The sequence below is a fragment of the Schistocerca gregaria genome, unplaced genomic scaffold (genome assembly GCF_023897955.1).
Source record: "Schistocerca gregaria isolate iqSchGreg1 unplaced genomic scaffold, iqSchGreg1.2 ptg000066l, whole genome shotgun sequence".
Lineage (NCBI taxonomy): Eukaryota > Metazoa > Arthropoda > Insecta > Orthoptera > Acrididae > Schistocerca > Schistocerca gregaria.
Window position 1 is genome coordinate 17,145,417 of NW_026061707.1, and position 72,089 is coordinate 17,217,505.

The following is a 72,089-nucleotide window of genomic DNA, read 5'->3' on the forward strand; positions in this document are numbered from 1 at the left end:
CTCTGATAGTCCACAGATTACAGAATGCCTCCCGATGTGCATCGGAAACTACCACTGGTCTTCCAGGGAACGATCAAAGCGTAGACTGTTTGGGACATTACTCCCATGGAGGAAAGTGCGCATTGTAACTGTTGTATTCAATCCCGATGCAATTTCTGTGTTTCATCAACACTCTGATAGTCCACAGAATACATAATGCCACGAGATGTGCATCGGAAACTACTACTGGTCTTCCAGTAAACGATCAAAGCGTAGACTGTTTAGGACATTACTCCCGTGGAGGAAAGTGCGGATGGTGATTGTTGTATTCAATCCCGATGCTATTTCTGTGTTTCATCAACACTCTGATAGTCCACAGATTACAGAATGCCACCAGATGTGCATCGGAAACTACTACTCGTCTTCCAGGGAACGATCAAAGCGTAGACTGTTTGAGACATTACTTTTATGCTTGAATGTGCTCATGGTGACGTTGTATTCAATCCCGATGCAATTTCTATGTTTCATCAACAATCTGATAGTCTACAGATTACAGAATGCCTCCAGATGTGCATCGGAAACTGCTACTGGCCTTCCAGGGAACGATCAAAGCTTAAACTCTATGAAACATTACTCCCATGGAGGAAAGTGAGCATGGTGACTGTTGTATTCAATCCGATGCAATTTCTGTGTTTCATCAACACTCTGATAGTCCACAGATTATAGAATGCCTCCCGATGTGCATCGGAAAATACTACTGGTCTTCCAGGGAACGATCAAAGCGTAGACTGTTTGGGACATTACTCCCATGGAGGAAAGTGCGGATGGTGACTGTTGTATTCAATCCCGATGCAATTTCTATGTTTCATCAACACTCTGATAGTCCACAGGTTACAGAATGCCTCCAGATGTTCATCGGAAACAACTACTGGTCTTCCAGGGGACGATAAAAGCGCAGACTGTTTGGGACATTACTAGCGTGGAGGAAAGTGCGCATGGTGACTGTTGTATTCAATCCCGATGCAATTTCTGTGTTTCATCAACACTCTGATAGTCCACAGATTACAGAATGCCACCAGATGTTCATCGGAAACTACTACTGGTCTTCCAGGGAACGATCAAAGCGTAGACTGTTTGGGACATTACTCCCATGGAGGAAAGTGCGCATGGTGACTGTTGTATTCAATCCCGATGCAATTTCTGTGTCTCATCAACACTCTGATACTCCACAGATTACAGAATGCCTACAGATGTGCATCGGAAACTATTTCTGGTCTTCCAGGGAACGATCAAAGCGTAGACTGTTTGAGACATTACTCCCATGGAGGAAAGTGCGCATGGTGACTGTTGTATTCAATCCCGATGCAATTTCTGTGTCTTATCAACACTATGATACTCCACAGATTACAGAATGCCTCCAGATGAGCATCGGTAACTACTACTGGTCTTCCAGGGAACGATCAAAGTGTAGACTGTTTGAGACATTGCTTTTATGGAGGAATGTGCTCATGGTGACTATTGTATTCAATCCTGATGCAATTTCTGTGTTTCATCAACACTCTGATAGTACACAGATTACAGAATGCCTCCAGATGTGCATCGAAAACTGCTACTGGTCTTCCAGGGAACGATGAAAGCGTGAACTCTTTAAAACATTGCTCCCATGGAGGAAAGTGCGCATGGTGACTGTTGTATTCAATCCCGATGCAATTTCTGTGTTTCATCAACACTCTGATAGTCCACAGATTACAGAATGCCTCCAGATGTTAATCGGAAACTACTACTGGTCTTCCAGGGAACGATCAAAGCGTAGACTGTTTGGGACATTACTCCCATGGAGGAAAGTGCGCATGGTGACTGTTGTATTCAATCCCGATGCAATTTCTGTGTTTCATCAACACTCTGATAGTCCACAGATTACGGAAAGCCTCCAGATGTGCATCGGAAACTACTACTGGTCTTCCAGGGAACGATCAAAGCGTAGACTGTTAGAGACATTACTCCCATGGAGTAAAGTGCGCATGGTGACTGTTGTATTCAATCCCGATGCAATTTCTGTGTTTCATCAACACTCTGATAGTCCACAGATTACAGAATGCCTTCAGATGTGCAATTGAAACTACTTCTGGTCTTCCAGGGAACGATCAAAGCGTAGACTGTTTAAGACATTACTCCCATGAAGGAAACTGCGCATGGAGACTGTTGTAATCAATCCCGATGCAATTTCTGTGTTTCATCAACACTCTGATAGTCCACAGATTAGAGAATGCCTCCAGATGTGCATCGGAAACTACTACTGGTCTTTCAGGGAACGATCAAAGCGTAAACTCTTTGAGACATTACTCCCATGGAGGAAAGTACGCATGGTAACTGTCGTAATCAATCCCGATACATTTTCTGTGTTTCATCAACACTCTGATAGTCCAGAGACTACAGAATGCCACGATATGTGCATCGGAAACGACTACTGGTCTTCCCGGGAACGATCAAAGCGTAGACTGTTTCAGACATTACTCCCATGGAAGAAAGTGCGCATGGTAACTGTTGTATTCAATCCTGATTCAATTTCTGTGTTTCATCAACACTCTGATAGTCCACAGATTACAGAAAGCCTCCAGATGTGCATCGGAAACTACTACTGGTCTTCCAGGGAACGATCAAAGCGTAGACTGTTAGAGACATTACTCCCATGGAGGAAAGTGCGCATGGTAAGTGTTGTATTCAATCCCGATGCAATATCTGTGTTTCATCAACACTCTGATACACCAGAGATTACAGAATGCCTCCAGATGTGCATCGGAAACTACTACTGGTCTTCCAGGGAACGATCAAAGCGTAGACTGTTTGGGACATTACTCCCATGGAGGAAAGTGCGCATGGTGACTGTTGTATTCAATCCCGATGCAATTTCTGTGTTTCATCAACACTCTGATAGTCAACAGATTACAGAATGCCACGAGATGTGCATCGGAAACTACTACTTTTCTTCCAGCAAAGGATCAAAGCGTAGACTGTTTCAGACATTTCTCCCATGGAGGAAAGTGCGGATGGTGACTGCTGTATTCAATCCCGATGCTATTTCTGTGTTTCATCAACACTCTGATAGTCCACAGATTACAGAATGCCATCAGATGTGCATCGGAAACTACTACTGGTCTTCCAGGGAACGACCAACCGTAGACTGTTTGAGACCTCCTTCCCGTGGAGGAAAGTGTTCATGGTGACTGTTGTATTCATTCCCGTTGCAATTTCTGTGTTTCATAAACATTCTGATAGTCCACAGATTACAGAATGGCACCAGATATGCATCGGAAACTACTACTGGTCTGTCAGGGAACGATCAAAGCGTAAACTCTTTGAGACATTAATCCCATGGAGGAAAGTGCGCATGGTAACTGTTGTAATCAATCCCGATACATTTTCTGTGTTTCATCAACACTCTGATAGTCCACAGATTACAGAATGCCACGAGATGTGCATCGGAAACTACTACTGGTCTTCCCGGGAACGATCAAAGCGTAGACTGTTTCAGACATTACTCCCATGGAGGAAAGTGCTCATGGTAACTGTTATATTCAATCCCGATGCAATTTCTGTGTTTCATCAACACTCTGAAAGTCCACAGATTACAGAAAGCCTCCAGATTTGCATCGGAAACTACTACTGGTCTTCCAGGGAACGATCAAAGCGTAGACTGTTTGAGACATTACTCCCATGGAGGAAAGTGCGCATGGTGACTGTTGTATTCAATCCCGATGCAATTTCTGTGTTTCATCAACACTCTGATAGTCCACAGATAACAGAATGCCTCCAGATGTGCAATTGAAACTACTTCTGGTCTTCCAGGGAACGATCAAAGCGTAGACTGTTTAAGACATTACTCCCATGAAGGAAACTGCGCATGGAGACTGTTGTAATCAATCCCGATGCAATTTCTGTGTTTCATCAACACTCTGATAGTCCACAGATTAGAGAATGCCTCCAGATGTGCATCGGAAACTGCTACTGGCCTTCCAGGGAACGATCAAAGCGTAAACTCTATGAAACATTACTCCCATGGAGGAAAGTGCGCATGGTGAGTGTCGTATTCAATCCCGATGCAATTTCTGTGTTTCATCAACACTCTGATAGTCCACGGATTATAGAAAGCCTCCAGATTTGCATCGGAAACTACTATTGGTCTTCCAGGGAACGATCAAAGTATAGACTGTTAGAGACATTACTCCCATGGAGGAAAGTGCGCATGGTAAGTGTTGTATATAATCCCGATGCAATATCTGTGTTTCATCAACTCTCAGATACTCCAGAGATTACAGAATGCCTCCAGATGTGCATCGGAAACTACTACTGGTCTTCCAGGGAACGATCGAAGCGTAGACTGTTTGAGACATTACTCCCATGGAGGAAAGTGCGCATGGTGACTGTTGTATTCAATCCCGATGCAATTTCTGTGTTTCATCAACACTCTGATAGTCCACAGATTACAGAATGCCTCCAGATGTGCATCGGAAACTGCTACTGGCCTTCCAGGGAACGATCAAAGCGTAAACTCTATGAAACATTACTCCCATGGAGGAAAGTGCGCATGGTGAGTGTTGTATTCAATCCCGATGCAATTTCTGTGTATCATCAACACTCTGATAGTCCACAGATTACAGAATGCCTCCCGATGTGCATCGGAAACTACCACTGGTCTTCCAGGGAACGATCAAAGCGTAGACTGTTTGGGACATTACTCCCATGGAGGAAAGTGCGCATTGTAACTGTTGTATTCAATCCCGATGCAATTTCTGTGTTTCATCAACACTCTGATAGTCCACAGAATACATAATGCCACGAGATGTGCATCGGAAACTACTACTGGTCTTCCAGTAAACGATCAAAGCGTAGACTGTTTAGGACATTACTCCCGTGGAGGAAAGTGCGGATGGTGATTGTTGTATTCAATCCCGATGCTATTTCTGTGTTTCATCAACACTCTGATAGTCCACAGATTACAGAATGCCACCAGATGTGCATCGGAAACTACTACTCGTCTTCCAGGGAACGATCAAAGCGTAGACTGTTTGAGACATTACTTTTATGCTTGAATGTGCTCATGGTGACGTTGTATTCAATCCCGATGCAATTTCTATGTTTCATCAACAATCTGATAGTCTACAGATTACAGAATGCCTCCAGATGTGCATCGGAAACTGCTACTGGCCTTCCAGGGAACGATCAAAGCTTAAACTCTATGAAACATTACTCCCATGGAGGAAAGTGAGCATGGTGACTGTTGTATTCAATCCGATGCAATTTCTGTGTTTCATCAACACTCTGATAGTCCACAGATTATAGAATGCCTCCCGATGTGCATCGGAAAATACTACTGGTCTTCCAGGGAACGATCAAAGCGTAGACTGTTTGGGACATTACTCCCATGGAGGAAAGTGCGGATGGTGACTGTTGTATTCAATCCCGATGCAATTTCTATGTTTCATCAACACTCTGATAGTCCACAGGTTACAGAATGCCTCCAGATGTTCATCGGAAACAACTACTGGTCTTCCAGGGGACGATAAAAGCGCAGACTGTTTGGGACATTACTAGCGTGGAGGAAAGTGCGCATGGTGACTGTTGTATTCAATCCCGATGCAATTTCTGTGTTTCATCAACACTCTGATAGTCCACAGATTACAGAATGCCACCAGATGTTCATCGGAAACTACTACTGGTCTTCCAGGGAACGATCAAAGCGTAGACTGTTTGGGACATTACTCCCATGGAGGAAAGTGCGCATGGTGACTGTTGTATTCAATCCCGATGCAATTTCTGTGTCTCATCAACACTCTGATACTCCACAGATTACAGAATGCCTACAGATGTGCATCGGAAACTATTTCTGGTCTTCCAGGGAACGATCAAAGCGTAGACTGTTTGAGACATTACTCCCATGGAGGAAAGTGCGCATGGTGACTGTTGTATTCAATCCCGATGCAATTTCTGTGTCTTATCAACACTATGATACTCCACAGATTACAGAATGCCTCCAGATGAGCATCGGTAACTACTACTGGTCTTCCAGGGAACGATCAAAGTGTAGACTGTTTGAGACATTGCTTTTATGGAGGAATGTGCTCATGGTGACTATTGTATTCAATCCTGATGCAATTTCTGTGTTTCATCAACACTCTGATAGTACACAGATTACAGAATGCCTCCAGATGTGCATCGAAAACTGCTACTGGTCTTCCAGGGAACGATGAAAGCGTGAACTCTTTAAAACATTGCTCCCATGGAGGAAAGTGCGCATGGTGACTGTTGTATTCAATCCCGATGCAATTTCTGTGTTTCATCAACACTCTGATAGTCCACAGATTACAGAATGCCTCCAGATGTTAATCGGAAACTACTACTGGTCTTCCAGGGAACGATCAAAGCGTAGACTGTTTGGGACATTACTCCCATGGAGGAAAGTGCGCATGGTGACTGTTGTATTCAATCCCGATGCAATTTCTGTGTTTCATCAACACTCTGATAGTCCACAGATTACGGAAAGCCTCCAGATGTGCATCGGAAACTACTACTGGTCTTCCAGGGAACGATCAAAGCGTAGACTGTTAGAGACATTACTCCCATGGAGTAAAGTGCGCATGGTGACTGTTGTATTCAATCCCGATGCAATTTCTGTGTTTCATCAACACTCTGATAGTCCACACATTACAGAATGCCTCCAGATGTGCAATTGAAACTACTTCTGGTCTTCCAGGGAACGATCAAAGCGTAGACTGTTTAAGACATTACTCCCAAGAAGGAAACTGCGCATGGAGACTGTTGTAATCAATCCCGATGCAATATCTGTGTTTCATCAACACTCTGTTAGTCCACAGATTACAGAATGCCTCCAGATGTGCATCGGAAACTACTACTGGTCTTTCAGGGAACGATCAAAGCGTAAACTCTTTGAGACATTACTCCCATGGAGGAAAGTACGCATGGTAACTGTCGTAATCTATTCCGATACATTTTCTGTGTTTCATCAACACTCTGATAGTCCACAGACTACAGAATGCCACGATATGTGCATCGGAAACGACTACTGGTCTTCCCGGGAACGATCAAATCGTAGACTGTTTCAGACATTACCCCCATGGAGGAAAGTGCGGATGGTGACTGCTGTATTCAATCCCGATGCTATTTCTGTGTTTCATCAACACTCTGATAGTCCACAGATTACAGAATGCCACCAGATGTGCATCGGAAACTACTACTGGTCTTCCAGGGAACGATCAAACCGTAGACTGTTTGAGACCTCCCTCCCGTGGAGCAAAGTGTTCATGGTGACTGTTTTATTCATTCCCGATGCAATTTCTGTGTTTCATAAACATTCTGATAGTCCACAGATTACAGAATGGCACCAGATATGCATCGGAAACTACTACTGGTCTGTCAGGGAACGATCAAAGGGTAAACTCTTTGAGACATTAATCCCATGGAGGAAAGTGCGCATGGTAACTGTTGTAATCAATCCCGATACATTTTCTGTGTTTCATCCACACTCTGATAGTCCACAGATTACAGAATGCCACGAGATGTGCATCGGAAACTACTACTGGTCTGCCAGGGAACGATCAAAGCGTAGACTGTTTCAGACATTACTCCCATGGAGGAAAGTGCGCATGGTGACTGTTGTATTCAATCCCGATGCAATTTCTGTGTTTCATCAACACTCTGATAGTCCACAGATTACAGAATGCCTCCAGATGTGCATCGGAAACTGCTACTGGCCTGCCAGGGAACGATCAAAGCGTAAACTCTATGAAACATTACTCCCATGGAGGAAAGTGCGCATGGTGACTGTTGTATTCAATCCCGATGCAATTTCTGTGTTTCATCAACACTCTGATAGTCCACAAATTACAGAATGCCTCCCGATGTGCATCGGAAGCTACTACTGGTCTTCCAGGGAACGATCAAAGCGTAGACTGTTTGGGACATTACTCCCATGGAGGAAAGTGCGCATTGTAACTGTTGTATTCAATCCCGATGCAATTTCTGTGTTTCATCAACACTCTGATAGTCCACAGAATACATAATGCCACGAGATGTGCATCGGAAACTACTACTGGTCTTCCAGTAAACGATCAAAGCGTAGACTGTTTAGGACATTACTCCCATGGAGGAAAGTGCGGATGGTGACTGTTGTATTCAATCCTAATGCTATTTCTGTGTTTCATCAACACTCTGATAGTCCACAGATTACAGAATGCCACCAGATGTGCATCGGAAACTACTACTGGTCTTATAGGGAACGATCAAACCGTAGACTGATTGAGACACACCTCCCGTGGAGGAAAGTGCGCATGGTGACTGTTGTATTCAATCCCGATGCAATTTCTGTGTCTCATCAACACTCTGATACTCCACAGATTACAGAATGCCTCCAGATATGCATCGGAAACTATTTCTGGTCTTCCAGGGAACGATCAAAGCGTAGACTGTTTGAGACATTACTCCCATGGAGGAAAGTGCGCATGGTGACTGTTGTATTCAATCCCGATGCAATTTCTGTGTCTTATCAACCCCATGATACTCCACAGATTACAGAATGCCTCCAGATGAGCATCGGAAACTACTACTGGTCTTCCAGGGAACGATCAAAGCGTAGACTGTTTCAGACATTACTCCCATGGAGGAAAGTGCGCATGGTGACTGTTGTATTCAATCCCGATGCAATTTCTGTGTCTTATCAACACTATGATACTCCACAGATTACAGAATGCCTCCAGATGAGCATCGGTAACTACTACTGGTCTTCCAGGGAACGATCAAAGTGTAGACTGTTTGAGACATTGCTTTTATGGAGGAATGTGCTCATGGTGACTATTGTATTCAATCCTGATGCAATTTCTGTGTTTCATCAACACTCTGATAGTACACAGATTACAGAATGCCTCCAGATGTGCATCGAAAACTGCTACTGGTCTTCCAGGGAACGATGAAAGCGTGAACTCTTTGAAACATTGCTCCCATGGAGGAAAGTGCGCATGGTGACTGTTGTATTCAATCCCGATGCAATTTCTGTGTTTCATCAACACTCTGATAGTCCACACATTACAGAATGCCTCCAGATGTGCAATTGAAACTACTTCTGGTCTTCCAGGGAACGATCAAAGCGTAGACTGTTTAAGACATTACTCCCAAGAAGGAAACAGCGCATGGAGACTGTTGTAATCAATCCCGATGCAATATCTGTGTTTCATCAACACTCTGTTAGTCCACAGATTACAGAATGCCTCCAGATGTGCATCGGAAACTACTACTGGTCTTTCAGGGAACGATCAAAGCGTAAACTCTTTGAGACATTACTCCCATGGAGGAAAGTACGCATGGTAACTGTCGTAATCAATTCCGATACATTTTCTGTGTTTCATCAACACTCTGATAGTCCACAGACTACAGAATGCCACGATATGTGCATCGGAATCGACTACTGGTCTTCCCGGGAACGATCAAATCGTAGACTGTTTCAGACATTACCCCCATGGAGGAAAGTGCGGATGGTGACTGCTGTATTCAATCCCGATGCTATTTCTGTGTTTCATCAACACTCTGATAGTCCACAGATTACAGAATGCCACCAGATGTGCATCGGAAACTACTACTGGTCTTCCAGGGAACGATCAAACCGTAGACTGTTTGAGACCTCCCTCCCGTGGAGCAAAGTGTTCATGGTGACTGATTTATTCATTCCCGATGCAATTTCTGTGTTTCATAAACATTCTGATAGTCCACAGATTACAGAATGGCACCAGATATGCATCGGAAACTACTACTGGTCTGTCAGGGAACGATCAAAGGGTAAACTCTTTGAGACATTAATCCCATGGAGGAAAGTGCGCATGGTAACTGTTGTAATCAATCCCGATACATTTTCTGTGTTTCATCCACACTCTGATAGTCCACAGATTACAGAATGCCACGAGATGTGCATCGGAAACTACTACTGGTCTGCCAGGGAACGATCAAAGCGTAGACTGTTTCAGACATTACTCCCATGGAGGAAAGTGCGCATGGTGACTGTTGTATTCAATCCCGATGCAATTTCTGTGTTTCATCAACACTCTGATAGTCCACAGATTACAGAAAGCCCCCAGATGTGCATCGGAAACTACTACTGGCCTGCCAGGGAACGATCAAAGCGTAAACTCTATGAAACATTACTCCCATGGAGGAAAGAGCGCATGGTGACTGTTGTATTCAATCCCGATGCAATTTCTGTGTTTCATCAACACTCTGATAGTCCACAAATTACAGAATGCCTCCCGATGTGCATCGGAAGCTACTACTGGTCTTCCAGGGAACGATCAAAGCGTAGACTGTTTGGGACATTACTCCCATGGAGGAAAGTGCGCATTGTAACTGTTGTATTCAATCTCGATGCAATTTCTGTGTTTCATCAACACTCTGATTGTCCACAGAATACATAATGCCACGAGATGTGCATCGGAAACTACTACTGGTCTTCCAGTAAACGATCAAAGCGTAGACTGTTTAGGACATTACTCCCATGGAGGAAAGTGCGGATGGTGAATGTTGTATTCAATCCTAATGCTATTTCTGTGTTTCATCAAGACTCTGATAGTCCACAGATTACAGAATGCCACCCGATGTGCATCGGAAACTACTACTGGTCTTATAGGGAACGATCAAACCGTAGACTGATTGAGACACACCTCCCGTGGAGGAAAGTGCGCATGGTGACTGTTGTATTCAATCCCGATGCAATTTCTGTGTCTCATCAACACTCTGATACTCCACAGATTACAGAATGCCTCCAGATATGCATCGGAAACTATTTCTGGTCTTCCAGGGAACGATCAAAGCGTAGACTGTTTGAGACATTACTCCCATGGAGGAAAGTGCGCATGGTGACTGTTGTATTCAATCCCGATGCAATTTCTGTGTCTTATCAACCCCATGATACTCCACAGATTACAGAATGCCTCCAGATGAGCATCGGAAACTACTACTGGTCTTCCAGGGAACGATCAAAGTGTAGACTGTTTGAGACATTGCTTTTATGGAGGAATGTGCTCATGGTGACTATTGTATTCAATCCTGATGCAATTTTTGTGTTTCATCAACACTCTGATAGTACACAGATTACAGAATGCCTCCAGATGTGCATCGAAAACTGCTACTGTTCTTCCAGGGAACGATGAAAGCGTGAACTCTTTGAAACATTGCTCCCATGGAAGAAAGTGCGCATGGTGACTGTTGTATTCAATCCCGATGCAATTTCTGTGTTTCATCAACACTCTGATAGTCCACAGATTACAGAATGCCTCCAGATGTTAATCGGAGACTACTACTGGTCTTCCAGGGAACGATCAAAGCGTAGACTGTTTGGGACATTACTCCCATGGAGGAAAGTGCGCATGGTGACTGTTGTATTCAATCCCGATGCAATTTCTGTGTCTTATCAACACTATGATACTCCACAGATTACAGAATGCCTCCAGATGAGCATCGGAAACTACTACTGGTCTTCCAGGGAACGATCAAAGTGTAGACTGTTTGAGACATTGCTTTTATGGAGGAATGTGCTCATGGTGACTATTGTATTCAATCCTGATGCAATTTCTGTGTTTCATAAACACTCTGATAGTACACAGATTACAGAATGCCTCCAAATGTGCATCGAAAACTGCTACTGGTCTTCCAGGGAACGATCAAAGCGTGAACTCTTTGAAACATTGCTCCCATGGAGGAAAGTGCGCATGGTGACTGTTGTATTCAATCCCGATGCAATTTCTATGTTTCATCAACACTCTGATAGTCCACAGATTACAGAATGCCTCCAGATGTTAATCGGAAACTACTACTGGTCTTCCAGGGAACGATCAAAGCGTAGACTGTTTGGGACATTACTCCCATGGAGGAAAGTGCGCATGGTGACTGTTGTATTCAATCCCGATGCAATTTCTGTGTTTCATCAACACTCTGATAGTCCACAGATTACGGAAAGCCTCCAGATGTGCATCGGAAACTACTACTGGTCTTCCAGGGAACGATCAAAGCGTAGACTGTTAGAGACATTACTCCCATGGAGTAAAGTGCGCATGGTGACTGTTGTATTCAATCCCGATGCAATTTCTGTGTTTCATCAACACTCTGATAGTCCACAGATTACAGAATGCCTCCAGATGTGCAATTGAAACTACTTCTGGTCTTCCTGGGAACGATCAAAGCGTAGACTGTTTAAGACATTACTCCCATGAAGGAAACTGCGCATGGAGACAGTTGTAATCAATCCCGATGCAATATCTGTGTTTCATCAACACTCTGATAGTCCACAGATTACAGAATGCCTCCAGATGTGCATCGGAAACTACTACTGGTCCTTCAGGGAACGATCAAAGCGTAAACTCTTTGAGACATTACTGCCATGGAGGAAAGTACGCATGGTAACTGTCGTAATCAATTCCGATACATTTTCTGTGTTTCATCAACACTCTGATAGTCCACAGTCTACAGAATGCCACGATATGTGCATCGGAAACGACTACTGGTCTTCCCGGGAACGATCAAATCGTAGACTGTTTCAGACATTACTCCCATGGAGGAAAGTGCGGATGGTGACTGCTGTATTCAATCCCGATGCTATTTCTGTGTTTCATCAACAATCTGATAGTCCACAGATTACAGAATGCCACCAGATGTGCATCGGAAACTACTACTGGTCTTCCAGGGAACGATCAAACCGTAGACTGTTTGAGACCTCCCTCCCGTGGAGCAAAGTGTTCATGGTGACTGTTGTATTCATTCCCGATGCAATTTCTGTGTTTCATAAACATTCTGATAGTCCACAGATTACAGAATGGCACCAGATATGCATCGGAAACTACTACTGGTCTGTCAGGGAACGATCAAAGCGTAAACTCTTTGAGACATTAATCCCATGGAGGAAAGTGCGCATGGTAACTGTTGTAATCAATCCCGATACATTTTCTGTGTTTCTTCCACACTCTGATAGTCTACAGATTACAGAATGCCACGAGATGTGCATCGGAAACTACTACTGGTCTTCCTGGGAACGATCAAAGCGTAGACTGTTTCAGACATTACTCCCATGGAGGAAAGTGCGCATGGTAACTGTTATAATCAATCCCGATGCAATTTCTGTGTTTCATCAACACTCTGATAGTCCACAGATTACGGAATGCCTCCCGATGTGCATCGGAAACTACTATTGGTCTTCCAGGGAACGATCAAAGCGTAGACTGTTTGGGACATTACTCCCATGGAGGAAAGTGCGCATTGTAACTGTTGTATTCAATCCCGATGCAATATCTGTGTTTCATCAACACTCTGATAGTCCACAGATTACAGAATGCCTCCAGATGTGCATCGGAAACTACTACTGGTCTGTCAGGGAACGATCAAAGCGTAGACTGTTTGAGACATTACTCCCATGGAGGAAAGTGCGCATGGTGACTGTTGTATTCAATCCCGATGCAATATCTGTGTTTCATCAACACTCTGATAGTCCACAGATTACAGAATGCCTCCAGATGTGCATCGGAAACTGCTACTGGCCTGCCAGGGAACGATCAAAGCGTAAACTCTATGAAACATTACTCCCATGGAGGAAAGTGCGCATGGTGACTGTTGTATTCAATCCCGATGCAATTTCTGTGTTTCATCAACACTCTGATAGTCCACAGATTGCAGAATGAATCCCGATGTGCATCGGAAACTACTACTGGTCTTCCAGGGAACGATCAAAGCGTAGACTGTTTGGGACATTACTCCCATGGAGGAAAGTGCGCATTGTAACTGTTGTATTCAATCCCGATGCAATTTCTGTGTTTCATCAACACTCTGATAGTCCACAGAATACATAATGCCACGAGATGTGCATCGGAAACTACTACTGGTCTTCCAGTAAACGATCAAAGCGTAGACTGTTTAGGACATTACTCCCATGGAGGAAAGTGCGGATGGTGACTGTTGTATTCAATCCCAATGCTATTTCTGTGTTTCATCAACACTCTGATAGTCCACAGATTACAGAATGCCACCAGATGTGCATCGGAAACTACTACTGGTCTTATAGGGAACGATCAAACCGTAGACAGATTGAGACACACCTCCCGTGGAGGAAAGTGCGCATGGTGACTGTTGTATTCAATCCCGATGCAATTTCTGTGTCTCATCAACACTCTGATACTCCACATATTACAGAATGCCTCCAGATGTGCATCGGAAACTATTTCTGGTCTTCCAGGGAACGATCAAAGCGTAGACTGTTTGAGACATTACCCCCATGGAGGAAAGTGCGCATGGTGACTGTTGTATTCAATCCCGATGCAATTTCTGTGTCTTATCAACCCTATGATACTCCACAAATTACAGAATGCCTCCCGATGTGCATCGGAAGCTACTACTGGTCTTCCAGGGAACGATCAAAGCGTAGACTGTTTGGGACATTACTCCCATGGAGGAAAGTGCGCATTGTAACTGTTGTATTCAATCCCGATGCAATTTCTGTGTTTCATCAACACTCTGATAGTCCACAGAATACATAATGCCACGAGATGTGCATCGAAAACTGCTACTGGTCTTCCAGGGAACGATGAAAGCGTGAACTCTTTGAAACATTGCTCCCATGGAGGAAAGTGCGCATGGTGACTGTTGTATTCAATCCCGATGAAATTTCTGTGTTTCATCAACACTCTGATAGTCCACAGATTACAGAATGCCTCCAGATGTTAATCGGAAACTACTACTGGTCTTCCAGGGAACGATCAAAGCGTAGACTGTTTGGGACATTACTCCCATGCAGGAAAGTGCGCATGGTGACTGTTGTATTCAATCCCAATGCAATTTCTGTGTTTCACCAACACTCTGATAGTACACAGATTACGGAAAGCCTCCAGATGTGCATCGGAAACTACTACTGGTCTTCCAGGGAACGATCAAAGCGTAGACTGTTAGAGACATTACTCCCATGGAATAAAGTGCGCATGGTGACTGTTGTATTCAATCCCGATGCAATTTCTGTGTTTCATCAACACACTGATAGTCCACAGATTACAGGATGCCTCCAGATGTGCAATTGAAACTACTTCTGGTCTTCCAGGGAACGATCAAAGCGTAGACTGTGTAAGACATTACTCCCATGGAGGAAAGTGCGGATGCTGACTGCTGTATTCAATCCCGATGCTATTTCTGTGTTTCATCAACACCCTGATAGTCTACAGACTACAGAATGTCACCAGATGTGCATCGGAAACTACTACTGGTCTTTTAGGGAACGATCAAACCGTAGACTGTTTGAGACCTCCCTCCCGTGGAGCAAAGTGTTCATGGTGACTGTTGTATTCATTCCCGGTGCAATTTCTGTGTTTCATAAACATTCTGATAGTCCACAGATTACAGAATGGCACCAGATATGCATCGGAAACTACTACTGGTCTGTCAGGGAACGATCAAAGCGTAAACTCTTTGAGACATTAATCCCATGGAGGAAAGTGCGCATGGTAACTGTTGTAATCAATCCCGATACATTTTCTGTGTTTCATCCACACTCTGATAGTCCACAGATTACAGAATGCCAAGAGATGTGCATCGGAAACTACTACTGGTCTTCCCGGGAACGATCAAAGCGTAGACTGTTTCAGACATTACTCCCATGGAGGAAAGTGCGCATGGTAACTGTTATATTCAATCCCGATGCAATTTCTGTGTTTCATCAACACTCTGATAGTCCACAGATTACAGAATGCCTCCCGATGTGCATCGGAAACTACTATTGGTCTTCCAGGGAACGATCAAAGTGTAGACTGTTTGAGACATTGCTTTTATGGAGGAATGTGCTCATGGTGACTATTGTATTCAATCCTGATGCAATTTCTGTGTTTCATCAACACTCTGATAGTACACAGATTACAGAATGCCTCCAGATGTGCATCGAAAACTGCTACTGGTCTTCCAGGGAACGATGAAAGCGTGAACTCTTTGAAACATTGCTCCCATGGAGGAAAGTGCGCATGGTGACTGTTGTATTCAATCCCGATGCAATTTCTGTGTTTCATCAACACTCTGAAAGTCCACAGATTACAGAATGCCTCCAGATGTTAATCGGAAACTACTACTGGTCTTCCAGGGAACGATCAAAGCGTAGACTGTTTGGGACATTACTCCCATGGAGGAAAGTGCGCATGGTGACTGTTGTATTCAATCCCGATGCAATTTCTGTGTTTCATCAACACTCTGATAGTCCACAGATTACGGAAAGCCTCCAGATGTGCATCGGAAACTACTACTGGTCTTCCAGGGAACGATCAAAGCGTAGACTGTTAGAGACATTACTCCCATGGAGTAAAGTGCGCATGGTGACTGTTGTATTCAATCCCGATGCAATTTCTGTGTTTCATCAACACTCTGATAGTCCACACATTACAGAATGCCTCCAGATGTGCAATTGAAACTACTTCTGGTCTTCCAGGGAACGATCAAAGCGTAGACTGTTTAAGACATTACTCCCAAGAAGGAAACAGCGCATGGAGACTGTTGAATCAATCCCGATGCAATATCTGTGTTTCATCAACACTCTGTTAGTCCACAGATTACAGAATGCCTCCAGATGTGCATCGGAAACTACTACTGGTCTTTCAGGGAACGATCAAAGCGTAAACTCTTTGAGACATTACTCCCATGGAGGAAAGTACGCATGGTAACTGTCGTAATCAATTCCGATACATTTTCTGTGTTTCATCAACACTCTGATAGTCCACAGACTACAGAATGCCACGATATGTGCATCGGAAACGACTACTGGTCTTCCCGGGAACGATCAAATCGTAGACTGTTTCAGACATTACCCCCATGGAGGAAAGTGCGGATGGTGACTGCTGTATTCAATCCCGATGCTATTTCTGTGTTTCATCAACACTCTGATAGTCCACAGATTACAGAATGCCACCAGATGTGCATCGGAAACTACTACTGGTCTTCCAGGGAACGATCAAACCGTAGACTGTTTGAGACCTCCCTCCCGTGGAGCAAAGTGTTTATGGTGACTGTTTTATTCATTCCCGATGCAATTTCTGTGTTTCATAAACATTCTGATAGTCCACAGATTACAGAATGGCACCAGATATGCATCGGAAACTACTACTGGTCTGTCAGGGAACGATCAAAGGGTAAACTCTTTGAGACATTAATCCCATGGAGGAAAGTGCGCATGGTAACTGTTGTAATCAATCCCGATACATTTTCTGTGTTTCATCCACACTCTGATAGTCCACAGATTACAGAATGCCACGAGATGTGCATCGGAAACTACTACTGGTCTGCCAGGGAACGATCAAAGCGTAGACTGTTTCAGACATTACTCCCATGGAGGAAAGTGCGCATGGTGACTGTTGTATTCAATCCCGATGCAATTTCTGTGTTTCATCAACACTCTGATAGTCCACAGATTACAGAATGCCTCCAGATGTGCATCGGAAACTGCTACTGGCCTGCCAGGGAACGATCAAAGCGTAAACTCTATGAAACATTACTCCCATGGAGGAAAGTGCGCATGGTGACTGTTGTATTCAATCCCGATGCAATTTCTGTGTTTCATCAACACTCTGATAGTCCACAAATTACAGAATGCCTCCCGATGTGCATCGGAAGCTACTACTGGTCTTCCAGGGAACGATCAAAGCGTAGACTGTTTGGGACATTACTCCCATGGAGGAAAGTGCGCATTGTAACTGTTGTATTCAATCCCGATGCAATTTCTGTGTTTCATCAACACTCTGATAGTCCACAGAATACATAATGCCACGAGATGTGCATCGGAAACTACTACTGGTCTTCCAGTAAACGATCAAAGCGTAGACTGTTTAGGACATTACTCCCATGGAGGAAAGTGCGGATGGTGACTGTTGTATTCAATCCTAATGCTATTTCTGTGTTTCATCAAGACTCTGATAGTCCACAGATTACAGAATGCCACCAGATGTGCATCGGAAACTACTACTGGTCTTATAGGGAACGATCAAACCGTAGACTGATTGAGACACACCTCCCGTGGAGGAAAGTGCGCATGGTGACTGTTGTATTCAATCCCGATGCAATTTCTGTGTCTCATCAACACTCTGATACTCCACAGATTACAGAATGCCTCCAGATATGCATCGGAAACTATTTCTGGTCTTCCAGGGAACGATCAAAGCGTAGACTGTTTGAGACATTACTCCCATGGAGGAAAGTGCGCATGGTGACTGTTGTATTCAATCCCGATGCAATTTCTGTGTCTTATCAACCCCATGATACTCCACAGATTACAGAATGCCTCCAGATGAGCATCGGAAACTACTACTGGTCTTCCAGGGAACGATCAAAGTGTAGACTGTTTGAGACATTGCTTTTATGGAGGAATGTGCTCATGGTGACTATTGTATTCAATCCTGATGCAATTTTTGTGTTTCATCAACACTCTGATAGTACACAGATTACAGAATGCCTCCAGATGTGCATCGAAAACTGATACTGTTCTTCCAGGGAACGATGAAAGCGTGAACTCTTTGAAACATTGCTCCCATGGAAGAAAGTGCGCATGGTGACTGTTGTATTCAATCCCGATGCAATTTCTGTGTTTCATCAACACTCTGATAGTCCACAGATTACAGAATGCCTCCAGATGTTAATCGGAGACTACTACTGGTCTTCCAGGGAACGATCAAAGCGTAGACTGTTTGGGACATTACTCCCATGGAGGAAAGTGCGCATGGTGACTGTTGTATTCAATCCCGATGCAATTTCTGTGTCTTATCAACACTATGATACTCCACAGATTACAGAATGCCTCCAGATGAGCATCGGAAACTACTACTGGTCTTCCAGGGAACGATCAAAGTGTAGACTGTTTGAGACATTGCTTTTATGGAGGAATGTGCTCATGGTGACTATTGTATTCAATCCTGATGCAATTTCTGTGTTTCATCAACACTCTGATAGTACACAGATTACAGAATGCCTCCAAATGTGCATCGAAAACTGCTACTGGTCTTCCAGGGAACGATCAAAGCGTGAACTCTTTGAAACATTGCTCCCATGGAGGAAAGTGCGCATGGTGACTGTTGTATTCAATCCCGATGCAATTTCTATGTTTCATCAACACTCTGATAGTCCACAGATTACAGAATGCCTCCAGATGTTAATCGGAAACTACTACTGGTCTTCCAGGGAACGATCAAAGCGTAGACTGTTTGGGACATTACTCCCATGGAGGAAAGTGCGCATGGTGACTGTTGTATTCAATCCCGATGCAATTTCTGTGTTTCATCAACACTCTGATAGTCCACAGATTACGGAAAGCCTCCAGATGTGCAATGGAAACTACTACTGGTCTTCCAGGGAACGATCAAAGCGTAGACTGTTAGAGACATTACTCCCATGGAGTAAAGTGCGCATGGTGACTGTTGTATTCAATCCCGATGCAATTTCTATGTTTCATCAACACTCTGATAGTCCACAGATTACAGAATGCCTCCAGATGTGCAATTGAAACTACTTCTGGTCTTCCTGGGAACGATCAAAGCGTAGACTGTTTAAGACATTACTCCCATGAAGGAAACTGCGCATGGAGACAGTTGTAATCAATCCCGATGCAATATCTGTGTTTCATCAACACTCTGATAGTCCACAGATTACAGAATGCCTCCAGATGTGCATCGGAAACTACTACTGGTCTTTCAGGGAACGATCAAAGCGTAAACTCTTTGAGACATTACTGCCATGGAGGAAAGTACGCATGGTAACTGTCGTAATCAATTCCGATACATTTTCTGTGTTTCATCAACACTCTGATAGTCCACAGTCTACAGAATGCCACGATATGTGCATCGGAAACGACTACTGGTCTTCCCGGGAACGATCAAATCGTAGACTGTTTCAGACATTACTCCCATGGAGGAAAGTGCGGATGGTGACTGCTGTATTCAATCCCGATGCTATTTCTGTGTTTCATCAACACTCTGATAGTCCACAGATTACAGAATGCCACCAGATGTGCATCGGAAACTACTACTGGTCTTCCAGGGAACGATCAAACCGTAGACTGTTTGAGACCTCCCTCCCGTGGAGCAAAGTGTTCATGGTGACTGTTGTATTCATTCCCGATGCAATTTCTGTGTTTCATAAACATTCTGATAGTCCACAGATTACAGAATGGCACCAGATATGCATCGGAAACTACTACTGGTCTGTCAGGGAACGATCAAAGCGTAGACTGTTTGAGACATTACTCCCATGGAGGAAAGTGCGCATGGTGACTGTTGTATTCAATCCCGATGCAATATCTGTGTTTCATCAACACTCTGATAGTCCACAGATTACAGAATGCCTCCAGATGTGCATCGGAAACTGCTACTGGCCTGCCAGGGAACGATCAAAGCGTAAACTCTATGAAACATTACTCCCATGGAGGAAAGTGCGCATGGTGACTGTTGTATTCAATCCCGATGCAATTTCTGTGTTTCATCAACACTCTGATAGTCCACAGATTGCAGAATGAATCCCGATGTGCATCGGAAACTACTACTGGTCTTCCAGGGAACGATCAAAGCGTAGACTGTTTGGGACATTACTCCCATGGAGGAAAGTGCGCATTGTAACTGTTGTATTCAATCCCGATGCAATTTCTGTGTTTCATCAACACTCTGATAGTCCACAGAATACATAATGCCACGAGATGTGCATCGGAAACTACTACTGGTCTTCCAGTAAACGATCAAAGCGTAGACTGTTTAGGACATTACTCCCATGGAGGAAAGTGCGGATGGTGACTGTTGTATTCAATCCCAATGCTATTTCTGTGTTTCATCAACACTCTGATAGTCCACAGATTACAGAATGCCACCAGATGTGCATCGGAAACTACTACTGGTCTTATAGGGAACGATCAAACCGTAGACAGATTGAGACACACCTCCCGTGGAGGAAAGTGCGCATGGTGACTGTTGTATTCAATCCCGATGCAATTTCTGTGTCTCATCAACACTCTGATACTCCACATATTACAGAATGCCTCCAGATGTGCATCGGAAACTATTTCTGGTCTTCCAGGGAACGATCAAAGCGTAGACTGTTTGAGGCATTACCCCCATGGAGGAAAGTGCGCATGGTGACTGTTGTATTCAATCCCGATGCAATTTCTGTGTCTTATCAACCCTATGATACTCCACAGATTACAGAATGCCTCCAGATGAGCATCGGAAACTACTACTGGTCATCCAGAGAACGATCAAAGTGTAGACTGTTTGAGACATTGCTTTTATGGAGGAATGTGCTCATGGTGACTATTGTATTCAATCCTGATGCAATTTCTGTGTTTCATCAACACTCTGATAGTACACAGATTACAGAATGCCTCCAGATGTGCATCGAAAACTGCTACTGGTCTTCCAGGGAACGATGAAAGCGTGAACTCTTTGAAACATTGCTCCCATGGAGGAAAGTGCGCATGGTGACTGTTGTATTCAATCCCGATGAAATTTCTGTGTTTCATCAACACTCTGATAGTCCACAGATTACAGAATGCCTCCAGATGTTAATCGGAAACTACTACTGGTCTTCCAGGGAACGATCAAAGCGTAGACTGTTTGGGACATTACTCCCATGCAGGAAAGTGCGCATGGTGACTGTTGTATTCAATCCCAATGCAATTTCTGTGTTTCACCAACACTCTGATAGTACACAGATTACGGAAAGCCTCCAGATGTGCATCGGAAACTACTACTGGTCTTCCAGGGAACGATCAAAGCGTAGACTGTTAGAGACATTACTCCCATGGAGTAAAGTGCGCATGGTGACGGTTGTATTCAATCCCGATGCAATTTCTGTGTTTCATCAACACTCTGATAGTCCACAGATTACACGATGCCTCCAGATGTGCAATTGAAACTACTTCTGGTCTTCCAGGGAACGATCAAAGCGTAGACTGTGTAAGACATTACTCCCATGAAGGAAACTGCGCATGGAGACTGTTGTAATCAATCCCGATGCAATATCTGTGTTTCATCAACACTCTGATAGTCCACAGATTACAGAATGCCTCCAGATGTGCATCGGAAACTACTACTGGTCTTTCAGGGAACGATCAAAGCGTAAACTCTTTGAGACATTACTCCCATGGAGGAAAGTACGCATGGTAACTGTCGTAATCAATTCCGATACATTTTCTGTGTTTCATCAACACTCTGATAGTCCACAGACTACAGAATGCCACGATATGTGCATCGGAAACGACTACTGGTCTTCCCGGGAACGATCAAAGCGTAGACTGTTTCAGACATTACTCCCATGGAGGAATGTGCGGATGCTGACTGCTGTATTCAATCCCGATGCTATTTCTGTGTTTCATCAACACCCTGATAGTCTACAGACTACAGAATGCCACCAGATGTGCATCGGAAACTACTACTGGTCTTTTAGGGAACGATCAAACCGTAGACTGTTTGAGACCTCCCTCCCGTGGAGCAAAGTGTTCATGGTGACTGTTGTATTCATTCCCGATGCAATTTCTGTGTTTCATAAACATTCTGATAGTCCACAGATTACAGAATGGCACCAGATATGCATCGGAAACTACTACTGGTCTGTCAGGGAACGATCAAAGCGTAAACTCTTTGAGACATTAATCCCATGGAGGAAAGTGCGCATGGTAACTGTTGTAATCAATCCCGATACATTTTCTGTGTTTCATCCACACTCTGATAGTCCACAGATTACAGAATGCCTCCCGATGTGCATCGGAAACTACTATTGGTCTTCCAGGGAACGATCAAAGCGTAGACTGTTTGGGACATTACTCCCATGGAGGGAAGTGCGCATTGTAACTGTTGTATTCAATCCCGATGCAATATCTGTGTTTCATCAACACTCTGATACTCCAGAGATTACAGAATGCCTCCAGATGTGCATCGGAAACTACTACTGGTCTGTCAGGGAACGATCAAAGCGTAGACTGTTTGAGACATTTCTCCCATGGAGGAAAGTGCGCATGGTGACTGTTGTATTCAATCCCGATGCAATTTCTGTGTTTCATCAACACTCTGATAGTCCACAGATTACAGAATGCCTCCAGATGTGCATCGGAAACTGCTACTGGCCTGCCAGGGAACGATCAAAGCGTAAACTCTATGAAACATTACTCCCATGGAGGAAAGTGCGCATGGTGACTGTTGTATTCAATCCCGATGCTATTTCTGTGTTTCATCAACACTCTGATAGTCCACAGATTACAGAATGCCACGAGATGTGCATCGGAAACTACTACTGGTCTTCCAGGGAACGATCAAAGCGTAGATTGTTTGAGACATTACTCCCGTTGAGGAAAGTGCGCATGGTGACTGTTGTATTCAATCCCGATGCAATTTCTGTGTTTCATCAACACTCTGATAGTCCACAGAATACATAATGCCACGAGATGTGCATCGGAAACTACTACTGGTCTTCCAGTAAACGATCAAAGCGTAGACTGTTTAGGACATTACTCCCATGGAGGAAAGTGCGGATGGTGACTGTTGTATTCAATCCCAATGCTATTTCTGTGTTTCATCAACACTCTGATAGTCCACAGATTACAGAATGCCACCAGATGTGCATCGGAAACTACTACTGGTCTTATAGGGAACGATCAAACCGTAGACTGATTGAGACACACCTCCCGTGGAGGAAAGTGCGCATGGTGACTGTTGTATTCATTCCCGATGCAATTTCTGTGTTTCATCAACACTCTGATAGTCCTCAGATTACAGAATGGCGCCAGATATGCATCGGAAACTACTACTGGTCTGTCAGGAACGATCAAAGCGTAAACTCTTAGAGACATTAATCCCATGGAGGAAAGTGCGCATGGTAACTGTTGTAATCAATCCCGATACATTTTCTGTGTTTCATCAACACTCTGATAGTCCACAGATTACAGAATGCCACGAGATGTACATCGGAAACTTCTACTGGTCTGCCCAGGAACGATCAAAGCGTAGACTGTTTGAGACATTACTCCCATGGAGGAAAGTGCGCATGGTGACTGTTGTATTCAATCCCGATGCAATTTCTTTGTTTCATCAACACTCTGATAGTCCACAGATTACAGAATGCCTCCAGATGTGCATCGGAAACTACTACTGGCCTTCCAGGGAACGATCAAAGCGCAGACTGTTTGAGACATTACTTTTATGCTTGAATGTGCTCAAGGTGACGTTGTATTCAAACCCGATGCAATTTCTATGTTTCATCAACACTCTGATAGACACAGATTACAGAATGCCTCCAGATGTGCATCGGAAAGTGCTACTGGCCTCCAGGGAACGATCAAAGCTTAAACTCTATGAAACATTACTCCCATGGAGGAAAGTGCTCATGGTGACTGTTGTATTCAATCCCGATGGAATTTCTGTGTTTCATCAACACTCTGATAGTCCACAGATTATAGAATGCCTCCCGATGTGCATCGGAAACTACTACTGGTCTTCCAGGGAACGATCAAAGCGTAGACTGTTTGGGACATTACTCCCATGGAGGAAAGTGCGCATTGTAACTGTTGTATTCAATCCCGATGCAATATCTGTGTTTCATCAACACTCTGATACTCCACAGAATAAAGAATGCCTCCCGATGTGCATCGGAAACTACTACTGGTCTTCCAGGGAACGATCAAAGCGTAGACTGTTTGGGACATTACTCCCATGGAGGAAAGTGCGCATGGTGACTGTTGTATTCAATCCCGATGCAATTTCTGTGTTTCATCAACACTCTGATAGTCCACAGATTACAGAATGCCACGTGATGTGCATCGGAAACTACTACTGGTCTTCCAGCTATCGATTAAAGCGTAGACTGTTTCAGACATTACTCCCATGGAGGAAAGTGCGGATGGTGACTGTTGTATTCAATCCCGATGCTATTTCTGTGTTTCATCAACACTCTGATAGTAAACAGAATACAGAATGCCACCAGATGTGCATCGGAAACTACTACTGGTCTTCCAGGGAACGATCAAACCGTAGACTGTTTGAGACACACCTCCCGTGGAGGTAAGTTCGCATGGTGACTGTTGTATTCATTCCCGATGCAATTTCTGTCTTTCATCAACACTCTGATAGTCCACATATTACAGAATGCCACCAGATGTGCATCGGAAACTACTACTGGTGTTCCAGGGAACGATCAAAGCGTAGACTGTTTGAGACATTACTCCCGTGGAAGAATGTGCGCATGGTGACTGTTGTATTCAATCCCGATGCAATTTCTATGTTTCATCAACACTCTGATAGTCCACAGGTTACAGAATGCCTCCAGATGTTCATCGGAAACTACTACTGGTCTTCCAGGGAACGATAAAAGCGCAGACTGTTTGAGACATTAATAGCGTTGAGGAATGTGCGCATGGTGACTGTTGTATTCAATCCCTATGCAACTTCTGTGTTTCATCAACACTCTGATAGTCCACAGTTTACAGAATGCCTCCAGATGTTAATCGGAAACTACTACCGGTCTTCCAGGGAACAGTCAAAGCGTAGACTGTTAGAGACATTACTCCCGTGGAGGAAAGTACGCATGGTGAATGTTGTATTAAATCCCTTTGCAATTTCTGTGATTCATCAACACTCTGATAGTCCACAGATTACAGAATGCCACCAGATGTTCATCGGAAACTACTACTGGTCTTCCAGGGAACGATCAAAACGTAAACTGTTTGGGACATTACTCCCATGGAGGAAAGTGCGCATGGTGACTGTTGTATTCAATCCCGATGCTATTTCTGTGTCTCATCAACACTCTGATACTCCACAGATTACAGAATGCCTCCAGATGTGCATCGGAAACTATTTCTGGTCTTCCAGGGAACGATCAAAGCGTAGACTGTTTGAGACATTACTCCCATGGAGGAAAGTGCGCATGATGACTGTTGTATTCAATCAAGATTCAATTTCAGTGTTTCATCAACACTCTGATAGTCCACAGATTACAGAATGCCTCCAGATGTGCATCGGAAACTACTACTGGCCTTCCAGGGAACGATCAAATCGTAAACTCCTTGAGCCATTACTCCCATGGAGGAAAGTGCGCATGGTGACTGTTGTATTCAATCCCGATGCATTTTCTGTGTTTCATCAACACCCTGATAGTCCACAGATTACAAAATGCCACAAAATGTGCATCAGAAACTAATACTGGTCTTCCAGGGAACGATCAAATTGTCGACTGTTTGTGACATACCTCCCGTGGTGGAAAGTGCGCATGGTGACTCTTTTATTTAATCCCGAGGCAATTTCTGTGTTTCATCAACACTCTGATTGTCCACAGATTACTGAATGCCACCAGATGTGCATCGGAAACTACTACTGGTCTTCCAGGGAACGATCAAATCGTAGACTGTTTGAGAATTACTCCCATGGAGGAAAGTGCGCATGGTAACTGTTGTATTCAATCCCGATGCAATATCTGTGTTTCATCAACACTCTGATAGTCCACAGATTACAGAAAGCCTCCAGATGTCCATCGGAAACTACTACTGGTCTTCCAGGGAACGATCAAAGCGTAGACTGTTAGAGACATTACTCCCATGGAGGAAAGTGCGCATGGTAAATGTTGTATTCAATCCCGATGCAATATCAGTGTTTCATCAACACTCTGATTCTCCACAGATTACAGAATGCCTCCAGATGTGCATCGGAAACTCCTATTTGTCTTCCAGGGAACGATCAAAGCGTAGACTGTTAGAGACATTTCTCCCATGGAGGAAAGTGCGCATGGTAACTGTTGTATTCAAAACCCGATGCAATTTCTGTGTTTCATCAACACTCTGATACTGCACAGATTACAGAATGCCTCCAGATGAGCATCGGAAACTACTACTGGTCTTCCAGGGAACGATCAAAGCGTAGACTGTTTGAGACATTACTCCCATGGAGGAAAGTGCGAATAGTGGCTGTGTATTCAATCCCGATGCAATTTCTGTGTTTCATCAACACTCTAATAGTCCACATATTACAGAATGCCTCCAAATGTGCATCGGAAACTACTACTGGTCTTCCACTGAACGATTAAAGCGTAGACTGTTTGAGACATTACTTTTACGGAGGAGTGTGCTCATGGTGACTGTTGTATTCAATCCCGATGCAATTTATGTGTTTCATCAACACTCGGATAGTACACAGAATACAGAATGCCTCCAGATGTGCATCGGAAACTGCTACTGGTCAACCAGGGAACGATCGAAGCGTGAACTCTTTGAAACATTACTCCCATGGAGGAAATTGCGCATGGTGACTGTTGTATTCAATCCCGATGCAATTTCAGTGTTTCATCAACACTCTGATAGTCCACCGATTACAGAATAATTCCAGATGTTAATCGGAAACTACTACTGGTCTTCCAGGGAACGATCAAAGCGTAGACTGTTTGGGACATTACTCCCATGGAGGAAAGTGAGCATGGAGACATTTGTATTCAATCCCGATGCAATTTCTGTGTTTCATCAACACTCTGATAGTCCAAAGATTACGGAAAGCCTCCAGATGTGCATCGGAAACTACTACTGGTCTTCCAGATAACGATCCAAGCGTAGACTGTTAGAGACATTACTCCCATGGAGTAAAGTGCGCATGGTGACTGTTGTATTCAATCCCGATGCAATTTCTGTGTTTCATCAACACTCTGATAGTCCACAGATTACAGAATGCCACCAGATGTGCATCGGAAACTACTACTGGTCTTCCAGGGAACGATCAAACCGTAGACTGTTTGAGACCTCCCTCCCGTGGAGCAAAGTGTTCATGGTGACTGTTGTATTCATTCCCGATGCAATTTCTGTGTTTCATAAACATTCTGATAGTCCTCAGATTACAGAATGGCACCAGATATGCATCGGAAACTACTACTGGTCTGTCAGGGAACGATCAAAGCGTAGACTGTTTGAGACATTACTCCCATGGAGGAAAGTGCGCATGGTGACTGTTGTATTCAATCCCGATGCAATATCTGTGTTTCATCAACACTCTGATAGTCCACAGATTACAGAATGCCTCCAGATGTGCATCGGAAACTGCTACTGGCCTGCCAGGGAACGATCAAAGCGTAAACTCTATGAAACATTACTCCCATGGAGGAAAGTGCGCATGGTGACTGTTGTATTCAATCCCGATGCAATTTCTGTGTTTCATCAACACTCTGATAGTCCACAGATTGCAGAATGAATCCCGATGTGCATCGGAAACTACTACTGGTCTTCCAGGGAACGATCAAAGCGTAGACTGTTTGGGACATTACTCCCATGGAGGAAAGTGCGCATTGTAACTGTTGTATTCAATCCCGATGCAATTTCTGTGTTTCATCAACACTCTGATAGTCCACAGAATACATAATGCCACGAGATGTGCATCGGAAACTACTACTGGTCTTCCAGTAAACGATCAAAGCGTAGACTGTTTAGGACATTACTCCCATGGAGGAAAGTGCGGATGGTGACTGTTGTATTCAATCCCAATGCTATTTCTGTGTTTCATCAACACTCTGATAGTCCACAGATTACAGAATGCCACCAGATGTGCATCGGAAACTACTACTGGTCTTATAGGGAACGATCAAACCGTAGACAGATTGAGACACACCTCCCGTGGAGGAAAGTGCGCATGGTGACTGTTGTATTCAATCCCGATGCAATTTCTGTGTCTCATCAACACTCTGATACTCCACATATTACAGAATGCCTCCAGATGTGCATCGGAAACTATTTCTGGTCTTCCAGGGAACGATCAAAGCGTAGACTGTTTGAGACATTACCCCCATGGAGGAAAGTGCGCATGGTGACTGTTGTATTCAATCCCGATGCAATTTCTGTGTCTTATCAACCCTATGATACTCCACAGATTACAGAATGCCTCCAGATGAGCATCGGAAACTACTACTGGTCATCCAGAGAACGATCAAAGTGTAGACTGTTTGAGACATTGCTTTTATGGAGGAATGTGCTCATGGTGACTATTGTATTCAATCCTGATGCAATTTCTGTGTTTCATCAACACTCTGATAGTACACAGATTACAGAATGCCTCCAGATGTGCATCGAAAACTGCTACTGGTCTTCCAGGGAACGATGAAAGCGTGAACTCTTTGAAACATTGCTCCCATGGAGGAAAGTGCGCATGGTGACTGTTGTATTCAATCCCGATGAAATTTCTGTGTTTCATCAACACTCTGATAGTCCACAGATTACAGAATGCCTCCAGATGTTAATCGGAAACTACTACTGGTCTTCCAGGGAACGATCAAAGCGTAGACTGTTTGGGACATTACTCCCATGCAGGAAAGTGCGCATGGTGACTGTTGTATTCAATCCCAATGCAATTTCTGTGTTTCACCAACACTCTGATAGTACACAGATTACGGAAAGCCTCCAGATGTGCATCGGAAACTACAACTGGTCTTCCAGGGAACGATCAAAGCGTAGACTGTTAGAGACATTACTCCCATGGAGTAAAGTGCGCATGGTGACGGTTGTATTCAATCCCGATGCAATTTCTGTGTTTCATCAACACTCTGATAGTCCACAGATTACACGATGCCTCCAGATGTGCAATTGAAACTACTTCTGGTCTTCCAGGGAACGATCAAAGCGTAGACTGTGTAAGACATTACTCCCATGAAGGAAACTGCGCATGGAGACTGTTGTAATCAATCCCGATGCAATATCTGTGTTTCATCAACACTCTGATAGTCCACAGATTACAGAATGCCTCCAGATGTGCATCGGAAACTACTACTGGTCTTTCAGGGAACGATCAAAGCGTAAACTCTTTGAGACATTACTCCCATGGAGGAAAGTACGCATGGTAACTGTCGTAATCAATTCCGATACATTTTCTGTGTTTCATCAACACTCTGATAGTCCACAGACTACAGAATGCCACGATATGTGCATCGGAAACGACTACTGGTCTTCCCGGGAACGATCAAAGCGTAGACTGTTTCAGACATTACTCCCATGGAGGAATGTGCGGATGCTGACTGCTGTATTCAATCCCGATGCTATTTCTGTGTTTCATCAACACCCTGATAGTCTACAGACTACAGAATGCCACCAGATGTGCATCGGAAACTACTACTGGTCTTTTAGGGAACGATCAAACCGTAGACTGTTTGAGACCTCCCTCCCGTGGAGCAAAGTGTTCATGGTGACTGTTGTATTCATTCCCGATGCAATTTCTGTGTTTCATAAACATTCTGATAGTCCACAGATTACAGAATGGCACCAGATATGCATCGGAAACTACTACTGGTCTGTCAGGGAACGATCAAAGCGTAAACTCTTTGAGACATTAATCCCATGGAGGAAAGTGCGCATGGTAACTGTTGTAATCAATCCCGATACATTTTCTGTGTTTCATCCACACTCTGATAGTCCACAGATTACAGAATGCCTCCCGATGTGCATCGGAAACTACTATTGGTCTTCCAGGGAACGATCAAAGCGTAGACTGTTTGGGACATTACTCCCATGGAGGGAAGTGCGCATTGTAACTGTTGTATTCAATCCCGATGCAATATCTGTGTTTCATCAACACTCTGATACTCCAGAGATTACAGAATGCCTCCAGATGTGCATCGGAAACTACTACTGGTCTGTCAGGGAACGATCAAAGCGTAGACTGTTTGAGACATTTCTCCCATGGAGGAAAGTGCGCATGGTGACTGTTGTATTCAATCCCGATGCAATTTCTGTGTTTCATCAACACTCTGATAGTCCACAGATTACAGAATGCCTCCAGATGTGCATCGGAAACTGCTACTGGCCTGCCAGGGAACGATCAAAGCGTAAACTCTATGAAACATTACTCCCATGGAGGAAAGTGCGCATGGTGACTGTTGTATTCAATCCCGATGCTATTTCTGTGTTTCATCAACACTCTGATAGTCCACAGATTACAGAATGCCTCCCGATGTGCATCGGAAACTACTACTGGTCTTCCAGGGAACGATCAAAGCGTAGACTGTTTGGGACATTACCCCCATGGAGGAAAGTGCGCATTGTAACTGTTGTATTCAATCCCGATGCAATTTCTGTGTTTCATCAACACTCTGATAGTCCACAGAATACATAATGCCACGAGATGTGCATCGGAAACTACTACTGGTCTTCCAGTAAACGATCAAAGCGTAGACTGTTTAGGACATTACTCCCATGGAGGAAAGTGCGGATGGTGACTGTTGTATTCAATCCCAATGCTATTTCTGTGTTTCATCAACACTCTGATAGTCCACAGATTACAGAATGCCACCAGATGTGCATCGGAAACTACTACTGGTCTTATAGGGAACGATCAAACCGTAGACTGATTGAGACACACCTCCCGTGGAGGAAAGTGCGCATGGTGACTGTTGTATTCATTCCCGATGCAATTTCTGTGTTTCATCAACACTCTGATAGTCCTCAGATTACAGAATGGCGCCAGATATGCATCGGAAACTACTACTGGTCTGTCAGGAACGATCAAAGCGTAAACTCTTAGAGACATTAATCCCATGGAGGAAAGTGCGCATGGTAACTGTTGTAATCAATCCCGATACATTTTCTGTGTTTCATCAACACTCTGATAGTCCACAGATTACAGAATGCCACGAGATGTACATCGGAAACTTCTACTGGTCTGCCCAGGAACGATCAAAGCGTAGACTGTTTGAGACATTACTCCCATGGAGGAAAGTGCGCATGGTGACTGTTGTATTCAATCCCGATGCAATTTCTTTGTTTCATCAACACTCTGATAGTCCACAGATTACAGAATGCCTCCAGATGTGCATCGGAAACTACTACTGGCCTTCCAGGGAACGATCAAAGCGCAGACTGTTTGAGACATTACTTTTATGCTTGAATGTGCTCAAGGTGACGTTGTATTCAAACCCGATGCAATTTCTATGTTTCATCAACACTCTGATAGACACAGATTACAGAATGCCTCCAGATGTGCATCGGAAAGTGCTACTGGCCTCCAGGGAACGATCAAAGCTTAAACTCTATGAAACATTACTCCCATGGAGGAAAGTGCTCATGGTGACTGTTGTATTCAATCCCGATGGAATTTCTGTGTTTCATCAACACTCTGATAGTCCACAGATTATAGAATGCCTCCCGATGTGCATCGGAAACTACTACTGGTCTTCCAGGGAACGATCAAAGCGTAGACTGTTTGGGACATTACTCCCATGGAGGAAAGTGCGCATTGTAACTGTTGTATTCAATCCCGATGCAATATCTGTGTTTCATCAACACTCTGATACTCCACAGAATAAAGAATGCCTCCCGATGTGCATCGGAAACTACTACTGGTCTTCCAGGGAACGATCAAAGCGTAGACTGTTTGGGACATTACTCCCATGGAGGAAAGTGCGCATGGTGACTGTTGTATTCAATCCCGATGCAATTTCTGTGTTTCATCAACACTCTGATAGTCCACAGATTACAGAATGCCACGTGATGTGCATCGGAAACTACTACTGGTCTTCCAGCTATCGATTAAAGCGTAGACTGTTTCAGACATTACTCCCATGGAGGAAAGTGCGGATGGTGACTGTTGTATTCAATCCCGATGCTATTTCTGTGTTTCATCAACACTCTGATAGTAAACAGAATACAGAATGCCACCAGATGTGCATCGGAAACTACTACTGGTCTTCCAGGGAACGATCAAACCGTAGACTGTTTGAGACACACCTCCCGTGGAGGTAAGTTCGCATGGTGACTGTTGTATTCATTCCCGATGCAATTTCTGTCTTTCATCAACACTCTGATAGTCCACATATTACAGAATGCCACCAGATGTGCATCGGAAACTACTACTGGTGTTCCAGGGAACGATCAAAGCGTAGACTGTTTGAGACATTACTCCCGTGGAAGAATGTGCGCATGGTGACTGTTGTATTCAATCCCGATGCAATTTCTATGTTTCATCAACACTCTGATAGTCCACAGGTTACAGAATGCCTCCAGATGTTCATCGGAAACTACTACTGGTCTTCCAGGGAACGATAAAAGCGCAGACTGTTTGAGACATTAATAGCGTTGAGGAATGTGCGCATGGTGACTGTTGTATTCAATCCCTATGCAACTTCTGTGTTTCATCAACACTCTGATAGTCCACAGTTTACAGAATGCCTCCAGATGTTAATCGGAAACTACTACCGGTCTTCCAGGGAACAGTCAAAGCGTAGACTGTTAGAGACATTACTCCCGTGGAGGAAAGTACGCATGGTGAATGTTGTATTAAATCCCTTTGCAATTTCTGTGATTCATCAACACTCTGATAGTCCACAGATTACAGAATGCCACCAGATGTTCATCGGAAACTACTACTGGTCTTCCAGGGAACGATCAAAACGTAAAGTGTTTGGGACATTACTCCCATGGAGGAAAGTGCGCATGGTGACTGTTGTATTCAATCCCGATGCTATTTCTGTGTCTCATCAACACTCTGATACTCCACAGATTACAGAATGCCTCCAGATGTGCATCGGAAACTATTTCTGGTCTTCCAGGGAACGATCAAAGCGTAGACTGTTTGAGACATTACTCCCATGGAGGAAAGTGCGCATGATGACTGTTGTATTCAATCAAGATTCAATTTCAGTGTTTCATCAACACTCTGATAGTCCACAGATTACAGAATGCCTCCAGATGTGCATCGGAAACTACTACTGGCCTTCCAGGGAACGATCAAATCGTAAACTCCTTGAGACATTACTCCCATGGAGGAAAGTGCGCATGGTGACTGTTGTATTCAATCCCGATGCATTTTCTGTGTTTCATCAACACCCTGATAGTCCACAGATTACAAAATGCCACAAAATGTGCATCAGAAACTAATACTGGTCTTCCAGGGAACGATCAAATTGTCGACTGTTTGTGACATACCTCCCGTGGTGGAAAGTGCGCATGGTGACTCTTTTATTTAATCCCGAGGCAATTTCTGTGTTTCATCAACACTCTGATTGTCCACAGATTACTGAATGCCACCAGATGTGCATCGGAAACTACTACTGGTCTTCCAGGGAACGATCAAATCGTAGACTGTTTGAGAATTACTCCCATGGAGGAAAGTGCGCATGGTAACTGTTGTATTCAATCCCGATGCAATATCTGTGTTTCATCAACACTCTGATAGTCCACAGATTACAGAAAGCCTCCAGATGTCCATCGGAAACTACTACTGGTCTTCCAGGGAACGATCAAAGCGTAGACTGTTAGAGACATTACTCCCATGGAGGAAAGTGCGCATGGTAAATGTTGTATTCAATCCCGATGCAATATCAGTGTTTCATCAACACTCTGATTCTCCACAGATTACAGAATGCCTCCAGATGTGCATCGGAAACTCCTATTTGTCTTCCAGGGAACGATCAAAGCGTAGACTGTTAGAGACATTTCTCCCATGGAGGAAAGTGCGCATGGTAACTGTTGTATTCAAAACCCGATGCAATTTCTGTGTTTCATCAACACTCTGATACTGCACAGATTACAGAATGCCTCCAGATGAGCATCGGAAACTACTACTGGTCTTCCAGGGAACGATCAAAGCGTAGACTGTTTGAGACATTACTCCCATGGAGGAAAGTGCGAATAGTGGCTGTGTATTCAATCCCGATGCAATTTCTGTGTTTCATCAACACTCTAATAGTCCACATATTACAGAATGCCTCCAAATGTGCATCGGAAACTACTACTGGTCTTCCACTGAACGATTAAAGCGTAGACTGTTTGAGACATTACTTTTACGGAGGAGTGTGCTCATGGTGACTGTTGTATTCAATCCCGATGCAATTTATGTGTTTCATCAACACTCGGATAGTACACAGAATACAGAATGCCTCCAGATGTGCATCGGAAACTGCTACTGGTCAACCAGGGAACGATCGAAGCGTGAACTCTTTGAAACATTACTCCCATGGAGGAAATTGCGCATGGTGACTGTTGTATTCAATCCCGATGCAATTTCAGTGTTTCATCAACACTCTGATAGTCCACCGATTACAGAATAATTCCAGATGTTAATCGGAAACTACTACTGGTCTTCCAGGGAACGATCAAAGCGTAGACTGTTTGGGACATTACTCCCATGGAGGAAAGTGAGCATGGAGACATTTGTATTCAATCCCGATGCAATTTCTGTGTTTCATCAACACTCTGATAGTCCAAAGATTACGGAAAGCCTCCAGATGTGCATCGGAAACTACTACTGGTCTTCCAGATAACGATCCAAGCGTAGACTGTTAGAGACATTACTCCCATGGAGTAAAGTGCGCATGGTGACTGTTGTATTCAATCCCGATGCAATTTCTGTGTTTCATCAACACTCTGATAGTCCACAGATTACTGAATGCCTCCAGATGTGCAATTGAAACTACTTCTGGTCTTCAAGGGAACGATCAAAGCGTCGACTGTTTAAGACATTACCCCCATGGAGGAAACTGCACATGGAGACTGTTGTATTCAATCCCGATGCAATTTCTGTGTTTCATCAACACTCTGATTGTCCACAGATTACAGAATGCCTCCAGATGTGCATCGGAAACTACTACTGGTCTTTCAGGGAACGATCAAAGCATAAACTCTTTAAGACATTACACCCATGGAGGAAAGTGCGCATGGTAACTGTTGTAATCAATCCAGATGCATTTTCTGTGTTTCATCAACACTCTGATAGTCCACAGATTACAGAATGCCACGAGAGGTGCATCAGAATCTGCTACTGGTCTTCCCGGGAACGATCAAAGCGTAGACTATTTCAGACATTACTCACATACAGGAAAGTGAGGATGGTGACTGTTGTATTCAATCCCGCTGCAATTTCTGTGTTTCATCAACACTCTGATAGTCCACAGATTACAGGATGCCACCAGATGTGCATTGGAAACTACTACTGGTCTTCCAGGGAACGATCAAAGCGTAGACTGTTAGAGACATTACTCCCATGGAGGTAAGTGCGCATGGTAACTGTTGTATTCAATCTCGATGCAATTTCTGTGTTTCATTAACACTCTGATAGTCCACAGATTACAGGTAGCCTCCAGATGTGCATCGGAAACTACTAGTGGTCTTACAGGGAACGATCAAAACGTAGACTGTTAGAGACATTGCTCCCATGGAGGAAAGTGCGCATGGTAACTGTTGTATTCAATCCCGAAGCAATTTCTGTGTTTCATCAACACTCTGATACTCCACAGAATACAGAATCCCTCCAGGTATGCATCGGAAACTACTACTGGTCTTCCAGGGAACGATCAAAGCGTAGAGTGTTTGGGACATTACTCCCATGGAGGAAAGTGCGCATAGTGACTGTTGTATTCAATCCCGATGCAATTTCTGTGTTTCATCAACACTCTGATAGTCCACAGATTACAGAATGCCACCAGATGTGCATCGGAAACTACTACTGGTCTTCCAGGGAACGATCAAAGCGTAGACTGTTAGAGACATTACTCAGATGGAGTAAAGTGCGCATGGTGACTGTTGTATTCAATCCCGATGCAATTTCTGTGTTTCATCAACACTCTGATAGTCCACAGATTACAGAATGCCTCCAGATGTGCAATTGAAACTACTTCTGGTCTTCCAGGGAACGATCAAAGCGTAGACTGTTTAAGACATTACCCCTATGGAGGAAACTGCGCATGGAGACTGTTGTATTCAATCCCGATGCAATTTCTGTGTTTCATCAGCACTCTGATAGTCCACAGATTACAGAATGCCTCCAGATGTGCATCGGAAACTGCTACTGGCCTTCCAGGGAACGATCAAAGCGTAAACTCTATGAAACATTACTCCCATGGAGGAAAGTGCGCATGGTGACTGTTGTATTCAATCCCGATGCAATTTCTGTGTTTCATCAACACTCTGATAGTCCACAGATTACAGAATGCCTCCCGATGTGCATCGGAAACTACTACTGGTCTTCCAGGGATCGATCAAAGCGTAGACTGTTTGGGACATTACTCCCACGGAGGGAAGTGTGCATTGTAACTGTTGTATTCAATCCCGATGCAATTTCTGTGTTTCATCAACACTCTGATAGTCCACAGAATACAGAATGCCTCCCAAGTGCATCGGAAACTACTACAGGTCTTCCAGGGAACGATCAAAGCGTAGACTGTTTCAGACATTACTCCCATGGAGGAAAGTGAGGATGGTGACTGTTGTATTCAATCCCGATGCTATTTCTGTGTTTCATCAACACTCTGATAGTCCACAGATTACAGAATGCCACCAGATGTGCATCGGAAACTACTACTGGTCTTCCAGGGAACGATCAAACCGTAGACTGTTTGAGACATACCTCCCGTGGAGGAAAGTGCGCATGGTGACTGTTGTATTCATTCCCGATGCAATTTCTGTGTTTCATCAACACTCTGATAGTCCACATATTACAGAATGGCACCAAATATGCATCGGAAACAACTACTGGTCTTCCAGGGAACGATCAAAGCATAGACTGTTTGAGAATTACTCCCTTGGTAGAAAGTCGCCTGGTGACTCCTGTATTCAATCCCCATGCAATTTCTGTGTTTCATCAATACTCTGATAGTCTACATATTACAGAATGCCATCAGATGTGCATCGGAAACTACTGCTGGTGTTCCAGGGAACGATTAAAACGTAGAGTGTTTGAGACATTACTCCTGTGGAAGAATGTGCGCATGGTGACTGTTGTATTCATCCCGATGCATTTTCTATGTTTCATCAACACTCTGATAGTCCACATGTTAGAGAATGCCTCCAGATGTTCATCGGAAACTACTACTGGTCTTCCAGGGAACGATAAAAGCGCAGACTGTTTGAGACATTACTCCCATGGAGGAAAGTGCGCATGGTGACTGTTGTATTCAATCCCGATGCTATTTCTGTGTTTCATCAACACTCTGATAGTCCACAGATTACAGAATGCCTCCAGATGTGCATCGGAAACTACTACTGGTCTTCCAGGGAACGATCAAATCGTAAACTCCTTGAGACATTACTCCCATGGAGGAAAGTGCGCATGGTGACTGTTGTATTCAATCCCGATGCATTTTCTGTGTTTCATCAACACCCTGATAGTCCACAGATTGCAGAATGCCACAAAATGTGCATCGGAAACTACTACTGGCTTTCCAGGGAACGATCAAAGCCAAGACTGTTTCAGACATTACTCCCATGGAGGAAAGTGCGGATGGTGACTGTTGTATTCAATCCCGATGCAATTTCTGTGTTTCATCAACACTCTGTTAGTCCAAAGATTACGGAAAGCCTCCAGATGTGCATCGGAAACTACTACTGGTTTTCCAGGGAACGATGAAAGCGTAGACTGTTAGAGACATTACTCCCATGGAGTTAAGTGCGCATGGTGACTGTTGTATTCAATCCCGATGCACGTTCTGTGTTTCATCAACACTCTGATGGTCCACAGATTACAGAATGCCTCCAGATGTGCATCGGAAACTACTACTGGTCTTTCAGGGAACGATCAAAGCGTAAACTCTTTGGGACATTACACCCATGGAGGAGAGTGCGCATGGTAACTGTTGTAATCAATCCCGATGCATTCTCTGTGTTTCATCAACACTCTGATAGTCCACAGATTACAGAATGCCACGAGATGTGCATCAGAAACTACTACTGGTCTTCCCGGGAACGATCAAAGCGTACACTGTTTCAGACATTACTCACTTACAGGAAAGTGCGGATGGTGACTGTTGTACTCAATCCCGCTGCAATTTCTGTGTTTCATCAACACTCTGATAGTCCACAGATTACAGGATGCCACCAGATGTGCAATTGAAACTATTTCTGGTCTTCCAGGGAACGATCAAAGCGTACACTGTTTAAGACATTACCCCCATGGAGGAAACTGCGCATGGAGACTGTTGTATTCAATCCCGATGCAATTTCTGTGTTTCATCAACACTCTGTTAGTCCAAAGATTACGGAAAGCCTCCAGATGTGCATCGGAAGCTACTACTGGTTTTCCAGGGAACGATGAAAGCGTAGACTGTTAGAGACATTACTCCCATGGAGGAGAGTGCGCATGGTAACTGTTGTAATCAATCCCGATGCATTTTCTGTGTTTCATCAACACTCTGATAGTCCACAGATTACAGAATGCCACGAGATGTGCATCAGAAACTACTACTGGTCTTCCAGGGAACGATCAAATCGTAGACTGTTTGAGAATTACTCCCATGGAGGAAAGTGCGCATGGTAACTGTTGTATTCAATCCCGATGCAATTTCTGTGTTTCATGAACAGTCTGATAGTCCACAGATTACAGATAGCCTCCAGATGTGCATCGGAAACTATTACTGGTCTTCCAGGGAACGATCAAATCGTAGACTGTTAGAGACATTACTCCCATGGAGGAAAGTGAGCATGGTAACTGTTGTATTCAATCCCGATGCAATTTCTGTGTTTCATCAACACTCTGATAGTCCACAGATTACAGATAGCCTACAGATGTGCATCGGAAACTACTACTGGTCTTCCAGGGAACGATCAAACCGTAGACTGTTTGAGACATACCTCCCGTGGAGGAAAGTGCGCATGGTGACTGTTGTATTCATTCCCTATGCAATTTCTGTGTTTCATGAACACTCTGATAGTCCACAGATTACAGAATGGCACCAGATATGCATCGGAAACTACTACTAGTCTTCCAGAGAACAATCAAAGCGTAGACTGTTTGAGAAATACTCCCATGGAGGAAAGTGAGCATGGTGTATGTTGTTTTCAATCCCGATTCAATTTCTGTGTTTCATCGACACTCTGATAGTCCACAGATTACAGAAAGCCTCCAGATATGCATCGGAAACTACTACTGGTCTTCCAGGGAACGATCAAAGCGAAGACTGTTGGACACATTACTCCCATGGAGGAAAGTGCGCATGGTGACTGTTGTATTCAATCCCGATGCAATTTCAGTGTTTCATCAACACTCTGATTCTCCACAGATTACAGAATGCCTCCAGATATGCATCGGAAACTACTACTTGTCTTCCGGGGAACGATCAAAGCGTAGACTGTTAGAGACATTACTCCCATGGAGGAAAGAGCGCATGGTGACTGTTGTATTCAATCCCGATGCAATTTCTGTGTTTCATCAACACTCTGATAGTCCAAAGATTACGGAAAGCTTCCAGATGTGCATCGGAAGCTACTACTGATCTTCCAGGGAACGATCAAAGCGCAGACTGTTAGAGACATTACTCCCATGGAGTAAAGTGCGCATGGTGACTGTTGTATTCAATCCCGATGCAATTTCTGTGTTTCATCAACACTCTGATAGTCCACAGATTACAGAATGCCTCCAGATGTGCAATTGAAACTATTTCTGGCCTTTTAGGGAACGGTCAAAGCGTACACTGTTTAAGACATTACCCCCATGGAGGAAACTGCGCATGGAGACTGTTGTATTCAATCCCGACGCAATTTCTGTGTTTCATCAACACTCTGATAGTCCACAGATTACAGAATGCCACGAGATGTGCATCGGAAACTACTACTGGTCTTCCAGCAAACGATCAAATCGTAGACTGTTTCAGACATTACTCCCATGGAGGAAAGTGCGGATGGTGACTGTTTTATTCAATCCCGATGCTATTTCTGTGTTTCATCAACACTCTGATAGTCCACAGATTACAGAGTGTCACCAGATGTGCATCGGAAACTACTACTGGTCTTGCAGGGAACGATCAAACCGTAGACTGTTAGAGACATACCTCCCATGGAGGAAAGTGTGCATGGTGACTGTTGTATTCATTCCCGATGCAATTTCTGTGTTTCATCAACACTCTGATAGTCCACAGATTACAGAATGGCACCAGATATGCATCGGAAACTACTACTGGTCTTCCAGGGAACGATCAAACCGTAGACTGTTTGAGACATACCTCCCGTGGAGGAAAGTGCGCATGGTGACTGTTGTATTCATTCCCGATGCAATTTCTGTGTTTCATCAACACTCTGATAGTCCACATATTACAGAATGGCACCAAATATGCATCGGAAACAACTACTGGTCTTCCAGGGAACGATCAAAGCATAGACTGTTTGAGAATTACTCCCTTGGTAGAAAGTGCGCATGGTGACTCCTGTATTCAATCCCCATGCAATTTCTGTGTTTCATCAATACTCTGATAGTCTACATATTACAGAATGCCACCAGATGTGCATCGGAAACTACTGCTGGTGTTCCAGGGAACGATTAAAACGTAGAGTGTTTGAGACATTACTCCTGTGGAAGAATGTGCGCATGGTGACTGTTGTATTCATCCCGATGCATTTTCTATGTTTCATCAACACTCTGATAGTCCACATGTTACAGAATGCCTCCAGATGTTCATCGGAAACTACTACTGGTCTTCCAGGGAACGATAAAAGCGCAGACTGTTTGAGACATTACTCCCATGGAGGAAAGTGCGCATGGTGACTGTTGTATTCAATCCCGATGCTATTTCTGTGTTTCATCAACACTCTGATAGTCCACAGATTACAGAATGCCTCCAGATGTGCATCGGAAACTACTACTGGTCTTCCAGGGAACGATCAAATCGTAAACTCCTTGAGACATTACTCCCATGGAGGAAAGTGCGCATGGTGACTGTTGTATTCAATCCCGATGCATTTTCTGTGTTTCATCAACACCCTGATAGTCCACAGATTGCAGAATGCCACAAAATGTGCATCGGAAACTATTACTGGCTTTCCAGGGAACGATCAAAGCCAAGACTGTTTCAGACATTACTCCCATGGAGGAAAGTGCGGATGGTGACTGTTGTATTCAATCCCGATGCAATTTCTGTGTTTCATCAACACTCTGTTAGTCCAAAGATTACGGAAAGCCTCCAGATGTGCATCGGAAACTACTACTGGTTTTCCAGGGAACGATGAAAGCGTAGACTGTTAGAGACATTACTCCCATGGAGTTAAGTGCGCATGGTGACTGTTGTATTCAATCCCGATGCACGTTCTGTGTTTCATCAACACTCTGATGGTCCACAGATTACAGAATGCCTCCAGATGTGCATCGGAAACTACTACTGGTCTTTCAGGGAACGATCAAAGCGTAAACTCTTTGGGACATTACACCCATGGAGGAGAGTGCGCATGGTAACTGTTGTAATCAATCCCGATGCATTCTCTGTGTTTCATCAACACTCTCATAGTCCACAGATTACAGAATGCCACGAGATGTGCATCAGAAACTACTACTGGTCTTCCCGGGAACGATCAAAGCGTACACTGTTTCAGACATTACTCACTTACAGGAAAGTGCGGATGGTGACTGTTGTATTCAATCCCGCTGCAATTTCTGTGTTTCATCATCACTCTGATAGTCCACAGATTACAGGATGCCACCAGATGTGCAATTGAAACTATTTCTGGTCTTCCAGGGAACGATCAAAGCGTACACTGTTTAAGACATTACCCCCATGGAGGAAACTGCGCATGGAGACTGTTGTATTCAATCCCGATGCAATTTCTGTGTTTCATCAACACTCTGTTAGTCCAAAGATTACGGAAAGCCTCCAGATGTGCATCGGAAGCTACTACTGGTTTTCCAGGGAACGATGAAAGCGTAGACTGTTAGAGACATTACTCCCATGGAGGAGAGTGCGCATGGTAACTGTTGTAATCAATCCCGATGCATTTTCTGTGTTTCATCAACACTCTGATAGTCCACAGATTACAGAATGCCACGAGATGTGCATCAGAAACTACTACTGGTCTTCCAGGGAACGATCAAATCGTAGACTGTTTGAGTATTACTCCCATGGAGGAAAGTGCGCATGGTAACTGTTGTATTCAATCCCGATGCAATTTCTGTGTTTCATGAACAGTCTGATAGTCCACAGATTACAGATAGCCTCCAGATGTGCATCGGAAACTATTACTGGTCTTCCAGGGAACGATCAAATCGTAGACTGTTAGAGACATTACTCCCATGGAGGAAAGTGAGCATGGTAACTGTTGTATTCAATCCCGATGCAATTTCTGTGTTTCATCAACACTCTGATAGTCCACAGATTACAGATAGCCTCCAGATGTGCATCGGAAACTACTACTGGTCTTCCAGGGAACGATCAAACCGTAGACTGTTTGAGACATACCTCCCGTGGAGGAAAGTGCGCATGGTGACTGTTGTATTCATTCCCTATGCAATTTCTGTGTTTCATGAACACTCTGATAGTCCACAGATTACAGAATGGCACCAGATATGCATCGGAAACTACTACTAGTCTTCCAGAGAACAATCAAAGCGTAGACTGTTTGAGAAATACTCCCATGGAGGAAAGTGCGCATGGTGTATGTTGTATTCAATCCCGATCCAATTTCTGTGTTTCATCGACACTCTGATAGTCCACAGATTACAGAAAGCCTCCAGATATGCATCGGAAACTACTACTGGTCTTCCAGGGAACGATCAAAGCGAAGACTGTTGGACACATTACTCCCATGGAGGAAAGTGCGCATGGTGACTGTTGTATTCAATCCCGATGCAATTTCAGTGTTTCATCAACACTCTGATTCTCCACAGATTACAGAATGCCTCCAGATATGCATCGGAAACTACTACTTGTCTTCCGGGGAACGATCAAAGCGTAGACTGTTAGAGACATTACTCCCATGGAGGAAAGAGCGCATGGTGACTGTTGTAATTAATCCCGATGCAATTTCTGTGTTTCATCAACACTCTGATAGTCCAAAGATTACGGAAAGCTTCCAGATGTGCATCGGAAGCTACTACTGATCTTCCAGGGAACGATCAAAGCGCAGACTGTTAGAGACATTACTCCCATGGAGTAAAGTGCGCATGGTGACTGTTGTATTCAATCCCGATGCAATTTCTGTGTTTCATCAACACTCTGATAGTCCACAGATTACAGAATGCCTCCAGATGTGCAATTGAAACTATTTCTGGCCTTTTAGGGAACGGTCAAAGCGTACACTGTTTAAGACATTACCCCCATGGAGGAAACTGCGCATGGAGACTGTTGTATTCAATCCCGACGCAATTTCTGTGTTTCATCAACACTCTGATAGTCCACAGATTACAGAATGCCACGAGATGTGCATCGGAAACTACTACTGGTCTTCCAGCAAACGATCAAATCGTAGACTGTTTCAGACATTACTCCCATGGAGGAAAGTGCGGATGGTGACTGTTTTATTCAATCCCGATGCTATTTCTGTGTTTCATCAACACTCTGATAGTCCACAGATTACAGAATGTCACCAGATGTGCATCGGAAACTACTACTGGTCTTGCAGGGAACGATCAAACCGTAGACTGTTAGAGACATACCTCCCATGGAGGAAAGTGTGCATGGTGACTGTTGTATTCATTCCCGATGCAATTTCTGTGTTTCATCAACACTCTGATAGTCCACAGATTACAGAATGGCACCAGATATGCATCGGAAACTACTACTGGTCTTCCAGGGAACGATCAGAGCATAGACTGTTTGAGAATTACTCCCTTGGAGGAAAGTGCGCATGGTGACTCCTGTATTCAATCCCCATGCAATTTCTGTGTTTCATCAACACTCTGATAGTCTACATATTACAGAATGCCACCAGATGTGCATCGGAAACTACTGCTGGTGTTCCAGGGAACGATCAAAGCGTAGACTGTTTGAGACATTACTCCCGTGGAAGTATGTGCGCATGGTGACTGTTGTATTTATCCCGATGCAATTTCTATGTTTCATCAACACTCTGATAGTCCACATGTTACAGAATGCCTCCAGATGTTCATCGGAATCTACTACTGGTCTTCCAGGGAACGATAAAAGCGCAGACTGTTTGAGACATTACTCCCATTGAGGAAAGTGCACATGGTGACTGTTGTATTCAATCAGGATGCAATTTCTGTGTTTCATCAACACTCTGATAGTCCAAAGATTACAGAACGCCTCCAGATGTGCATCGGAAACTACTGCTGGTCTTCTAGGGAACGATCAAATCGTAAACTCCATGAGACATTACTCCCGCGAAGGAAAGTGCGCATAGTGACTGTTGTATTCAATCCCGATGCAATTTCTGTGTTTCATCAACACTCTGATAGTCCAAAAATTACAGAATGCCTCCAGATGTGCATCGGAAACTACTACTGGTCTTCCAGGGAACGATCAAAGCGTAGACTGTTTGAGACATTTCTCCCATGGACGAAAGTGCGCATGGTGATTGTTGTATTCAATCCCGATGCAATTTCTGTGTTTCATCAACACTCTGATAGTCCAAAATTTACAGAATACATCCAGATGTGCATCGGAAACTACTACTGGTCTTCCAGGGAACGATCAAAGCGTAGACTGTTTGAGACATTACTCCCATGGAGGAAAGTCGCATGGTGACTGTTGTATTCAATCCCGATGCGATTTCTGTGTTTCATCAACACACTGATAGTCCACAGATTTCAGAATGCCTCCAGATGTGCATCGGAAACTACTACTGGTCTTCCCGCGAACGATCAAAGCGTCGACTGTATCAGACATTACTCCCATGCAGGAAAGTGCGCATGGTGAATGTTGTATTTAATCACGAAGCAATTTCTGTGTTTCATCAACACTCTGATAGTCCACAAATTACAGAATGCCAACAGATGTGCATCGGAAACTACTACTGGTCTTCCAGCAAACGATCAAATCGTAGACTGTTTGAGAATTACTCCCATGGAGGAAAGTGCGCATGGTAACTGTTGTATTCAATCCCGAGGCAATTTCTGTGTTTCATCAACACTCTGATAGTCCACAGATTACAGAAAGCCTCCAGATGTGCATCGGAAACTACTACTGGTCTTCCAGGGAACGATCAAAGCGTATACTGTTAGAGACCTTACTCCCATGGAGGAAAGTGCGCATGGTAAATGTTGTATTCAATCCCGATGCAATTTCAGTGTTTCATCAACACTCTGATTCTCCACAGATTACAGAATGCCTCCAGATGTGCATCGGAAACTACTATTTATCTTCCGGGGAACGATCAAAGCGTAGACTCTTAGAGACATTACTCCCATGGAGGAAAGTGTGCATGGTAACTGTTGTATTCAAAACCCGATGCAATTTCTTTGTTTCATCAATACTCTGATACTCCACAGATTACAGAATGCCTCCAGATGAGCATCGGAAACTACTATTGGTCTTCCAGGGAACGATCAAGGCGTTGACTGTTTGAGACATTACTCCCATGGAGGAAAGTGCGCATGGTGGCTGTTGTATTCAATCCCGATGCTATTTCTGTGTTTCATCAACACTCTAATAGTCCACATATTACAGAACGCCTCCAAATGTGCATCGGAAACTACTACTGGTCTTCCAGGGAACGATTAAAGCGTAGACTGTTTGGGACATTACTCACATGGAGGAAAGTGCGCATGGAGACTGTTGTATTCAATCCCGATGCAATTTCTGTGTTTCATCAACACTCTGATAGTCCAAAGATTACGGAAAGCCTCCAGATGTGCATCGGAAACTACTACTGGTCTTCCAGGGAACGACAAAGCGTAGACTGTTTGAGACATTACTGCCATGGAGTAAAGTGCGCATGGTGACTGTTGTATTTAATCCCGATGCAATTTCTGTGTTTCATCAACACTCTGATAGTCCACAGATTACAGAATGCCAAGAGATGTGCATCGGAAACTACTACTGGTCTTCCAGGGAACGATCAAAGCGTAGACTGTTTCAGACATTACTCCCATGGAGGAAAGTGCGGATGGTGACTGTTGTATTCAATCCCGATGCTATTTCTGTGTTGCTTCAACACTCTGATAGTCCGCAGATTACAGAATGCCACCAGATGTGCATCGGAAACTACTACTGGTCTTCCAGGGAACGATCAAACCGTAGACTGTTTGAGACATACCTCCCGTGGGGGAAAGTGCGCTTGGTGACTGTTGTATTCATTCCCTATGCAATTTCTGTGTTTCATGAACACTCTGATTGTCCACAGATTACAGAATGGCACCAGATATGCATCGGAAACTACCACTGGTCTTCCAGAGAACGATCAAAGCATAGACTGTTTGAGAATTACTCCCATGGAGGAAAGTGCGCATGGTGAATGTTGTTTTCAATCCCGATGCAATTTCTCTGTTTCATCAACACTATGATAGTCCACAGATTACAGAATGCCTCCCGATGTGCATCGGAAACTACTACTGGTCTTCCAGGGATCGATCAAAGCGTAGACTATTTGGGACATTACTCCCATGGAGGGAAGTGCGCATTGTAACTGTTGTATTCAATCCCGATGCAATTTCTGTGTTTCTTCAACACTCTGATAGTCTACAGAATACAGAATGCCTCCCGATGTGCATCGGAAACTACTACTGGGCTTCCAGGGAACGATCAAAGCGTAGACTGTTTGGGACATTACTCCCATGGAGGAAAGTGCGCATGGTGACTGTCGTATTCAATCCCGATGCAATTTCTGTGTTTCATCAACACTCTGATAGTCCACAGATTACAGAATGCCACGAGATGAGCATCGGAAACTACTACTGGTCTTCCAGCAAACGATCAAATCGTAGACTGTTTCAGACATTACTCCCATGGAGGAAAGTGCATATGGTGACTGTTTTATTCAATCCCGATGCTATTTCTGTGTTTCATCAACACTCTGATAGTCCACAGACTACAGAATGCCACCAGATGTGCATCGGAAACTACTACTGGTCTTCCAGGAAACGATCAAACCGTAGACTGTTTGAGACATACCTCCCGTGGAGGAAAGTGCGCATGGTGATTGTTGTATTCATTCCCGATGCAATTTCTGTGTTTCATAAACACTCTGATAGTCCACAGATTACAGAATGGCACCAGATATGCATCGGAAACTACTACTGGTCTTCCAGGGAACGATTAAAGCGTAGACTATTTGAGACATTACTTTTACGGAGGAATGTGCTCATGGTGACTGTTGTATTCAATCCCGATGCAATTTCTGTGTTTCATCAACACTCTGATAGTACACAGATTACAGAATGCCTCTAGATGTGCATCGGAAACTGCTACTGGTCTTCCAGGGAACGATCAAAGCGTGAACTCTTTGGAACATTACTCCCATGGAGGAAAGTGCGCATGGTGGTTGTTGTATTCAATCCCGATGCAATTTCTGTGTTTCATCAACACACTGATAGTCCAAAGATTACGGAAAGCCTCCAGATGTGCATCGGAAACTACTACTGGTCTTCCAGGGAACGATCAAAGCGTAGACTGTTTCAGACATTACTCCCATGGAGGAAAGTGCGGATGGTGACTGTTGTATTCAATCCCGATGCAATTTCTGTGTTTCATCAACGCTCTGATAGTCCACAGATTACAGAATGGCACCAGATATGCATCGGAAACTACTACTGGTCTTCCAGGGAACGATCAAAGCATAGACTGTTTGAGAATTACTCCCTTGGAGGAAAGTGCGCATGGTGACTCCTGTATTCAATCCCCATGCAATTTCTGTGTTTCATCAACACTCTGATAGTCTACATATTACAGAATGCCACCAGATGTGCATCGGAAACTACTGCTGGTGTTCCACGGAACGATCAAAGTGTAGACTGTTTGAGACATTACTCCCAGTGGAAGAATGTGCGCATGGTGACTGTTGTATTCATCCCGATGCAATTTCTATGTTTCATCAACACTCTGATAGTCCACATGTTACAGAATGCCTCCAGATGTTCTTCGGAAACTACTACTGATCTTCCAGGGAACGATAAAAGCGCAGACTGTTGGAGACATTACTCCCATTGAGGAAAGTGCACATGGTGACTGTTGTATTCAATCAGGATGCAATTTCTGTGTTTCCTCAACACTCTGATAGTCCACAGATTACAGAATGCCTCCAGATGTGCATCGGAAACTACTACTGGTCTTCCCGCGAACGATCAAAGCGTCGACTGTATCAGACATTACTCCCATGCAGGAAAGTGCGGATGGTGACTGTTGTATTCAATCCCGATGCAATTTCTGTGTTTCATCAACACTCTGATAGTCCACAGATTACAGAATGCCACGAGATGTGCATCGCAAACTACTACTGGTCTTCCAGGGAACGATCAAAGCGTAGACTGTTTGTGACTTACCTCCCGTGGTGGAAAGTGCGCATGGTGACTGTTGTATTTAATCCCGAAGCAATTTCTGTGTTTCATCAACACTCTGATAGTCCACAGATTACAGAATGCCAACAGATGTGCATCGGAAACTACTACTGGTCTTCCAGGTAACGATCAAATCGTAGACTGTTTGAGAATTACTTCCATGGAGGAAAGTGCGCATGGTAACTGTTGTATTCAATCCCGAGGCAATTTCTGTGTTTCATCAACACTCTGATAGTCCACAGATTACAGAAAGCCTCCAGATGTGCATCGGAAACTACTACTGGTCTTCCAGGGAACGATCAAAGCATAGACTGTTTGAGAATTACTCCCTTGGAAGAAAGTGCGCATGGTGACTCCTGTATTCAATCCCCATGCAATTTCTGTGTTTCATCAATACTCTGATAGTCTACATATTACAGAATGCCACCAGATGTGCATCGGAAACTACTGCTGGTGTTCCAGGGAACGATTAAAACGTAGAGTGTTTGAGACATTACTCCTGTGGAAGAATGTGCGCATGGTGACTGTTGTATTCATCCCGATGCATTTTCTATGTTTCATCAACACTCTGATAGTCCACATGTTACAGAATGCCTCCAGATGTTCATCGGAAATTACTACTGGTCTTCCAGGGAACGATAAAAACGCAGACTGTTTGAGACATTACTCCCATGGAGGAAAGTGCGGATGGTGACTGTTGTATTCAATCCCGATGCAATTTCTGTGTTTCATCAACACTCTGATAGTCCAAAGATTACGGAAAGCCTCCAGATGTGCATCGGAAACTACTACTGGTCTTTCAGGGAACGATCAAAGCGTGAACTCTTTGGGACATTACACCCATGGAGGAGAGTGCGCATGGTAACTGTTGTAATCAATCCCGTTGCATTTTCTGTGTTTCATCAACACTCTGATAGTCCACAGATTACAGAATGGCACCAGATATGCATCGGAAGCTACTACTGGTCTTCCAGGGAACGATTAAAGCGTAGACTTTTTGAGACATTACTTTTACGGAGGAATGTGCTCATGGTGACTGTTGTATTCAATCCCGATGCAATTTCTGTGTTTCATCAACACTCTGATAGTACACAGATTACAGAATGCCTCCAGAAGTGCATCGGAAACTGCTACTGGTCTTCCAGGGAACGATCAAAGCGTGAACTCTTTGGAACATTACTCCCATGGAGGAAAGTGCGCATGGTGACTGTTGTATACAATCCCGATGCAATTTCTGTGTTTCATCAATACTCTGATAGTCCACCGATTACAGAATGCCTCCAGATGCTAATCGGAAACTACTACTGGTCTTCCAGGGAAAGATCAAAGCGTAGACTGTTTGGAACATTACTCCCATGGAGGAAAGTGCGCATGGAGACTGTTGTATTCAATCCCGATGCAATTTCTGTGTTTCATCAACACTCTGATAGTCCAAAGATTACGGAAAGCCTCCAGATGTGCATCGGAAACTACTACTGGTCTTCCAGGGAACGACCAAAGCGTAGACTGTTTCAGACATTACTCCCATGGAGGAAAGTGCGGATGGTGACTGTTGTATTCAATCCCGATGCAATTTCTGTGTTTCATCAACACTCTGATAGTCCAAAAATTACAGAATGCCTCCAGATGTGCATCGGAAACTACTACTGGTCTTCCAGGGAACGATCAAAGCGTAGACTGTTTGAGACATTACTCCCATGGAGGAAAGTACGCATGGTGACTGTTGTATTCAATCCCGATGCAATTTCTGTGTTTCATCAACACACTGATAGTCCAAAAATTACAGAAAGCCTCCAGATGTGCATCGGGAACTACTACTGGTCTTCCAGGGAACGATCAAAGCGTAGACTGTTTGAGACATTACTCCCATGGAGGAAAGTGCGCATGGTGACTGTTGTATTCAATCCCGATGCGATTTCTGTGTTTCATCAACACACTGATAGTCCACAGATTTCAGAATGCCTCCAGATGTGCATCGGAAACTACTACTGGTCTTCCCACGAACGATCAAAGCGTCGACTGTATCAGACATTACTCCCATGCAGGAAAGTGCGGATGGTGACTGTTGTATTCAATCCCGATGCAATTTCTGTGTTTCATCAACACTCTGATAGTCCACAGATTACAGAATGCCACGAGATGTGCATCGCAAACTACTACTGGTCTTCCAGGGAACGATCAAATCGTCGACTGTTTGTGACTTACCTCCCGTGGTGGAAAGTGCGCATGGTGACTGTTGTATTTAATCCCGAAGCAATTGCTGTGTTTCATCAACACTCTGATAGTCCACAGATTACAGAATGCCAACAGATGTGCATCGGAAACTACTACTGGTCTTCCTGGTAACGATCAAATCGTAGACTGTTTGAGAATTCCTCCCATGGAGGAAAGTGCGCATGGTAACTGTTGTATTCAATCCAGAGGCAATTTCTGTGTTTCATCAACACTCTGATAGTCCACAGATTACAGAAAGCCTCCAGATGTGCATCGGAAACTACTACTGGTCTTCCAGGGAACGATCAAAGCGTAGACTGTTTGAGACATTACTCCCATGGAGTTAAGTGCGCATGGTGACTGTTGTATTCAATCCCGATGCAATTTCTGTGTTTCATCAACACTCTGATGGTCCACAGATTACAGAATGCCTCCAGATGTGCATCGGAAACTACTACTGGTCTTTCAGGGAACGATCAAAGCGTGAACTCTTTGGGACATTACACCCATGGAGGAGAGTGCGCATGGTAACTGTTGTAATCAATCCCGATGCATTTTCTGTGTTTCATCAACACTCTGATAGTCCACAGATTACAGAATGGCACCAGATATGCATCCGAAACTACTACTGGTCTTCCAGGGAACGATTAAAGCGTAGACTTTTTGAGACATTACTTTTACGGAGGAATGTGCTCATGGTGACTGTTGTATTCAATCCCGATGCAATTTCTGTGTTTCATCAATACTCTGATAGTCCACCGATTACAGAATGCCTCCAGATGTTAATCGGAAACTACTACTGATCTTCCAGGGAAAGATCAAAGCGTAGACTGTTTGGGACATTACTCCCATGGAGTAAAGTGCGCATGGAGACTGTTGTATTCAATCCCGATGCAATTTCTGTGTTTCATCAACACAATGATAGTCCAAAGATTACGGAAAGCCTCCAGATGTGCATCGGAAACTACTACTGGTCTTCCAGGGAACGATCAAAGCGTAGACTGTTTCAGACATTACTCCCATGGAGGAAAGTGCGGATGGTGACTGTTGTATTCAATCCCGATGCAATTTCTGTGTTTCATCAACGCTCTGATAGTCCACAGATTACAGATTGGCACCAGATATGCATCGGAAACTACTACTGGTCTTCCAGGGAACGATCAAAGCATTGACTGTTTGAGAATTACTCCCTTGGAGGAAAGTGCGCATGGTGACTCCTGTATTCAATCCCCATGCAATTTCTGTGTTTCATCAACACTCTGATAGTCTACATATTACAGAATGCCACCAGATGTGAATCGGAAACTACTGCTGGTGTTCCACGGAACGATCAAAGCGTAGACTGTTTGAGACATTACTCCCGTGGAAGAATGTGCGCATGGTGACTGTTGTATTCATCCCGATGCAATTTCTATGTTTCATCAACACTCTGATAGTCCACATGTTACAGAATGCCTCCAGATGTTCATCGGAAACTACTACTGGTCTTCCAGGGAACGATAAATGCACAGACTGTTTGAGACATTACTCCCATTGAGGAAAGTGCACATGGTGACTGTTGTATTCAATCAGGATGCAATTTCTGTGTTTCCTCAACACTCTGATAGTCCACAGATTACAGAATGCCTCCAGATGTGCATCGGAAACTACTACTGGTCTTCCAGGGAACGATCAAAGCGTAGACTGTTTGAGACATTACTCCCATGGAGGAAAGTGCGCATGGTGACTGTTGTATTCAATCCCGATGCAATTTCTGTGTTTCATCAACACTCTGATAGTCCAAAAATTACAGAAAGCCTCCAGATGTGCATCGGGAACTACTACTGGTCTTCCAGGGAACGATCAAAGCGTAGACTGTTTGAGACATTACTCCCATGGAGGAAAGTGCGCATGGTGACTGTTGTATTCAATCCCGATGCGTTTTCTGTGTTTCATCAACACACTGATAGTCCACAGATTTCAGAATGCCTCCAGATGTGCATCGGAAACTACTACTGGTCTTCCCGCGAACGATCAAAGCGTCGACTGTATCAGACATTACTCCCATGCAGGAAAGTGCGGATGGTGACTGTTGTATTCAATCCCGATGCAATTTCTGTGTTTCATCAACACTCTGATAGTCCAAAGATTAAGGAAAGCCTCCAGATGTGCATCGGAAACTACTACTGGTCTTCCAGGGAACGATCAAAGCGTAGACTGTTTCAGACATTACTCCCACGGAGGAAAGTGCGAATGGAGACTGTTGTATTCAATCCCGATGTAATTTCTGTGTTTCATCAACGCTCTGATAGTCCAAAGATTACGGAAAGCCTCCACATGTGCATCGGAAACTACTACTGGTCTTCCAGGGAACGATCAAAGAGTAGACTGTTTGAGACATTACTCCCATGGAGGAAAGTGCGCATGGTGACTGTTGTATTCAATCCCGATGCGTTTTCTGTGTTTCATCAACACACTGATAGTCCACAGATTTCAGAATGCCTCCAGATGTGCATCGGAAACTACTACTGGTCTTCCCGCGAACGATCAAAGCGTCGACTGTATCAGATATTACTCCCATGGAGGAAAGTGCGGATGGTGACTGTTGTATTCAATCCCGATGCAATTTCTGTGTTTCATCAACGCTCTGATGGTCCACAGATTACAGAATGGCACCAGAAATGCATCGGAAACTACTACTGGTCTTCCAGGGAACGATCAAAGCATAGACTGTTTGAGAATTACTCCCTTGGAGGAAAGTGCGCATGGTGACTCCTGTATTCAATCCCCATGCAATTTCTGTGTTTCATCAACACTCTGATAGTCTACATATTACAGAATGCCACCAGATGTGCATCGGAAACTACTGCTGGTGTTCCACGGATCGATCAAAGCGTAGACTGTTTGAGACGTTACTCCCGTGGAAGAATGTGCGCATGGTGACTGTTGTATTCATCCCGATGCAATTTCTATGTTTCATCAACACTCTGATAGTCCACATGTTACAGAATGCCTCCAGATGTTCATCGGAAACTACTACTAGTCTTCCAGGGAACGATAAAAGCGCAGACTGTTTGAGACATTACTCCCATTGAGGAAAGTGCACATGGTGACTGTTGTATTCAATCAGGATGCAATTTCTGTGTTTCCTCAACACTCTGATAGTCCACAGATTACAGAATGGCTCCAGATGTGCATCGGAAACTACTACTGGTCTTCCAGGGAACGATCAAATCGTAAATTCCTTGAGACATTACTCCCATGGAGGAAAGTGCGCATGGTGACTGTTGTATTCAATCCCGATGCAATTTCTGTGTTTCATCAACACTCTGATAGTCCAAAAATTACAGAATGCCTCCAGATGTGCATCGGAAACTACTACTGGTCTTCCAGGGAACGATCAAAGCGTAGACTGTTTGAGACATTACTCCCATGGAGGAAAGTGCGCATGGTGACTGTTGTATTCAATCCCGATGCAATTTCTGTGTTTCATCAACACTCTGATAGTCCAAAAATTACAGAAAGCCTCCAGATGTGCATCGGGAACTACTACTGGTCTTCCAGGGAACGATCAAAGCGTAGACTGTTTGAGACATTACTCCCATGGAGGAAAGTGCGCATGGTGACTGTTGTATTCAATCCCGATGCGATTTCTGTGTTTCATCAACACACTGATAGTCCACAGATTTCAGAATGCCTCCAGATGTGCATCGGAAACTACTACTGGTCTTCCCACGAACGATCAAAGCGTCGACTGTATCAGACATTACTCCCATGCAGGAAAGTGTTGATGGTGACTGTTGTATTCAATCCCGATGCAATTTCTGTGTTTCATCAACACTCTGATAGTCCACAGATTACAGAATGCCACGAGATGTGCATCGAAAACTACTACTGGTCTTCCAGGGAACGATCAAATCGTCGACTGTTTGTGACTTACCTCCCGTGGTGGAAAGTGTGCATGGACTGTTGTATTTAATCCCGAAGCAATTTCTGTGTTTCATCAACACTCTGATAGTCCACAGATTACAGAATGCCAACAGATGTGCATCGGAAACTACTACTGGTCTTCCAGGTAACGATCAAATCGTAGACTGTTAGGGAATTACTCCCATGGAAGAAAGTGCGCATGGTAACTGTTGTATTCAATCCCGAGGCAATTTCTGTGTTTCATCAACACTCTGATAGTCCACAGATTACAGAAAGCCTCCAGATGTGCATCGGAAACTACTACTGGTCTTCCAGGGAACGATCAAAGCATAGAGTGTTTGAGAATTACTCCCTTGGAAGAAAGTGCGCATGGTGACTCCTGTATTCAATCCCCATGCAATTTCTGTGTTTCATCAATACTCTGATAGTCTACATATTACAGAATGCCACCAGATGTGCATCGGAAACTACTGCTGGTGTTCCAGGGAACGATTAAAACGTAGAGTGTTTGAGACATTACTCCTGTGGAAGAATGTGCGCATGGTGACTGTTGTATTCATCACGATGCATTTTCTATGTTTCATCAACACTCTGATAGTCCACATGTTACAGAATGCCTCCAGATGTTCATCGGAAACTACTACTGGTCTTCCAGGGAACGATAAAAGCGCAGACTGTTTGAGACATTACTCCCATGGAGGAAAGTGCGGATGGTGACTGTTGTATTCAATCCCGATGCAATTTCTGTGTTTCATCAACACTCTGATAGTCCAAAGATTACGGAAAGCCTCCAGATGTGCATCGGAAACTACTACTGGTCTTCCAGGGAACGATCAAAGCGTAGACTGTTAGAGACATTACTCCCATGGAGTTAAGTGCGCATGGTGACTCTTGTATTCAATCCCGATGCAATTTCTGTGTTTCATCAACACTCTGATGGTCCACAGATTACAGAATGCCTCCAGATGTGCATCGGAAACTACTACTGGTCTTTCAGGGAACGATCAAAGCGTGAACTCTTTGGGACATTACACCCATGGAGGAGAGTGCGCATGGTAACTGTTGTAATCAATCCCGATGCATTTTCTGTGTTTCATCAACACTCTGATAGTCCACAGATTACAGTATGCCACGAGATGTGCATCAGAAACTACTACTGGTCTTCCCGGGAACGATCAAAGCGTAGACTGTTTCAGACATTACTCACATACAGGAAAGTGCGGATGGTGACTGTTGTATTCAATCCCGCTGCAATTTCTGTGTTTCATCAACACTCTGATAGTCCACAGATTACAGCATGCCACCAGATGTGCATCGGAAACTACTACTGGTCTTCCAGGGAACGATCAAATCGTAGACTGTTTGAGAATTACTCCCATGTAGGAAAGTGCGCGTGGTAACTGTTGTATTCAATCCCAATGCAATTTCTGGGATTCATCAACAGTCTGATAGTCCACAGATTACAGATAGCCTCCAGATGTGCATCGGAAACTACTACTGGTCTTCCAGGGAACGATCAAATCATAGACTGTTAGGGACATTACTCCCATGGAGGAAAGTGAGCATGGTAACTGTTGTATTCAATCCCGATGCAATTTCTGTGTTTCATCAACACTCTGATAGTCCACAGATTACAGATAGCCTCCAGATGTGCATCGGAAACTACTACTGGTCTTCCAGGGAACGATCAAAGCGAAGACTGTTGGACACATTACTCCCATGGAGGAAAGTGCGCATGGTGACTGTTGTATTCAATCCCGATGCAATTTCAGTGTTTCATCAACACTCTGATTCTCCACAGATTACAGAAAGCCTCCAGATATGCATCGGAAACTACTACTTGTCTTCCGGGGAACGATCAAAGCGTAGACTGTTAGAGACATTACTCCCATGGAGGAAAGAGCGCATGGTGACTGTTGTATTCAATCCCGATGCATTTTCTGTGTTTCATCAACACCCTGATAGTCCACAGATTGCAGAATGCCACAAAATGTGCATCGGAAACTACTACTGGCTTTCCAGGGAACGATCAAAGCGTAGACTGTTAGAGACATTACTCCCATGGAGTAAAGTGCGCATGGTGACTGTTGTATTCAATCCCGATGCAATTTCTGTGATTCATCAACACTCTGATAGTCCACAGATTACAGAATGCCTCCAGATGTGCAATTGAAACTACTTCTGGTCTTCCAGGGAACGATCAAATCGTACACTGTTTAAGACATTACCCCCATGGAGGAAACTGCGCATGGAGACTGTTGTATTCAATCCCGATGCAATTTCTGTGTTTCATCAGCACTCCGATAGTCCACAGATTACAGAATGCCTCCAGATGTGCATCGGAAACTGTTACTGGCTTTCCAGTGAACGATCAAAGCGTAAACGCTATGAAACATTACTCCCATGGAGGAAAGTGCGCAAGGTGACTGTTGTATTCAATCCCGATGCAATTTCTGTGTTTCATCAACACTCTGATAGTCCACAGATTACAGAATGCCTCCGGATGTGCATCGGAAACTACTACTGGTCTTCCAGGGATCGATCAGAGCGTAGACTGTTTGGGACATTACTTCCATTGAGGGAAGTGCGCATTGTAACTGTTGTATTCAATCCCGATGCAATTTCTGTGTTTCATCAACACTCTGATAGTCCACAGAATACAGAATGCCTCCCGATGTGCATCGGAAACTACTACTGGTCTTCCAGGGAACGATCAAAGCGTAGACTGTTTGGGACATTACTCCCATGGAGGAAAGTGCGCATGGTGACTGTTCTATTCAATCCCGATGCAATTTCTGAGTTTCATCAACACTCTGATAGTCCACAGATTACAGAATGCCACGAGATGTGCATCGGAAACTACTACTAGTCTTCCAGGGAACGATCAAACCGTAGACTGTTTGAGACATACCTCCCATGGAGGAAAGAGTGCATGGTGACTGTTGTATTCATTCCCGATGCAATTTCTGTGTTTCATTAACACTCTGATAGTCCACAGATTACAGAATGGCACCAGATATGCATCGGAAACTACTACTGGTCTTCCAGGGAACGATCAAAGCATAGACTGTTTGAGAATTACTCACTTGGAGGAAAGTGCGCATGGTGACTCCTGTATTCAATCCCCATGCAATTTCTGTGTTTCATCAACACTCTGATAGTCTACATATTACAGAATGCCACGAGATGTGCATCGGAAACTACTGCTGGTGTTCCAGAGAACGATCAAAGCGTAGACTGTTTGAGACATTACTCCCGTGGAAGAATGTGCGCATGGTGACTGTTGTATTTATCCCGATGCAATTTCTATGTTTCATCAACACTCTGATAGTCCACATGTTACAGAATGCCTCCAGATGTTCATCAGAAACTACTACTGGTCTTCCAGGGAACGATAAAAGCGAAGACTGTTTGAGACATTACTCCCATTGAGGAAAGTGCACATGGTGACTGTTGTATTCAATCAGGATGCAATTTCTGTGTTTCATCAACACACTGATAGTCCACAGATTTCAGAATGCCTCCAGATGTGCATCGGAAACTACTACTGGTCTTCCCGCGAACGATCAAAGCGTCGACTGTATCAGACATTACTCCCATGCAGGAAAGTGCGGATGGTGACTGTTGTATTCAATCCCGATGCAATTTTTGGGTTTCATCAACTCTCTGATAGTCCACAGATTACAGAATGCCACGAGATGTGCCTCGCAATCTACTACTGGTCTTCCAGGGAACGATCAAATCGTCGACTGTTTGTGACTTACCTCCCGTGGTGGAAAGTGCGCATGGTGAATGTTGTATTTAATCACGAAGCAATTTCTGTGTTTCATCAACACTCTGATAATCCACAAATTACAGAATGCCAGCAGATGTGCATCGGAAACTACTTCTGGTCTTCCAGCAAACGATCAAATCGTAGACTGTTTGAGAATTACTCCCATGGAGGAAAGTGCGCATGGTAACTGTTGTATTCAATCCCGATGCAATTTCTGTGTTTCATCAACACTCTGACAGTCCACAGATTACAGAAAGCCTCCAGATGTGCATCGGAAACTACTACCGGTCTTCCAGGGAACGATCAAAGCGTAGACTGTTAGAGACATTACTCCCACGGAGGAAAGTGCGCATGGTAAATGTTGTATTCAATCCCGATTCAATTTCAGTGTTTCATCAACACTCTGATTCTCCACAGATTACAGAATGCCTCCAGATGTGCATCGGAAACTACTATTTGTCTTCCGGGGAACGATCAAAGCGTAGACTCTTAGAGACATTACTCCCATGGAGGAAAGTGTGCATGGTAACTGTTGTATTCAAAACCCGATGCAATTTCTTTGTTTCATCAACACTCTGATACTCCACAGATTACAGAATGCCTCCAGATGAGCATCGGAAACTACTATTGGTCTTCCAGGGAACGATCAAGGGGTTGACTGTTTGAGACATTACTCCCATGGAGGAAAGTGCGCATGGTGGCTGTTGTATTCAATCCCGATGCAATTTCTGTGTTTCATCAACACTCTAATAGTCCACATATTACAGAATGCCTCCAAATGTGCATCGGAAACTACTACTGGTCTTCCAGGGAACGATTAAAGCGTAGACTGTTTGGGACATTACTCCCATGGAGGAAAGTGCGCATGGAGACTGTTGTATTCAATCACGATGCAATTTCTTTGTTTCATCAACACTCTGATAGTCCAAAGATTACGGAAAGCCTCCAGATGTGCATCGGAAACTACTACTGGTCTTCCAGGGAACGACAAAGCGTAGACTGTTAGAGACATTACTGCCATGGAGTAAAGTGCGCATGGTGACTGTTGTATTTAATCCCGATGCAATTTCTGTGTTTCATCAACACTCTCATAGTCCACAGATTACAGAATGCCAAGAGATGTGCATCGGAAACTACTACTGGTCTTCCAGGGAACGATCAAAGCGTAGACTGTTTCAGACATTACTCCCATGGAGGAAAGTGCGGATGGTGACTGTTGTATTCAATCCCGAAGCTATTTCTGTGTTTCATGAACACTCTGATAGTCCACTGATTGCAGAATGGCACCAGATATGAATCGGAAACTACTACTAGTCTTCCAGAGAACGATCAAAGCATAGACTGTTTGAGAATTACTCCCATGGAGGAAAGTGCGCATGGTGAATGTTGTTTTCAATCCCGATCCAATTTCTGTGTTTCACCAACACTCTGATATTCCACAGATTACAGAAAGCCTCCAGATATGCATCGGAAACTACTACTGGTCTTCCAGGGAACGATCAAAGCGAAGACTGTTGGACACATTACTCCCATGGTGGAAAGTGCGCATGGTGACTGTTGTATTCAATCCCGATGCAATTTCAGTGTTTCATCAACACTCTGATTCTCCACAGATTACAGAATGCCACCAGATATGCATCGGAAACTACTACTTGTCATCCGGGGAACGATCAAAGCGTAGACTGTTAGAGACATTACTCCCATGGAGGAAAGTGCGGATGGTGACTGTTGTATTCAATCCCGATGCAATATCTGTGTTTCATCAACACTCTGATAGTCCAAAGATTACGGAAACCTTCTAGATGTGCATCGGAAGCTACTACGGATCTTCCAGGGAACGATCAAAGCGTAGACTGTTAGAGACATTACTCCCATGAAGTAAAGTGCGCATGGTGACTGTTGTATTCAATCCCGATGCAATTTCTGTGTTTCATCAACACTCTGATAGTCCACAGACTACAGAATGCCTCCAGATGTGCAATTGAAACTACTTCTGGTCTTCCAGGGAACGATCAAAGCGTAGACTGTTTAAGACATTACCCCCATGGAGGAAACTGTGCATGGAGACTGTTGTATTCAATCCCGATGCAATTTCTGTGTTTCATCAGCACTCTGATAGTCCACAGATTACAGAATGCCTCCAGATGTGCATCGGAAACTGTTACTGGCCTTCCAGGGAAGGATCAAAGCGTAAACTCTATGAAACATTACTCCTATGGAGGAAAGTGCGCATGGTGACTGTTGAATTCAATCCCGATGCAATTTCTGTGTTTCATCAACACTCTGATAGTCCACAGATTACAGAATGCCACCCGATGTGCATCGGAAACTACTACTGGTCTTCCAGGGATCGATCAAAGCGTAGACTGTTTGGGACATTACTCCCATGGAGGGAAGTGCGCATTGTAACTGTTGTATTCAATCCCGATGCAATTTCTGTGTTTCATCAACACTCTGATAGTCTACAGAATACAGAATAACTCGCGATGTGCATCGGAAACTACTACTGGTCTTTCAGGGCACGATCAAAGCGTAGACTGTTTGGGACATTACTCCCATGGAGGAAAGTGCGCATGGTGACTGTTGTATTCAATCCCGATGCAATTTCTGTGTTTCATCAACACTCTGATAGTCCACAGATTACAGAATGCCACGAGATGTGCATCGGAAACTGCTACTGGTCTTCCATCAAACGATCAAATCGTAGACTGTTTCAGACATTACTCCCATGGAGGAAAGTGCGGATGGTGACTGTTTTATTCAATCCCGATGCTATTTCTGTGTTTCATCAACACTCTGATAGTCCACAGATTACAGAATGCCACCAGATGTGCATCGGAAACTACTACTGGTCTTCCAGGAAACGATAAAACCGTAGACTGTTTGAGACATACCTCCCGTGGAGGAAAGTGCGCATGGTGATTGTTGTATTCATTCCCGATGCAATTTCTGTGTTTCATCAACACTCTGATAGTCCACAGATTACAGAATGGCACTAGATATGCATCGGAAACTACTACTGGTCTTCCAGGGAACGATTAAAGCGTAGACTGTTTGAGACATTACATTTACGGAGGAATGTGCTCATGGTGACTGTTGTATTCAATCCCGATGCAATTTCTGTGTTTCATCAACACTCTGATAGTACACAGATTACAGAATGCCTCCAGATGTGCATCGGAAACTGCTACTGGTCTTCCAGGGAACGATCAAAGCGTGAACTCTTTGAAACATTACTACAATGGAGGAAAGTGCGCATGGTGACTGTTGTATACAATCCCGATGCAATTTCTGTGTTTCATCAATACTCTGATAGTCCACCGATTACAGAATGCCTCCAGATGTTAATCGGAAACTACTACTGGTCTTCCAGGGAACGATCAAAGCGTGGACTGTTTGGGACATTACTCCCATGGAGTAAAGTGCGCATGGAGACTATTGTATTCAATCCCGATGCAATTTCTGTGTTTCATCAACACTCTGATAGTCCAAAGATTACGGAAAGCCTCCAGATGTGCATCGGAAACTACTACTGGTCTTCCAGGGGACGATCAAAGCGTAGACTGTTTCAGACATTACTCCCATGGAGGAAAGTGCGGATGGTGACTGTTGTATTCAATCCCGATGCAATTTCTTTGTTTCATCAACACTCTGATAGTCCACAGATTAAAGAATGGCACCAGATATGCATCGGAAACTACTACTGGTCTTCCAGGGAACGATCAAAGCATAGACTGTTTGAGAATTACTCATTTGGAGGAAAGTGCGCATGGTGACTCCTGAATTCAATCCCCATGCAATTTCTGTGTTTCATCAACACTCTGATAGTCTACATATTACAGAATGCCACCAGATGTGCATCGGAAACTACTGCTGGTGTTCCACGGAACGATCAAAGCGTAGACTGTAGGAGACATTACTGCTGTGGAAGAATGTGCGCATGGTGACTGTTGTATTCATCCCGATGCAATTTCTATGTTTCATCAACACTCTGATAGTCCACATGTTACAGAATGCCTCCAGATGTTCATCGGAAACTACTACTGGCCTTCCAGGGAACGATAAAAGCGCAGACTGTTTGAGACATTACTCCCATTGAGGAAAGTGCACATGGTGACTGTTGTATTCAATCAGGATGCATTTTCTGTGTTTCCTCAACACTCTGATAGTCCACAGATTACAGAATGCCTCCAGATGTGCATCGGAAACTACTACTGGTCTTCCAGGGAACGATCAAATCGTAAACTCCTTGAGACATTACTCGCATGGAGGAAAGTGCGCATGGTGACTGTTGTATTCAATCCCGAAGCAATTTCTGTGTTTCATCAACACTCTGATAGTCCAAAAATTACAGAATGCCTCCGGATGTGCATCGGAAACTACTTCTGGTCTTCCAGGGAACGATCAAAGCGTAGACTGTTTGAGACATTACTCCCATGGAGGAAAGTGCGCTTGGTGACTGTTGTATTCAATCCCGATGCAATTTCTGTGTTTCATCAACACTCTGAGAGTCCAAAAATTACAGAATGCCTCCAGATGTGCATCGGGAACTACTACTGGTCTTCCAGGGAGAGATCAAAGCGTAGACTGTTTGAGACATTACTCCCATGGAGGAAAGTGCGCATGGTGACTGTTGTATTCAATCCCGATGCGATTTCTGTGTTTCATCAACACTCTGATAGTCAACAGATTACAGAATGTCAACAGATGTGCATCGGAAACTACTACTGGTCTTCCAGGGAACGATCAAATCGTAGACTGTTTGAGTATTACTCCCATGGAGGAAAGTGCGCATGGTAACTGTTGTATTCAATCCCGAGGAAATTTCTGTGTTTCATCAACACTCTGATAGTCCACAGATTACAGAAAGCCTCCAGATGTGCATCGGAAACTACTACTGGTCTTCCAGGGAACGATCAAAGCGTAGACTGTTAGAGACATTACTCCCATGGAGGAAAGAGAGCATGGTAAATGTTGTATTCAATCCCGATGCAATTTCAGTGTTTCATCAACACTCTGATTCTCCACAGATTACAGAATGCCTCCAGATGAGCATCGGAAACTACTATTTGTCTTCCGGGGAACGATCAAAGCGTAGACTCTTAGAGACATTACTCCCATGGAGGAAAAAGTGCATGGTAACTGTTGTATTCAAAACCCGATGCAATTTCTTTGTTTCATCAACACTCTGATACTCCACAGATAACAGAATGCCTCCAGATGAGCATCGGAAACTACTACTGGTCTTCCAAGGAACGATCAAAGCGTTGACTGTTTGAGACATTACTCCCATGGAGGAAGTGCGCATGGTGGCTGTTGTAATCTATCCCGATGTAATTTCTGTGTTTCATCAACACATTAAAAGTCCACATATTACAGAATGCCTCCAAATGTGCATCGGAAACTACTACTGGTCTTTCAGGGAACGATTAAAGCGTAGACTGTTTGAGACATTACTTTTACGGAGGAATGTTCTCATGGTGACTGTTGTATTCAATCCCGATGCAATTTCTGTGTTTCATCAACACTCTGATAGTACACAGATTACAGAATGCCTCCAGATGTGCATCGGAAACTGCTACTGGCCTTCCAGGGAACGATCAAAGCGTGAACTCTTTGAAACATTATTCCCATGGAGGAAAGTGCGCATGGTGACTGTTGTATACAATCCCGATGCAATTTCTGTGTTTCATCAATACTCTGATAGTCCACCGATTACAGAAAGCCTCCAGATGTTAATCGGAAACTACTACTGGTCTTCCCGGGAACGATTAAAGCGTAGACTGTTTGGGACATTACTCCCATGGAGGAAAGTGCGCATGGAGACTGTTGTATTCAATCCCGATGCAATATCTGTGTTTCATCAACACTCTGATAGTCCAAAGATTACGGAAAGCCTCCAGATGTGCATCGGAAACTACTACTGGTCTTCCAGGGAACGACAAAGCGTAGACTGTTAGAGACATACCTCCCGTGGAGGAAAGTGCGCTTGGTGACTGTTGTATTCATTCCCTATGCAATTTCTGTGTTTCATGAACACTCTGATAGTCCACAGATTACAGAATGGCACCAGATATGCATCGGAAACTACTACTGGTCTTCCAGAGAACGATCAAAGCATAGACTGTTTGAGAATTACTGCCATGGAGGAAAGTGCGCATGGTGAATGTTGTTTTCAATCCCGATCCAATTTCTGTGTTTCATCAACACTCTGATAGTCCACAGATTACAGAAAGCCTCCAGATATGCATCGGAGACTACTACTGGTCTTCCAGGGAACGATCAAAGCGTAGACTGTTGGACACATTACTCCCATGGAGGAAAGTGCGCATGGTGACTGTTGTATTCAATCCCGATGCAATTTCAGTGTTTCATCAACACTCTGATTCTCCACAGATTACAGAATGCCTCCAGATATGCATCGGAAACTACTACTTGTCTTCCGGGGAACGATCAAAGCGTAGACTGTTAGAGACATTACTCCCATGGAGGAAAGAGCGCATGGTGACTGTTGTATTCAATCCCGATGCAATTTCTGTGTTTCATCAACACCCTGATAGTCCACAGATTGCAGAATGCCACAAAATGTGCATCGGAAACTACTACTGGCTTTCCAGGGAACGATCAAAGCGTAGACTGTTAGAGACATTACTCCCATGGAGTAAAGTGCGCATGGTGACTGTTGTATTCAATCCCGATGCAATTTCTGTGATTCATCAACACTCTGATAGTCCACAGATTACAGAATGCCTCCAGATGTGCAATTGAAACTACTTCTGGTCTTCCAGGGAACGATCAAATCGTACACTGTTTAAGACATTACCCCCATGGAGGAAACTGCGCATGGAGACTGTTGTATTCAATCCCGATGCAATTTCTGTGTTTCATCAGCACTCCGATAGTCCACAGATTACAGAATGCCTCCAGATGTGCATCGGAAACTGTTACTGGCTTTCCAGTGAACGATCAAAGCGTAAACGCTATGAAACATTACTCCCATGGAGGAAAGTGCGCATGGTGACTGTTGTATTCAATCCCGATGCAATTTCTGTGTTTCATCAACACTCTGATAGTCCACAGATTACAGAATGCCTCCGGATGTGCATCGGAAACTACTACTGGTCTTCCAGGGATCGATCAAAGCGTAGACTGTTTGGGACATTACTCCCATTGAGGGAAGTGCGCATTGTAACTGTTGTATTCAATCCCGATGCAATTTCTGTGTTTCATCAACACTCTGATAGTCCACAGAATACAGAATGCCTCCCGATGTGCATCGGAAACTACTACTGGTCTTCCAGGGAACGATCAAAGCGTAGACTGTTTGAGACATACCTCCCATGGAGGAAAGTGTGCATGGTGACTGTTGTATTCATTCCCGATGCAATTTCTGTGTTTCATCAACACTCTGATAGTCCACAGATTACAGAATGGCACCAGATATGCATCGGAAACTACTACTGGTCTTCCAGGGAACGATCAAAGCATAGACTGTTTGAGAATTACTCACTTGGAGGAAAGTGCGCATGGTGACTCCTGTATTCAATCCCCATGCAATTTCTGTGTTTCATCAACACTCTGATAGTCTACATATTACAGAATGCCACCAGATGTGCATCGGAAACTACTGCTGGTGTTCCAGGGAACGATCAAAGCGTAGACTGTTTGAGACATTACTCCCGTGGAAGAATGTGCGTATGGTGACTGTTGTATTTATCCCGATGCAATTTCTATGTTTCATCAACACTCTGATAGTCCACATGTTACAGAATGCCTCCAGATGTTCATCAGAAACTACTACTGGTCTGCCAGGGAACGATAAAAGCGAAGACTGTTTGAGACATTACTCCCATTGAGGAATGTGCACATGGTGACTGTTGTATTCAATCAGGATGCAATTTCTGTGTTTCATCAACACTCTGATAGTCCAAAAATTACAGAATGCCTCCAGATGTGCATCGAAAACTACTACTGGTCTTCCAGGGAACGATCAAAGCGTAGACTGTTTGAGACATTACTCCCATGGAGGAAAGTGCGCATAGTGTCTGTTGTATTCAATCCCGATGCGATTTCTGTGTTTCATCAACACACTGATAGTCCACAGATTTCAGAATGCCTCCAGATGTGCATCGGAAACTACTACTGGTCTTCCCGCGAACGATCAAAGCGTCGACTGTATCAGACATTACTCCCATGCAGGAAAGTGCGGATGGTGACTGTTGTATTCAATCCCGATGCAATTTTTGGGTTTCATCAACACTCTGATAGTCCACAGATTACAGAATGCCACGAGATGTGCATCGCAATCTACTACTGGTCTTCCAGGGAACGATCAAATCGTCGACTGTTTGTGACTTACCTCCCGTGGTGGAAGGTGCGCATGGTGAATGTTGTATTTAATCACGAAGCAATTTCTGTGTTTCATCAACACTCTGATAATCCACAAATTACAGAATGCCAACAGATGTGCATCGGAAACTACTACTGGTCTTCCAGCAAACGATCAAATCGTAGACTGTTTGAGAATTACTCCCATGGAGGAAAGTGCGCATGGTAACTGTTGTATTCAATCCCGATGCGATTTCTGTGTTTCATCAACACTCTGACAGTCCACAGATTACAGAAAGCCTCCAGATGTGCATCGGAAACTACTACTGGTCTTCCAGGGAACGATCAAAGCGTAGACTGTTAGAGACATTACTCCCACGGAGGAAAGTGCGCATGGTAAATGTTGTATTCAATCCCGATTCAATTTCAGTGTTTCATCAACACTCTGATTCTCCACAGATTACAGAATGCCTCCAGATGTGCATCGGAAACTACTATTTGTCTTCCGGGGAACGATCAAAGCGTAGACTCTTAGAGACATTACTCCCATGGAGGAAAGTGTGCATGGTAACTGTTGTATTCAAAACCCGATGCAATTTCTTTGTTTCATCAACACTCTGATACTCCACAGAATACAGAATGCCTCCAGATGAGCATCGGAAACTACTATTGGTCTTCCAGGGAACGATCAAGGCGTTGACTGTTTGAGACATTACTCCCATGGAGGAAAGTGCGCATGGTGGCTGTTGTATTCAATCCCGATGCAATTTCTGTGTTTCATCAACACTCTAATAGTCCACATATTACAGAATGCCTCCAAATGTGCATCGGAAACTACTACTGGTCTTCCAGGGAACGATTAAAGCGTAGACTGTTTGGGATATTACTCCCATGGAGGAAAGTGCGCATGGAGACTGTTGTATTCAATCACGATGCAATTTCTGTGTTTCATCAACACTCTGATAGTCCAAAGATTACGGAAAGCCTCCAGATGTGCATCGGAAACTACTACTGGTCTTCCAGGGAACGACAAAGCGTAGACTGTTAGAGACATTACTGCCATGGAGTAAAGTGCGCATGGTGACTGTTGTATTTAATCCCGATGCAATTTCTGTGTTTCATCAACACTCTGATAGTCCACAGATTACAGAATGCCAAGAGATGTGCATCGGAAACAACTACTGGTCTTCCAGGGAACGATCAAAGCGTAGACTGTTTCAGACATTACTCCCATGGAGGAAAGTGCGGATGGTGACTATTGTATTCAATCCCGATGCTATTTCTGTGTTTCATGAACACTCTGATAGTCCACAGATTGCAGAATGGCACCAGATATGCATCGGAAACTACTACTGGTCTTCCAGAGAACGATCAAAGCATAGACTGTTTGAGAATTACTCCCATGGAGGAAAGTGCGCATGGTGAATGTTGTTTTCAATCCCGATCCAATTTCTGTGTTTCACCAACACTCTGATATTCCACAGATTACAGAAAGCCTCCAGATATGCATCGGAAACTACTACTGGTCTTCCAGGGAACGATCAAAGCGAAGACTGTTGGACACATTACTCCCATGGAGGAAAGTGCGCATGGTGACTGTTGTATTCAATCCCGATGCAATTTCAGTGTTTCATCAACACTCTGATTCTCCACAGATTACAGAATGCCACCAGATATGCATCGGAAACTACTACTTGTCATCCGGGGAACGATCAAAGGGTAGACTGTTAGAGACATTACTCCCATGGAGGAAATGCGCATGGTGACTGTTGTATTCAATCCCGATGCAATATCTGTGTTTCATCAACACTCTGATAGTCCACAGATTACAGAATGCCACCAGATGTGCATCGGAAACTACTACTGGTCTTCCAGGGAACGATTAAAGGGTAGACTGTTTGAGACATTACATTTACGGAGGAATGTGCTCATGGTGACTGTTGTATTCAATCCCGATGCAATTTCTGTGTTTCATCAACACTCTGATAGTCCAAAGATTACGGAAAGCCTCTAGATGTGCATCGGAAGCTACTACGGATCTTCCAGGGAACGATCAAAGCGTAGACTGTTAGAGACATTACTCCCATGGAGTAAAGTGCGCATGGTGACTGTTGTATTCAATCCCGATGCAATTTCAGTGTTTCATCAACACTCTGATAGTCCACAGACTACAGAATGCCTCCAGATGTGCAATTGAAACTACTTCTGGTCTTCCAGGGAACGATCAAAGCGTAGACTGTTTAAGACATTACCCCCATGGAGGAAACTGTGCATGGAGACTGTTGTATTCAATCCCGATGCAATTTCTGTGTTTCATCAGCACTCTGATAGTCCACAGATTACAGAATGCCTCCAGATGTGCATCGGAAACTGTTACTGGCCTTCCAGGGAAGGATCAAAGCGTAAACTCTATGAAACATTACTCCTATGGAGGAAAGTGCGCATGGTGACTGTTGAATTCAATCCCGATGCAATTTCTGTGTTTCATCAACACTGTGATAGTCCACAGATTACAGAATGCCTCCCGATGTGCATCGGAAACTACTACTGGTCTTCCAGGGAACGATCAAAGCGTAGACTGTTTGGGACATTACTCCCATGGAGGAAAGTGCGCATGGTGACTGTTGTATTCAATCCCGATGCAATTTCTGTGTTTCATCAACACTCTGATAGTCCACAGATTACAGAATGCCGCCAGATGTGCATCGGAAACTACTACTGGTCTTCCATCAAACGATCAAATCGTAGACTGTTTCAGACATTACTCCCATGGAGGAAAGTGCGCATGGTGATTGTTGTATTCATTCCCGATGCAATTTCTGTGTTTCATCAACACTCTGATAGTCCAGAGATTACAGAATGGCACCAGATATGCATCGGAAACTACTACTGGTCTTCCAGGGAACGATTAAATCGTAGACTGTTTGAGACATTACATTTACGGAGGAATGTGCTCATGGTGACTGTTGTATTCAATCCCGATGCAATTTCTGTGTTTCATCAACACTCTGATAGTACACAGATTACAGAATGCCTCCAGATGTGCATCGGAAACTGCTACTGGTCTTCCAGGGAACGATCCAAGCGTGAACTCTTTGAAACATTACTCCCATGGAGGAAAGTGCGCATGGTGACTGTTGTATACAATCCCGATGCAATTTCTGTGTTTCATCAATACTCTGATAGTCCACCGATTACAGAATGCCTCCAGATGTTAATCGGAATCTACTACTGGTCTTCCAAGGAACGATCAAAGCGTGGACTGTTTGGGACATTACTCCCATGGAGTAAAGTGCGCATGGAGACTATTGTATTCAATCCCGATGCAATTTCTGTGTTTCATCAACACTCTGATAGTCCACAGATTAAAGAATGGCACCAGATATGCATCGGAAACTACTACTGGTCTTCCAGGGAACGATCAAAGCATAGACTGTTTGAGAATTACTCCCTTGGAGGAAAGTGCGCATGGTGACTCCTGTATTCAATCCCCATGCAATTTCTGTGTTTCATCAACACTCTGATAGTCTACATATTACGGAATGCCACCAGATGTGCATCGGAAACTACTGCTGGTGTTCCACGGAACGATCAAAGCGTAGACTGTAGGAGACATTACTCCCGTGGAAGAATGTGCGCATGGTGACTGTTGTATTCAATCCCGATGCAATTTCTGTGTTTCATCAACACTCTGATAGTCCAAAAATTACAGAATGCCTCCAGATGTGCATCGGGAACTACTACTGGTCTTCCAGGGAACGATCAAAGCGTAGACTGTTTGAGACATTACTCCCATGGAGGAAAGTGCACATGGTGGCTGTTGTATTCAATCCCGATGCGATTTCTGTGTTTCATCAACACACTGATAGTCCACAGATTTCAGAATGCCTCCAGATGTGCATCGGAAACTACTACTGGTCTTCCCGCGAACGATCAGAGCGTCGACTGTATCAGACATTACTCCCATGCAGGAAAGTGCGGATGGTGACTGTTGTATTCAATCCCGATGCAATTTCTGTGTTTCATCAACACTCTGATAGTCCACAGATTACAGAATGCCACGAGATGTGCATCGCAAACTACTACTGGTCTTCCAGGGATCGATCAAATCGTCGACTGTTTGTGACTTACCTCCCGTGGTGGAAAGTGCGCATGGTGACTGTTGTATTTAATCCCGAAGCAATTTCTGTGTTTCATCAACACTCTGATAGTCAACAGATTACAGAATGCCAACAGATGTGCATCGGAAACTACTACTGGTCTTCCAGGGATCGATCAAATCGTAGACTGTTTGAGTATTACTCCCATGGAGGAAAGTGCGCATGGTAACTGTTGTATTCAATCCCGAGTTAATTTCTGTGTTTCATCAACACTCTGATAGTCCACAGATTACAGAAAGCCTCCAGATGTGCATCGGAAACTACTACTGGTCTTCCAGGGAACGATCAAAGCGTAGACTGTTAGAGACATTACTCCCATGGAGGAAAGAGCGCATGGTAAATGTTGTATTCAATCCCGATGCAATTTCAGTGTTTCATCAACACTCTGATTCTCCACAGATTACAGAATGCCTCCAGATGTGCATCGGAAACTACTATTTGTCTTCCGGGGAACGATCAAAGCGTAGACTCTTAGAGACATTACTCCCATGGAGGAAAAAGTGCATGGTAACTGTTGTATTCAAAACCAGATGCAATTTCTTT